Source organism: Zea mays, chromosome 4 (assembly GCF_902167145.1).
Source record: "Zea mays cultivar B73 chromosome 4, Zm-B73-REFERENCE-NAM-5.0, whole genome shotgun sequence".
Taxonomy (NCBI): Eukaryota; Viridiplantae; Streptophyta; class Magnoliopsida; order Poales; family Poaceae; genus Zea; species Zea mays.
Genome location: NC_050099.1, coordinates 151,234,487 through 151,306,034, shown reverse-complemented (window position 1 = coordinate 151,306,034; position 71,548 = coordinate 151,234,487). Strand labels below are relative to the sequence as shown.

General features: G+C 45.3%; 2 protein-coding genes and 1 pseudogene across 4 annotated transcripts; 1 reads left to right on the top strand and 2 right to left on the bottom strand.

Annotated features, from left to right (window-relative positions):
• Positions 1–33,547: 33,547 nt before the first annotated feature.
• Positions 33,548–44,597, bottom strand: LOC118477077 (uncharacterized; annotated as a pseudogene).
• Positions 44,598–45,531: 934 nt separating this feature from the next.
• LOC100276558 (uncharacterized) lies at positions 45,532–48,917 on the top strand. Of its 2 annotated transcripts, NM_001150318.2 has the most exons (6): positions 45,532–45,708; positions 45,835–45,994; positions 46,808–46,827; positions 46,969–47,312; positions 47,430–47,578; positions 48,365–48,917. In NM_001150318.2, the coding sequence occupies exons 1-6, from the start codon at positions 45,663–45,665 to the stop codon at positions 48,462–48,464; spliced, it is 819 nt and encodes a 272-aa protein (NP_001143790.2). In that variant the 5' UTR covers positions 45,532–45,662; the 3' UTR covers positions 48,465–48,917. The 2 variants fall into 2 exon arrangements, with proteins under 2 accessions (NP_001143790.2, NP_001307184.1); NM_001320255.1 differs by having other exon boundaries at positions 45,537–45,708; positions 46,808–47,312; positions 48,365–48,891.
• Positions 48,918–49,706: 789 nt separating this feature from the next.
• Positions 49,707–52,320, bottom strand: LOC100276825 (uncharacterized). 2 transcript variants are annotated; one of them, NM_001150534.3, is made up of 6 exons: positions 52,071–52,237; positions 51,902–51,972; positions 50,935–51,020; positions 50,758–50,864; positions 50,486–50,565; positions 49,707–50,366 (listed from the first exon to the last, which is right to left on the bottom strand). In NM_001150534.3, exons 3-6 carry the CDS (start codon positions 50,981–50,983, stop codon positions 50,093–50,095), a joined length of 510 nt encoding a protein of 169 aa, NP_001144006.2. In that variant the 5' UTR covers positions 50,984–51,020; positions 51,902–51,972; positions 52,071–52,237; the 3' UTR covers positions 49,707–50,092. The 2 variants fall into 2 exon arrangements, with proteins under 2 accessions (NP_001144006.2, XP_035822723.1); XM_035966830.1 differs by having other exon boundaries at positions 49,750–50,366; positions 50,935–50,983; positions 52,071–52,320.
• Positions 52,321–71,548: the final 19,228 nt, after the last annotated feature.

Below are 71,548 nucleotides of genomic sequence, written 5' to 3'. Positions count from 1 at the left end.
TGCAGGTGGCAATGAGATTGATGGTTCTTGGTTTTGACTCTGGTAATGGTAAGTGGTACTCTTTCTGTTTGGAAAGGAGTACGTTTGGGTTAATAACGTGGGTTAATTCTAAAACTTGGCTTTCTCTACTAGTAATAATAATCTGACCAACTAAAAGCAACTGCTTGACTTACCCCCACATAAAGCTAGTCCACTACAGCCAGACAGGATACTTGTTGAGTATGTTGATGTGTACTCACCCTTGCTCTACACACCAAACCCCCCATCCCCAGGTTGTCAGCATTGCAACCACTGCTCAGGAGAAGATGAAGTCGTGGAAGGAGACTTCCAGGAGTTCCAAGACTACGATGAGTTCTAGGTGTGGGTTAGCAGCAACCCCCAGTCGGCTGCCTGTGAAGGTCGTGTTTATCTACGTTTCTTTTCCGCACTTTGATTATTGTAAAGACTATGTGGATGTCTCAGACATATGATCAAGGGGCTTCGGCCCGGACCTACAACTCAATATTTTGTCAGGAAGCCTCCACAAACTCTGGAGAAGCTTCTTCAGAAGATGGATGAGTACATCCGGGCTGACAATGATTTTCGCCAGAGAAGGGAGGAGGCCTACAGGTTTTCTGAGATGACTAGGGGCTTCGGAGGAAGACTTCACCTCAGGCATGTCCGATCAATCCACAACTCCAATATCAATGATGATAGGGCCAGCAATGCTCAACATAGCCATCATAGTTCTTAGACTTCGAGCATGCAACAGACTTCTTTTAGATCGCCAGCTCCGAGAGGTAGAGGATGAAGAAGTTTTAGTGGTGGAAGGTTTGGCAATCAACCTTGAAAGTTGTACTGTCTTTTTGTGGTGAGGACAAGGGCCACACAACAAGGACATGCCATGTTACCATTCAGAAGCAGAAGGAAATTGCTGAAGCTGAAGCGCGGCAGAGTCAGCCGAAGCAAGTCCTCCACACTGCTTCATGCTATTCTCCTTACGTCCCGGAGTATGTAGGTGTGAATCATCTAGGCCCCTTAGTGATGTTTTGGTAATTAATGACAACTGTTTGTGGACTAACGGTTCTTGGAGAAATAAGATTGCAGGGTTGGACCACATAGAACAGAAAATCTTGGAGACTTATAAGCATTGGTTGTGGATCAAGTGAAGGCAAAGGTATAACATGGGTTTTGTTTTTGCCGGTCTCCAGGAGTTTAGAGAAGATACTTGACAGGATTAGTAGGCTAGATAGTGTACTATTAAGAGGGGTCAATGACTTTGATCTGTGTAAAACTTAGTGCCTGATAGAGCATCTAGTGGCTGTATTTGCATGAGGACTAACAACGCTTCCAATTTCATGAGTTAAAAATCTTTTCAAAAGCATGTTTGAAAATTGCCAAGTCTTGGGATGCGCGGACCGTCCGCGACCCTCCAGTGGGGTTCGCAGTATGTCTACTTCGGACTGGTCCTGTTCATTTGTACTACGAACCGTCCGGGCCTTGGGTCCGGACCGTCCGCAGTCCTGACCAGAGAAGGCTGCTCTCGGCACAGTCCCTGAATTATTGTGTGGACCGTCTGGCCTTATAGGGCGGACTGTCCGCAGGTGCCAAACTAGTTTGGGCAGGGACTGTGTGGTTTTTGGGATTTGTACTACAGACTGTCCAGAGGATAAGCCCGAATAGTACTGACTCCCAGGTCGCGGACCGTCCAGCCTTGTAGGGTGGACCGTCCGTGTGTGCTAACTCCTCTTGGTCAGAGCTCTGGTGCTCCAAGTTGCCAGGTCATGGACGATCCGACCAAGGTTGGCAGACTGTCCAGACCTCACTTTTCTGACAGCTCTGACAGATTTCAAATGGGAAAAATAGCCGTTATGTGTACGGCGGACCGTCCAGCCCTAGGGCGAGGATCGTCCGCGTGTGCGCAGGAAATGTGCAAATTGCACATAACGGTTGGATTTGAGTTGTGTGCTATAAATAGAAGGGGAGCTCGTGTGTGATGGCTCCCTTGGCCATTCCTTGCACACATTGAGCTCATTTGTGATCCTCTAACCCATTCTCTCACACTCCTTGCTTGAGATTGCATTCTAGTGAGAGATTGAGTGTTCCTAGTGCATTTGCATCCATTGGTGATTCTTGAGGCACTAGGTGGTACACCGAGCAAGCGTCATCAACTTGTTACTCTTGGAGGTTGCCGCCTTCTAGATGGCTCGGGTGTTGTCTCCGTCGAGCTCTCCAAGAATATTGTGGAGGAGTCGCGGTGTTAATTGTGAGGGGTTCGCGCCTACCTCGCTGGAGCGACAAAGGTGACATTAGTGGAATCGAGGTATTGAGTGATTTCTTGTCCACTTGGCTCAAAGATCAAGCCGTGTCTTGATAGAGGAGCAAGTGAGAGCTTGAAGTCCACCTCAACGTGGATTAGGGGTGATCGGCAAATCACCGATACCACGGGATAAAATCCGGTGTCTTTATTTTCTTGCATTACTTATTGTCGTGCAAGTGATTAGTATTTTGCATATTGTTCATCAAGTATTCAATCACCTTAGTTGATTCTCATAGATTGTTTACTTGTTATCACTAGAGAATTTATACCTCTTGTTATATTGATTAAATTTCCCTAGTGTTTTTTATTTTAGTCAAAATCGTCTATTCACCCCCCTCTAGCCGGTGTCCTAGATCCTACAAGTGGTATCTGAGAGCACCTAGAGGGGGGGGGGTGAATAGGTGATCCTGTAAAAACTTGAAACTTAATCCTCAAAACTTGATTAGGAGTTAGCACGAATAAGCCAAGTGGCTAGAGAGGAGAACTTGCACAACACGATAACCACAAAGAGATCAACACAGAGATGACACAGTGGTTTATCCCGTGGTTCGGCCAAGTCCAACACTTGCCTACTCCACGTTGTGGCGTCCCAACGGACGAGGGTTGCAATCAACCCCTTTCAATCGGTCCAAAGACCCACTTGAATACCATGGTGTTTTGCTTTCACTTTACTATATCCCGCTTGCGAGGAATCTCCACACTTTGGAGCCTCTCGCCCTTACACTTTGAAGTTCACAAAGAAGCACGGAGTAAGGGAGGGATGAGCAACGCACACAAGACACGAAATCAAAGTATCAACATGCACACAAGTCACAACAAGAGCTCACAACACAACCCGACGAGTTCACAACTCAAATGGAGCTCTAGTTGCTATCACAAAGAATCAAATGCGCGGAATCGAAGTCTTGGTGCTTAGGAATGCTTAGAGAATGCTTGGTGTGCTCCTCCATGCGCCTAGGGGTCCCTTTTATAGCCCCAAGGCAGCTAGGAGCCGTTGAGAGCATTTCATGAAGGCAATTCTTGCCTTCTGTCGCCTGGCGCACCGGACAGTCCGGTGCACCACCGGACACTGTCCGGTGCGGATCTCTTTCCTTATTTGGTGAAGCCGACCGTTGTAGTCTTGGAGCCGTTGGCGCACCGGACACTGTCCGGTGCACATCGGACAGTCCGGTGCCCCATCTGACTGTTGGCACTTGCCACGCGTCGCGCGCGGATTCTGCGGCCGACCGTTGGCCCGGCCGACTGTTGACTCACTGGACAGACCGGTGCAACACCGGACAGTCCGGTGAATTTTAGCCGTACGCCGCCGATGAAGTCCCGAGAGCAGCTAGTTGACGGATGCCAGCCTGGCGCACCGGACACTGTCCGGTGCACCCAGACTGAGCAGACTCTTGGCTGCTTCGAGCCACTCTTTTTCAATTGCATTTTCTCTGATTCTAACACTTAGACAAACATGTTAGTACACAAAAACCAATGTACTAAGTCTAGAATCATACCTTTGTATTGATTTGCACCTTATCCATCATTTGACATAGTTTATCACTTAAGCACTTGTGTTGGACACTAAATCACCAAAATACTTAGAAATGGCCCAAGGGCACATTTCCATTTCAATCTCCCCCTTTTTGGTGATTTATGCCAACACAACACAAAGCAAGTAGAACAAGTGCAAAATCAATTCAAATAAGAACTCCAGATTGTTTTGATTCAAATTTGGCATATATGGATCATTCTTTGCCACCACTTGGTTTGTTTTTGCAAATCAACCTCAATTTCCTATCTCTAAATCAAACACACTTGTTTAGACATAAGAGAGTTGTTCCAATAGAAATTGATCAAAGATTCAAAAACTCCCCCTTTTTCCCATAATCAAGCCTTCTCCCCTCAAGAGACCAATTTTTGACAAAAAGATCCAATAAGAGTATTTTGACAAAACAAAAAACTCTATTCTACTATTTTCAAAATTCTGAAGTGGTAGCTAATCCATTTATTGCTTTGGCCTTATTTTCTCCCCCTTTGGCATCAAGCACCAAAACAGGATCAATCTTGGCCCTTTAACCCCATTGCCTCACCAAAATTTTCAACTAAGAGTAAAAAGGCAACAAGAGTACAAAGATGAACTTGGAATTAGTTACTCTTTCATCGGAGTGCAGTGGAAGTCTTGCATGGTCCAAGTCCACCTTTTCCCTTTCAAACCTCCTTTGAGACTAAATTAAGCAAACTCAAGCACACAGTTAGTCTCAAAGGGTCAAGTTGTAGCACATCTCCCCCTAAATTTGTGCATCACTTGCAAATGGACTTGTAAGGTCCGGGGAGTGCCTGTACAACTTGAGCACCATAAATAAACAACAAAATGCATTAAAGAACATGATCAAAGCATAAAACATATGTATGCTATAAATCAATCTAGGTTCCGCGAATCTAAGACATTTAGTTCACTACGCAGCCTGCAAAAGGTCTTCTCATCTAGAGGCTTGGTAAAGATATCGGCTAGCTGGTTCTCGGTGCTAACATGAAACACTTCGATATCCCCCTTTTGCTGGTGGTCTCTCAAAAAGTGATGCCGGATGTCTATGTGCTTTGTGCGGCTGTGTTCAACAGGATTATCCGCTATGCGGATAGCACTCTCATTATCACATAGGAGTGGGACTTTGCTCAGATTGTAGCCAAAGTTCCTGAGGGTTTGCCTCATCCAAAGTAGTTGCGCGCAACACTGTCCTGCGACAACATACTCGGCCTCAGCGGTGGATAGGGCAACAGAGGTTTGTTTCTTAGAACTCCACGACACCAGGGACCTTCCTAAGAATTGGCACGTCCCCGATGTACTCTTCCTATCGACCTTACATCCAGCATAGTCGGAGTATGAATATCCAATTAAGTCAAAGGTAGACCCATTTGGATACCAGATCCCGAAGCAAGGCGTAGCGACTAAATATCGAAGAATTCGCTTCACTGCCACTAAGTGACATTCCCTTGGATCGGATTGAAATCTAGCACACATGCATACACTAAGCATAATATCCGGTCTACTAGCACATAAATAAAGTAAAGACCCTATCATAGACCGGTATGCCTTTTGATCAACGGACTTACCTCCTTTGTTGAGGTCGGTGTGTCCGTCGGTTCCTATTGGAGTCTTTGCGGGCTTGGCATCCTTCATCCCAAACCGCTTGATCAAGTCTTGCGTGTACTTTGTTTGGGAGATGAAGGTCCCATCCTTGAGTTGCTTCACTTGGAACCAAAGGAAATAGCTTAACTCGCCCATCATCGACATCTCAAACTTTTGAGTCATCACCCTGCTAAACTCTTCACAAGACTTTTGGTTAGTAGAACCAAATATTATGTCATCGACATAAATTTGGCACACAAAAAGATCACCATCACATGTCTTAGTAAAAAGAGTTGGATCGGCTTTCCCAACCTTGAAAGCATTAGCAATTAAAAAGTCTCTAAGGCATTCATACCATGCTCTTGGGGCTTGCTTAAGTCCATAGAGCGCCTTAGAGAGCTTACACACGTGGTCGGGGTACCGTTCATCCTCGAAGCCAGGCGGTTGCTCCACGTACACCTCCTCCTTGATTGGCCCATTGAGGAAAGCGCTCTTCACATCCATTTGGAACAACCTGAAAGAATGGTGAGTAGCATATGCTAACAATATGTGAATTGACTCTAGCCTAGCCATAGGAGCAAAAGTCTCCTCAAAGTCCAAACCTGCGACTTGGGCATAACCTTTTGCCACAAGTCGTGCCTTGTTCCTTGTCACCACCCCGTGCTCGTCTTGTTTATTGCGGAACACCCACTTGGTTCCCACAACATTTTGCTTGGGATGAGGCACCAGTGTCCAAACTTCATTTCTCTTGAAGTTGTTGAGCTCCTCCTGCATGGCCAATACCCAGTCCGGATCTAGCAAGGCCTCTTCTACCCTAAAAGGCTCAATAGAAGAGACAAAGAAGTAATGCTCACAAAAATTAACTAATCGAGACCGAGTAGTTACTCCCTTGCTAATGTCACCCAAAATCTGGTCGACGGGATGATCCCTTTGAATCATCGCTCGGACTTGAGTTGGAGGTGCCGGTTGTGCTTCTTCCTTTATCACATGAACATCTTGTGCTCCCCCTTGATCACACGCCTCTTCTTGATGAACCTGTTCATCGTCTTGAGTTGGAGGATGCACCATTGTTGAGGAAGAAGGTTGATCTTGCTCATTTTGTTCCTGTGGCCGCACATCTCCAATCGCCATGGTGTGTATTGCGGCCGTTGGAACGTCTTCTTCATCTACATCATCAAGATCAACAACTTGCTCTCTTGGAGAGCCATTAGTCTCATCAAATACAACGTCGCTAGAGACTTCAACCAAACCCGATGATTTGTTGAAGACCCTATACGCCTTTGTATTTGAGTCATAACCTAACAAAAACCCTTCTACGGCTTTGGGAGCAAATTTGGAATTCCTACCCTTCTTCACTAGAATGTAGCATTTACTCCCAAAAACACGGAAACACGAAACATTGGGTTTGTTACAGGTTAGTAGCTCATATGAAGTCTTCTTGAGAAGGCGATGAAGGTAGACCCGGTTGATGGCGTGGCAAGCCGTGTTCACGGCTTCCGACCAAAAGCGCTCGGGGGTCTTGAACTCTCCAAGCATCGTCCTCGCCATGTCTATAAGCGTCCTGTTCTTCCTCTCTACCACACCATTTTGCTGTGGTGTGTAGGGAGCGGAGAACTCGTGCTTGATTCCTTCCTCCTCAAGATACTCCTCCACTTGAAGGTTCTTGAATTCGGACCCATTGTCGCTCCTTATCTTCTTCACCTTGAGCTCAAACTCGTTTTGAGCTCTCCTTAGGAAGCGCTTGAGGGTCCCTTGGGTTTCAGATTTATCCTGCAAAAAGAATACCCAAGTGAAGCGGGAAAAATCATCAACTATAACAAGACCATACTTACTTCCTCCTATGCTCAGATAGGCGACGGGTCCGAAGAGGTCCATATGAAGTAACTCCAGGGGTCTTGATGTTGTCATCACATTTTTGGCATGATGAGAGCTTCGCACCTGTTTCCCTGCTTGACAAGCTGCACAAGGTCTATCTTTTTCGAAAGTAATATTAGTTAGACCTATCACGTGTTCTCCCTTTAGAAGCTTGTGAAAGTTCTTCATCCCCACATGTGCTAAGCGGCGATGCCACAGCCAGCCCATGCTAGTCTTAGCAATTAAGCATGCATCTAGACCGGCCTCCTCTTTTGCAAAATCAACTAAATAGTGTTTGTCGTCTAATACACCCTTAAAAGCTAATGAACCATCACTTCTTCTAAAGACAGACGCATCTACATTTGTGAATAGACAATTATAATTTATATCCCATATTACATAATTGACTTACGGATAACAAATTATATCCAAGCGACTCTACTAAGAATACATTGGAAATAGAATGCTCATTTGAGATTGCAATCTTGCCTAAGCCTTTAACCTTGCCTTGATTCCCATCACCGAATATGATTGAATCTTGGGAATCTTTATTCTTGACGTATGAGGTGAACATCTTCTTCTCCCCTGTCATGTGGTTTGTGCATCCGCTGTCGATAATCCAGCTTGATCCCCCGGATGCATAAACCTGCAAGGTAAATTTAGGCTTGGGTCTTAGGTACCCAACTCTTGTTGGGTCCTACAAGGTTAGTGACAATATCCTTAGGGACCCAAATGCATGTTTTATCTCCCTTGCATTTTGCCCCTAGTTTCCTAGCAATCACTTTCCTATCCTTTCTACAAATCGCAAATGAAGCATTGCAAGCATGATAAATTGTAGAAGGTTCATTTATTATTTTCCTAGAAACATGAACAACATTTCTTCTAGGCATGTGATTAATAACATTTCTCCTAGCTAAATTTCTATCATGCATAATAGAAGAACTAGAAGCAACCATGGCATGAGAATCAAAAGCATCATAACTTATATGAACATTTCTAGAATGTCTCCTATCATGATACATGAAGGCATGGTTCTGTTGAGCACTACTAGCCATAGGGGCCTTCCCTTTCCCCTTGGCGGAGATGGAAGCCTTATGGCTTGTCAAGTTCTTGACTTCCCTCTTGAAGCCAAGACCATCCTTAATTGAGGGGTGTCTACCAATCGTGTAGGCATCCCTTGCAATTTTTAGCTTGTCAAATTCACTCTTGCTAGTCTTAAGTTGGGCATTAAGACTAGCCACTTCATCATTAAATTTAGAAATGCAAACTAGGTGTTCACTACAAGCGTCAACATTAAAATCTTTGCACCTATTGCAAATCATAACATGTTCTACACAAGAGTTAGATTTATTTGCTACTTCTAGGTTAGCATTTAAATCATCATTAACACCTTTTAAAGTAGAAATGGTTTCATGACAAGTAGATAGTTCAAAAGAAAGCATTTCATTCCTTTTAACTTCTAGAGCAAGAGAATTTTGTGCACTAACAAATTTATCATGCTCTTCATATAAAAGGTCCTCTTGTTTTTCTAGTAATCTATTCTTATCATTCAAAGCATCAATCAATTCATTAATCTTATCAATCTTAGTTCTATCTAAGCCCTTGAATAAGCATGAATAGTCTATTTCATCATCATCACTAGACTCATCCTCGCTTGAAGAAGCATAAGTGGTATTGTTTCGAGTACATACCTTCTTCTCCTTTGCCATGAGGCATGTGTGATGCTCATTGGGGAAGAGGGATGACTTGTTGAAGGCGGTGGCGGCGAGTCCTTCGTTGTCGGAGTCGGACGAGGAGCAATCCGAATCCCACTCCTTTCCAAGATGTGCCTCGCCCTTCGCCTTCTTGTAGTTCTTCTTCTTTTCCCACTTTCCACTCTTCTTTTCCTGGTCACTATCATTATCGGGACAATTAGCGATAAAATGACCAATCTTACCGCATTTGAAGCAGGAGTGCTTCCCCTTCGTCTTGTTCTTGTTGGGGTGCTCCTTGCGACCCTTTAGTGTCGTCTTGAACCGCTTGATGATAAGGGCCATTTCTTCATCATTAAGCCCGACTGCCTCAACTTGCGCCACCTTGCTAGGTAGTGCCTCCTTGCTCCTTGTCGCTTTGAGAGCAACGGTTTGAGGCTCGTGGATTGGGCCATTCAATGCATCATCCACGTATCTCGCCTCCTTGATCATCATCCACCCGCTTACAAATTTCCCAAGAATTTCTTCGGGTGACATCTTGGTGTACCTAGGATTTTCACGAATATTGTTTACCAGATGTGGATCAAGTACAGTAAAGGACCTTAGCATTAGGCAGACGACGTCGTGGTCCGTCCATCGCGTGCTTCCATAGCTCCTTATCTTGTTGACGAGGGTCTTGAGCCTGTTGTACGTCTGGGTTGGCTCCTCCCCTCTTATCATTGCGAATCTCCCGAGTTTGCCTTCCACTAACTTCATCTTGGTGAGCATGGTGACGTCGTTCCCCTCATGTGAGATCTTGAGGGTGTCCCAGATCTGCTTAGCATTGTCCAAGCCGCTCACCTTATGGTACTCGTCCCTGTACAATGAGGCTAACAACACAGTAGTAGCTTGTGCATTTTTATGAATCTGTTCATTGATAAACAAAGGACTATCCGAGCTATCAAATTTCATTCCACTCTCTACTATCTCCCATATACTAGGATGGAGAGAGAACAAGTGACTACGCATTTTGTGACTCCAAAATCCGTAGTCCTCTCCATCAAAATGAGGAGGTTTACCAAGTGGAATGGATAGTAAATGAGCATTGGTACTTTGAGGAATACGAGAATAATCAAAAGAGAAGTTTGAATTAACCGTCTTCTTTTTCTCATAGTCGTTGTCGTCGTCCTTTTGGGAAGAAGAGGATTCGTCACTGTCGTAGTAGACTATCTCTTTGATGCGCCTTGTTTTCTTCTTCCTCCCATCTTTTCTTTTGTGGCTCGAGCCCGAGTCAGTATGCTTGTCCTCATTTGGATCATTGACGAAGGACTCCTTCTCCTTATCATTGACCACCATCCCCTTGCCCTTAGGATCCATCTCTTCGGGCGATTAGTCCCTTCCTTGAAGAGAACGACTCTGATACCAATTGAGAGCACCTAGAGGGGGGGTGAATAGGTGATCCTGTAAAAACTTGAAACTTAATCCGCAAAACTTGATTAGGAGTTAGCACGAGTAAGCCAAGTGGCTAGAGAGGAGAACTTGCACAACACGATAACCACAAAGAGATCAACACAGAGATGGCACAGTGGTTTATCTCGTGGTTCGACCAAGTCCAACACTTGCCTACTCCATGTTGTGGCGTCCCAACGAACGAGGGTTGCAATCAACCCCTTTCAAGCGGTCCAAAGACCCACTTGAATACCACGGTGTTTTGCTTTCACTTTACTATATCCCGCTTGCGAGGAATCTCCACACTTTGGAGCCTCTCGCCCTTACACTTTGAAGTTCACAAAGAAGCACAGAGTAAGGGAGGGATGAGAAACTCACACAAGACACGAAATCAAAGTGTCAACACGCACACAAGTCACAACAAGAGCTCACAACACAACCCGGCGAGTTCACAACTCAAATGGAGTTCTAGTTGCTATCACAAAGAATCAAATGCGCGGAATCGAAGTCTTGGTGCTTAGGAATGCTTAGAGAATGCTTGGTGTGCTCCTCCATGCGCCTAGGGGTCCCTTTTATAGCCCCAAAGCAGCTAGGAGTCGTTGAGAGCATTTCAAGAAGGCAATTCTTGCCTTTTGTCGCCTGGCGCACCGGACAGTCCGGTGCTCCACCGGACACTGTCCGGTGCGGATCTCTTTCCTTATTTAGCGAAGCCGACCGTTGTAGTCTTGGTGCCGTTGGCGCACCGGACACTGTCCGGTGCACACCGGACAGTCCGGTGCCCCATCCGACCGTTGGCACTTGCCACGCGTCGCGCGCGGATTCCGCGGCCGACCGTTGGCCCGGCCGACTGTTGACTCACCGGACAGTCCGGTGAATTTTAGTCGTACGCCACCGACGAAGTCCCGAGAGCAGCTAGTTGACGGATGCCAGCCTGGCGCACCGGACACTGTCCGGTGCACCACCGGACAGTCCGGTGCACCCAGACTGAGCAGACTCTTGGCTGCTTCGAGCCACTCTTTTTCAATTGCATTTTCTCTGATTCTAACACTTAGACAAACATGTTAGTACACAAAAAACAATGTACTAAGTCTAGAATCATACCTTTGTATTGATTTGCACCTTATCCATCATTTGACATAGTTTATCACTTAAGCACTTGTGTTGGACACTAAATCACCAAAATACTTAGAAATGGCCCAAGGGCACATTTCCCTTTCAGTATCAGAGCCGAGGACTCCATTGTTTGTGGATCTAATCATCCCGGAGTGGGACAAAATGGCTAGTAACAACAATGTGCACATTGGGAAGCCACCACATTTTAATGGGAATAACTACGATTATTGGAAAATAAGAATGTCAATGCATCTTAGAGCAATGGGTGGAAAAATTTGGCCAATTGTCAAGGATGGATTTGTTGTGTTGAAAGAAGATGAACCATCCGTTAGTGACAATGAAAACATTCTTACAAATGATCAAGCCATGAATGTATTTTATGATGCTCTTGATATAAATGAGTTCAACCATATCAAGAATCTCACAACTGCTCATGAGATTTGGATTAAGCTAATGGAAATTTATGAAGGAACTACAATTGTGAAGAGTGCCAAGCTATATGTGTGCAAAGGAAAGTTTGAGCAATTCATTATGAAAGAAGATGTGAGTGTATCCGATATGTTCAACCGGTTAAATGAGATAGTGAATGAACTCAAGGGACTTGGTTTTAATGTACCGGATGTGGATTTCACTCATAAGTTCCTTAGATCACTTTCAGAGAAATATGAGACCATTGTGACAATGTTAGTAAGAAGTGATCTATCTACAACTTCTCCAACCGAAGTATTGGGGGAAATTCTTACTCAAGATATATTCAAGAAATCTCAAGCCGATGCTTTAAGTTTGGCAAAGAAAGTGAAGAATGAATCAATTGCCCTCAAAGCTAAAGCTTCTAAGGCAATTGAAAAAGAAGATAGTGATGATGAAGAAAATGAAAGTGAGAGTGATGGAGATATGGCTCTATTTGTAAAGAAATTCAACAAATTCATGAAGATGAAGAGAGGTCAACCTAGAAGAGGCCAAACATCAAGAAGAAATGCTTTCAACGATAGAAAATGTTTTGAGTGTGGGGAACCCTGTCACATTGCCATGAATTGCCCTAACAAGAAGAAGTGAAAAGATGGAGATGATAAGAAGAAGAAGAAATTCTACAACAAGAAGAAGGATGGCAAAGCCTACCTAGTTGAATGGGATTCAGATGATAGCTTGGATGATGATGATGATGACGACACCTCATCCAAGCTTAATGCCGGAATTGCCATCAAGGAAGCTCCTTCACTTTTCTCATCCCCTCATTGTCTCATGGCAAAGGGAGATGCTAAGGTAAAAATCATCACCCATTTAAATGATATAAATGATGATGATGATGCTGTTGATGATGATGGCTATTCATATGATGATCTTGTTAGAATGTTAGGTGAGGCCGATGACTACATGCACAAAGAAAAAGAAAAATTTAAGACCTTGAAGGAATTGAATAAAAACCTCCAAGTGTCTTTTTAGGAGCTCAAGACCTCTTACAACGATCTAAAAGAGAATTGTGAGAAGCTTGCGGAAGCTCAAAAGTCATCTATTGTGCATGAAGTTGTGGTGGTCACCGAGGATGTTGGAGTCACTTGTGACTTACTTAATAGTCCTACAAGTGCACCACTACCTACTAACTCTATTTGTGATAAATGCAAAATTTCTCTTATGAATGATAATATTGCTCTTGATGAATCACAAATCATTGTTGAGAATGAAGTGTTAGTAGATAGAGTAAATGCTCTAACTCATGATCTAGAGAAGGCATATGGTGGAAAGGCTAAATTGGATTTCATATTGGGAAGTCAACGATGACCGTGAGGGCCTTGGATATGTTCCCAAGAAAGGAAAGAATGCTTTTATAAAGCAAAAGACATTGTTTGTGAAAGAATGTGACAAAGTGTGTCACAAGTGTCACAAGAAGGGACATATTAAGAAAAATTGTCCTAAGATCAAGAATGTATCCTCCACTTGTTTTGAGCATTGTTATGTTCTTTCTCATAATGCAAAAGGTGTTCATGCTAAATTTGTTGGTACTTCAATTGTTGGCAACAAGAAGAAAGCTATTTGGGTGCCAAAGACCTTGGTCACTAACATCCAAGGACCCAAGCAAGTTTGGATACCTAAAAGAGATTGATTTCCTTTTGTAGGTGAACTACAAGGCGGGAGGGAATCATTGGGTGTTGGATAGTGGATGTACTCAACACATGACCGGAGATATGAAAATGTTCACCCAAATGAGTGAGGAAGATTGCTCAAATTATGATAGTATCACATTTGGAGATAATCGCAAAGGAAAGGTTAAAGGCTTGGGTAAAATTGCTATTTCAAATGATCATTCCATATCAAATGTGCTTTTAGTTGAGTCTTTGAATTTTAATTTACTATCTGTAGCTCAATTATGTGATTTAGGATTTAGTTGCAATTTCACCGTTGATGATGTTATTATCTCTAGTGTTGATGGTAGCAATCTTAAGTTTAAAGGTTTTAGATATGAAAATCTTTACCTTGTTGACTTCTCATCTAGTGAGGCAAAGCTCACAACTTGCTTATTCTCAAAGGCTTCACTAGGTTGGTTATGGCATAGAAGACTTGGTCATGTTGGAATGAAGCAACTCAATCGGTTAACCAAACATGACTTAGTCCGTGGTTTGAAAGATGTGAAATTTGAGAAGAATAAATTGTGTAGCTCATGTCAAGCCGGGAAGCAAGTGGCAAATACTCATCCAAATAAAAGTCAAATGTCTACTCATCGACCTTTGGAATTACTTCACATGGATTTATTTAGGCCAACATCGTTTGTGAGTATTGGTGGTAATTCCTATTGTCTTGTGATTGTGGATGATTATTCTAGATTCACTTGGGTTTACTTTCTTCGGGATAAATCTAATGTGTTTGAAACATTCAAGTCATTTGCTATATTGGCTCAAAACCAATTTGATTTTGATATCAAGAAAGTTAGAAGTGATAATGGGTCGGAATTTAAAAATGCAAGAATTGATTAATATTGTGATGACAAAGGTATTAAACATGAATTCTCTTCCAAATATACTCCGGAACAAAATGGTATTGTTGAAAGAAAGAATAGGACTCTCATTGATATGGCTAGGTCTATGTTAGCGGAATATAATGTGTCGGATTCTTATTGGGCCGAAGCAATAAACATCGCATGTCACTCATTAAATAGGCTATATTGTCACAAGCTTTTGAAGAAAACTCCCTATGAATTGCTCATTGGTAGAAAGCCAAATATCTCATATTTTAGGGTGTTCTGTTGCAAATGCTATATTTTGAGAAAGGGAAATAGACTCTCTAAATTTGAGAAGAAATGTGATGAGGGTTTTCTACTTGGATATTCATCAAATAGTAAGGCTTATAGAGTTTTCAACAAAACTCATGGTATTATTGAAGAAGCATATGATGTTGAGTTTTGTGAAACTAATGGGTCTCAAGATGAAAGTGATAATCTTGATGATGCTGGTGGAACTCAATTGAAAAATGCTATGAAAACAATGGCCATTGGTGAAATAAAGCCAAAGGAAGAAGATGATGAAAATAGTGTTGTTGTCATTCCTTCCTCTTCAACCCTAAATGAAGAAGATCACCAAAGCCAACAAAATGATGAAATTATGGATACTCATGATCAAGATACTTCAAGTTATTCGGTTCCTCCTCATGCTTCAACTAGCAATTATCAAACGGTATCAAGAATTCATCATTCTATTGTGAAGGATCACCCGGTTGATCAAATTGTGGGTGACATTAGTAAGGGTGTTCAAACTCGCTCTCGTATAGCTTCATTTTGTGAACATTTCTCTTTTGTATCTTGTATGGAACCTAACCGTGTAGATGAAGCTCTACTTGATGTTGATTGGTTGAATGCAATGCATGAAGAATTAAATAACTTCACTCGAAATGAAGTTTGGGAGCTTGTTGAGAGACCAAAGAACCACAATGTTATTGGTACAAAATGGGTGTTTCGCAACAAGAACAATGAAGATGGGGTAGTAGTAAGAAACAAGGCAAGATTAGTTGCACAAGGATATACTCAAATAGAGGGATTGTATTTTGGCGAGACATTTGCTCCCGTGGCAAGATTGGTAGCAATCCGGATTCTTCTTGCTTATGCTTGTGCTCATAATATCAAGCTCTACCAAATGGATGTAAAGAGTGCCTTTCTAAATGGTAAGATTAGTGAACTAGTGTATGTTGAACAACCTCCCGTTTTGAGGACCCCAAAAGACCTAACCACGTGTTCAAGCTTTCTAAAGCTCTCTATGGGCTTAAGCAAGCTCCACGCATTTGGTATGAAAGGCTTAGGGATTTCTTGCTTTCCAAAGACTTTAAAATTGGGAAGGTTGACACTACCCTATTCACTAAAAGAATTGGCAAAGATTTATTTGTTTGTCAAATTTATGTTGATGATATTATTTTTGGATCCACTAATGAATTGTTTTGTGAGGAATTTGGAAAAATGATGTCAAAAGAATTTGAAATGTCTATGATAGGAGAATTGAGCTTCTTCCTTGGTCTTCAAATCAAACAATTGAAAGATGGAATCTTTATAAGTCAATCAAAATATTTGACGGACATGCTCAAGAAGTTTGGCTTAGAGAATGCAAAGCCTATCAAGACTCCTATGGCAACAAATGGTCATCTAGACTTAGATGAGGGAGGTACTATGGTTGATCAAAAACTTTATCGCTCAATAATTGGTAGTTTACTTTATATTACCGCATCTAGGCCCGATGTTATGTTTAGCGTTTGCATGTGTGCTCGATTTCAAGCTTCACCTAGAGAGATTCACTTGAAGGTCGCAAAAAGAATTCTAAGATATTTGAAGTATACCCCCAATATTGGTCTATGGTATCCCAAAGGTGCTCAATTTGAATTAATTGGATATTCGGATTCAGATTACGTGGGTTGTAAAGTTGATAGGAAGAGCACCTCCGGTTGTTGTCAATTTATTGGAGGATCTCTTGTTTCTCTACCGTCGAGGCGGAATATATATCGGCCGGTAATTGTTGTGCTCAATTATTATGGATGAAACAAACTCTATTGGATTATGGAATCATTTTTTAAGAATGTGCCACTCATGTGTGATAATTAGAGTGCAGTAAAATTGGCTACAAATCCGGTCCAACACTCAAGAACTAAGCATATTGATATACGACATCACTTCTTGAGGGATCATGTTGGAAAGGGAGACATCTCTATATATTCAATTGGCACGGATGATCAATTGGCCGATATTTTTACAAAGCCATTGGATGAAACTAGATTTTGCTCATTGAGAAGTGAAATGAATGTGATTGATCTCTCAAATGTGGCTTGAGGTTGAACACACATGTGTAGTATTGCATTTCGCTTCTAAATATGCTCTCTAGGCTATTTATTGGGTATTTTTGATGAATTTTTCATTCTAGTTTGATCTAAGTAGTTTGATATGAAAAAGTGCATTTCTCAAATACATAATGTGTATGTGCATGCATACTAACCCTTGGATTGGTCGAACTATCCATATATGTGCATCAAATCAGATTTGAAATTCAAAATCAGAAAGTGGACAGAGTTTGAAGAATTGAGTATCAGGCCGCGGACCGTCCGCCTATGGACCGCGGACCGTCCGCAGTATCAGGATCTGGACAGTCCGAGTCAGTAGAACAGACAATTTGAATTATAAGGGCGCGGACCGTCCGCCGTCCCTGTGCGGACCGTCCGCGACATGCAGTTAAGTTGGGACATAGGCAGTCAACTTGTCACTTTCATCCGTTGCCTTCTCCTCTCACACTCTCCACACGTCTAAAGGAGACTCTCGTCGCTTGTGAGCGGATCGTGAAGGGAACTTGTGCACGGACTGTCCGGAAGCTTGTGGGACGTCAACAATCATGTCTTCATCACGGTATTCATAATCTCATGGATTTCATCAAATTTCTTCAAATTTGGGGAGTCTTCAGATTTTCTCTCTGATCTAGAATTAAGAAATGGATTCACAAATCTAATTGGTGGAATTGTTAGTGCTACTCATTGTGAATGTTGTGCAAAAATTTGAACAAGTTTGGATGGTTATTTTCTGTTGAATCGTTGATTGAATGATCTGGCGGCTAGAGTTCTAGAGAATTGCCCCTGGACGGTCGCGGACCGTCCGCCTGGTGGGCGTGGATATTACGGACCCTTGGCGCGGACAGTCCGGCCCCCCTAGCATGGACGGTCCGGCCCCTGACAGAGAGTTACACTTCCTTTCTCTATGATTTTGGCGTTATCAACTATTCACCTATGGTTATTTCTCACATACGTTGCAATGGTCTGGGTGGTCTTCGGAAGAAGCTTGTCGGTCGTTTCAAATCAAAGCGCCCTCGTGCAGGCGATGCAGATTACAATCCAACCACAGACTCAGAGGCCCAATCTTCAGCTAGGGGCAGTGTCTCTATGGACACAGAAGATGTTCCACATACTCATCCTGACTATCCGATTGACATCACAGGATGGACTTATCCAAAGAGGAGGTTCTCTATGGCAGAATACTGCTCCAGGAGGACTGTCAATCAATATGCTCTGCCATCAGACACCAATGTTCAATTCTTTCACACTCAGCTCCAATTTGATGTCTTTTGGGGCACACTAATGGATACCAACTTTCACAAGCATCAAGTGATAGATTGGACTTTTATGCTAGGACAATCAATTATGGAGGACCTGATTCCAAAATTTGAGGCATGTGGTCTCTATCACTTTATGGGTCAGAGGACTGATTTCAGTGAGATGGCAGTAAAGCAATATCTGGCCACTGCTGAGATTGATATAGATGAGGAATCCATCACATGGATGACTGGTTTCAAGAGATATTCTGCAACATTTGCTGAATTTGCAGCTGCAAACAGTCTGGATTATGGTACCATTTCAGCAGGGATTGATTTATACACTGAAGATAACTTTGAAGAATTTGTGCAATTCTATGAGCCAGCAAGGCTGGGAATACCTAGGAGGTTTGGAGAGACAGCAGGACTCAGGCATCATCCTGCTGTGATTAACAAAATTGCTAGAGTCACAATTCTTCCCAAGAGTGGAGACAAGAGCAAAATTAGAGACAAGTTCTAGAACATTATCCACCATGTCATGAATGGTGAGGTAATGAATGTTGTGCTCTTCATGATGAGACAATTAAATGACCTCAAAAATGGACAAAAACCAGACCATAGCCTATGCTCCATACATTATGGCTCTCATTAAAGCCAAGACCAGATTTGAGGGGCACTATGAAATAGTTCACACACCTTTTAGGCTCTTCAAGAATGAGATTGGGTTCCTCACCAGGCCTCTCACTCCGTTCCCAGATGATGAGGAAGAAGTTGGTTATGATGCAGGAGATGCTCCTGAAGCTGATGTAGAGCAGATGCCTCCTCCTCCACCTCCTCCTCAGCCTCAGCAGTACTGGCAGCCTGGTCCAGGCTACTTTGACCCATACTTTCAGAACATGCAGCAAGGGCTTCAGACCCACATGGATGGCCGCTTCCAGGGAATGATGACCCATATGGACCAGCGCATGGATGCCATGCACTCTCGCCTTGATGATCACTTGGATGCGATAAACTGTGAGCTTTCTGAATTTCGTAGTCACATCCAAGACCATGTCACTGATCACATCATGACCAGACTAAACAACATGCAGCAGAGTTTTCAGGACAACATGGGGGCTCTGTCTAGTCAGTTTGATAATCTCTCCACTAATGACAGTATGCAAGAAATAAGTCAGAGGCAGCAACAGCTCCAGCAGGACTTTGGGCAGTTCTCCTCTCTCTTTGACACCTTCAGCACTCACTATTATAGCATGTATCCTCCACCTGGTGGTCAGTGAGGCCCCTCCTTTGTGGAAATTGATGCCAAAGGGGGAGAGAAGAGAAGAGAATATATCATATTCATTCACGGGGAGCTCGCTTATGTGGACATTAAGACTATGCATGTGCATGTTTACCATTTTATGTCTTATGCACTTGGTATTGGTTACTATTTGAACTCTGTGTCTTATGCAATTTGGTGAACTATGTCTTATGCCTATGGACAACTATTTGTAATATTCTGTGGGTTGAACTATGTGTGTTGAATCTTATATTTAATTTAGTTCAAATTGTTCTGTGAATGGTTGATCGAGGAGTGATTAAAATTTGTTGCGCTTACTTTACATATTACTTCTTGTATGCCTCGATAACCATGACTGTAGGAAGATCTCCATCAAAACTGTGTTGTATCTTCAACTAGAAATATCATGCACACACATAGGGGGGCTATTCCTACATTCTGAGTTTTATTGGGATTTATATATCTCTCGGACGGTACTTCAAATCAAGATAAGTCTTATGAAACTCATCTCAAATCCTACTTATACCTAAGGTATGAGGGAGATTTGAAAAACAAAATTTCTCTTGAATATATTGTGTAGTGTTGTCATCAATTACCAAAAAGGGGGAGATTGTGAATCATCTAGGCCCCTTAGTGATGTTTTGGTAATTAATGACAACTGTTTGTGGACTAACGGTTCTTGGAGAAATAAGAATGCAGGGTTAGACCACATAGAACAGAAAATCTTGGAGACTTATAAGCATTGGTTGTGGATCAAGTGAAGGCAAAGGTATAACATAGGTTTTGTTTTTGCCGGTCTCCAGGAGTTTAGAGAAGATACTTGACCGGATTAGTAGGCTAGATAGCCGTACTATTAAGAGGGGTCAATGACTTTGATCTGTGTAAAACTTAGGGCCTCATAGAGCATCTAGTGGTTGCATTTGCATGAGGACTAACAGCACTTCCAATTTAATGAGTTAAAATCTTTTCAAAAGCATGTTTGAAAATTGCCAAGTCTTGGGATGCGCGGACCGTCCGGGCCTTGCGGGCGGACCGTCCATGACCCTCCAGTGGGGTCCGAAGTATGTCTACTTCGGACTGGTCCTATTCATTTGTACTGCGGACCGTTCGAGCCTTAGGGCCGGACCGTCTGCAGTCCTGACCAGAGAAGGCTGCTCTTAGCGGAGTCCCTGAATTATTGTGCGGATCGTCCGGCCTTGTAGGGTGGACTGTCCGCAGGTGCCAAACTGGTTTGGGCAGGGACTGTGTGGTTTTTGGGATTTGTACTACGGACTGTCCGGAGGATAAGCCCGGACAGTACTGACTCCCAGGTCACGGACCGTTCGACCTTGTAGGGCGGACCGTCCGCGTGTGCTAACTCCTCTTGGTCAGAGCTCTCGTGCTCCAAGTTGCCAGGTCGCGGACAGTTCGGCCAAGGTTGGCGGACTGTCCGGACCTCACTTTTCTGACAGCTCTTACAGATTTCTAACGGGAAAAGTAGTCGTTATGTGTACGGCGGACCGTCCGGCCCTAGGGCGCGGACCGTCCGCGTGTGCGCAAGAAATGTGCAAATTGCACATAACGGTTGGATTTGAGTTGTGTGTTATAAATAGAAGGGGAGCTCGTGTGTGAGGGCTCCCTTGGCCATTCCTTGCACACATTGAGCTAATTTGTGATCCTCCAACTCATTCTCTCACACTCCTTGCTTGAGATTGCATTCTAGTGAGAGATTGAGTGTTCCTAGTGCATTTGCATCCATCGGTGATTCTTGAGGCACTAGGTGGTACACCGAGCAAGCGTCATCGGCTTGTTACTCTTGGAGGTTGCCGCCTTCTAGACGGCTCAGGTGTTGTCTCCGTCGAGCTCTCCAAGAAGATTGTGGAGGAGCCGCGGTGTTGATTGTGAGGGGTTCGCGCCTACCTCACTGGAGCGGCAAAGGTGACATTAGTGGAATCGAGGTATTGAGTGATTTCTTGTCCACTTGGCTCAAAGATCAAGTCGTGTCTTGATAGAGGAGCAAGTGAGAGCTTGAAGTCCACCTCAACGTGGATTAGGGGTGATCGGCAAATCACCGATACCACGGGATAAAATCCGGTGTCTTTATTTTCTTGCATTACTTATTGTCGTGCAAGTGATTAGTATTTTGCATATTGTTCATCAAGTATTCAATCACCTTAGTTGATTCTCATAGATTATTTACTTGTTATCACTAGAGAATTTATACCTCTTGTTATATTGATTAAATTTCCCTAGTGTTTTTTATTTTAGTCAAAACCGTCTATTCACCCCCCCTCTAGTCGGTGTCCTAGATCCTATAGTAGGCAACCAACAGCATATGGCCTCTGTTGCTTTGGCAAGCCATTCTCAAGCTTCCTAGGCCCAGTTGCCACCACCACCACCGCTAGCACCTTTGGGTCACAGTCAGCAGCCAGAAGGGCAATGCCACGCTCAGCAACAACGCGACCTTTGGGAGGAGTCTGAAGCTCGCACAGTCAATAGCACTGTGCCTGAATCAAAGCACATTTACTAGAGGCTACAATTGTGCGGCCAAACTATATCCTGATCTGATGTATCTTAAATTTTTCTGCCTTTATATTTTCTTGCAAGAAAGACAATTTAGGAAGAATTAATATCCTATTTGATATAATAATAATACTTTGGTTACATCATCGATTATGGTTGTCATTCCTAAGGGAGCACAGAGTAAGTTCCGAAGCTACAAAGTCGTTCCTAAGGGAGCGCAGAGTAAGTTTCGAAGCTCCAAAGTAATTACTAAGGGAATGCAGAGCTAAGATACCACCTAAATAAAAGATGAAGAAGCTCCAAAGTCGTTCCTAAAGGGATGCAGAGCTAAAATACCACCTAAATCAGAGGTGAAGAAGCTCCAAAGTCATTCCTACGGGGATGCAGAGCTTAGCTCCAAAGTCGTTCCTAAGGGAATGCAGAGCTGAAATACCACCTAAGTAAAGGGTGAAGAGACTCCAAAGTCATTCCTAAGGGAATGCATAGTTTGGGTGTGTTCTTGAGTGGGTGTGCTATTAGCATAAACATCATGTTGCATCATACCATAACATCATTTTGCATAGCATCACATCATACATCATATTGCATCATCAAGAAAAGTTGTGGAAAGGGAAAATGATCCTACGAAGACATGTGGATTATGAAACAATGTGTTGAAGCACGAAGTATACCTTCAGCAGACATAAATTTACACAACAGTTACACACCAAGGAAATCTTCGGCAACATCGATATTGAACAACAGTTGTGGCATAGAAGAAGTTTTAATTCTTTGCGAAGCATGAAAATAAGGGAAGGCGTTTTTTCGCCGAAGGCTCAAAAGTGGTATGCACACAAATTTCATACATCGCAAAGAAAATACATTCATATATGTACAAATGTCTGATGTTTGATCCATACATTAATATTACATTTCCTAGTTAACAAGAATATAGTCTTCTTTGAGTATTCTCTCGGCATCTTCATTCAGTAGCTTGTCAACAACTTCGTCTACGATTGTATTGGCGACCTTCATCACATCCAAAGCCTCTTTTATGACGGGGTCAACCTCAGGATTGAATGGCTCTAGAGGTGGCGAAAGGCCGGCTGTAGCTATGATAATTAGGGTTCAAAGCCACAAACGAATAATAAAGCAGAAGGGCATTAAATGGAAGTACCTATAATTAATGCACGTTCGGCAGCTTCTTCAGCTTCCTTTGCTTCTACTCGGGCATCATGGGATTCTTTTTCATTTTTCTTTACTGCTTCGTCAGCTATCTCGCGGCCGCCCTTCATCCAAACATCGGAATAAAATTTCTCACCCATCAGAGTAGCTTCGGCTGAAGGTTCCTTTGTATCGTCTATGGTGATAACTTCTGCCTAGGCTGCAGCTTTAACATGTTCACATCTAGTTCTCTCCAAAACTGCTGCAACCCCTCGGGCATCGGCAAAGGCACAAAAATCCCCACGGTCGCTAAGTATTTCTTCAAAAGCTTCAGCTTCTTCGCTGATCCATTGAATGACCCCTTCGGGATCGCCTAGAATAAATTTTTGCTCCGATGAGTATGCACCCACCTTTGCAAAACTGTCTTTCAGTTTCTTGGTGCAATCCAAGGATTTTTCATAACATCTCTCCTTGGATTCATGAAGCTCATCCACATTCTTTTGCAATCTTGAACTTGTCCATTCACTTATTTCTTGCTTTGCTTTAGCAACTTCAAAATCTTCATTCATTTCGGCAAGCTTTTTCTTTAGGCTTTCAACTTTGGCTTTATGAGCTTCGGATTGTGCATTAAGTTTTTCTTCGCTGCTCTTCAACCTATCCACTAAGGAAAGCAGTATTTTATCTTTCTCAAGGGCTTCATTCCTTAGCGTAATAACTTTTGATCGAAGGTTTCCAAGGGCTATTTGGCAGCTTTCATCTTTTGCGTTTTTTGTGCCCTTAAAGCCTTGATTAGGATTAAGCCCGATAAAAAATATAATAATAATAAAAAGGGTCAACAAACAATAATAAGAGAAGATACAAAAAATAATCCGTTTATAAACTAAACACCCGCACCTACAGACTGTTATAAGCAAGGCTGTCTGCAAGTTGATCCTTCGACATTACAGACATGCCAAGCTCAAGCTTCGGATATCCTATGTTACCTGCCATCTCCCGGCAGACAAATATCTCCTTATCGTCCGGAAGGCAATACAAAAATTTGTCTTCGTCAGTACCGTTGTATATCAAGGATCTCTCTGGGTACTTTAGACACTACAGGAAAACACTTAATTCCCGTCGGCCAGAAACCGACGGGAATAAGCCTTAAACCAACGAGAATTAGTAATTGACTAATTCTCGTCGGTTTAGGGCTTATTCCCGTCGGTTGTAAGCCGACACGCGTCAGATGTCAGGGATAAGATTATTCCCATCGGCCGCTGACGGGAATAATTAATCCCCGTCGGCCACTTACAAGCCGACGACAATTAACACTAATTCCTTTCGGCTACCGTGGCCCACGGGGATTAACAATTAATGCTCGTCGGCCCTCCTAGCCGACGGGAGTTACTGGGCCGACGGGGATAAATTGTTAATCCCCATCGGTTTGACCATAGTCGACGGGAGTTGCTGGGCCGACGGGAATTAACATATACTGCTGCAAAACCAACACTAAATTAGGTCACTATTTCTCCACAATTGCACACATAACATATATATCATCACACAGAACAGACACATTACAAACACATGAATTGAGTTTACACACATAACATATATATCAATTCACACTTAACAAACTTAACATCACCAACATAGTTTACACAAACATTTCAAATAGGGACAACAAGATAAGTTCAAGTGTTTAGTTCGCGAAAAACATAGCGTCCACGAGTTAAGAAACATAACGTGCACGAGTTCAATTGTTTAGAGATAACCACCACTTGGGTGGTTAGAGCTTTGACCGCTGCCACCACCAGGAGGAGGGAACGCGAAGAGGGAGTCAACAAATCCAGTCCCTGCTGTGGGATCAGACCCACTACCACCCGCTTCGGGCGTAACCTATACAAGTTAGCAAATATCAACACGTTAAATGAAAATATCAAAAAGTATACAAGTGTATAAATTCATCGAGAGTTATCAAATGTACCCTATCTCCAGGTGCAGGTATATGTGTCGGAGGGGTGTTGAACTGTGGTGGCGGAGCTGGTGTGGATGCAAACTGGCTCCATTGTGGTGACGGTGGAATATTTGGTGTCATGCCCTGTTGCTGCATTAACTGTTAAACATATGTGTTACTATTGAAGATGTTGTATTGTAATGTAATAATTTAGAGTTCGGATTATGTGTACTCACTTGATACATCGCTTGGTTATATGCATTGCAAGCCTCCGTAAATTCTCGTTGTTGTCTCATCTCCTCACGCATCCTCATAATCTCCAACTCCTACTCGTTCGGTCGATGAGAGCACGAGCTATGGGAAGACGAACTCGTCCTCTGAGATCTCACCGACGACGAGTCAATGAATCCGTTGAAGAGTGTGTATCTATAAGTGATTCAAAAATAGTGAGTACTGCATAATCAATTTAGTGTCAACCATGTAATTTCATAAGTTAGAGCTTATCGTCCATGCGCTTTTCCACCACCACTTGTGTACACCACCGAGGGATCCACCGGTTCATGTCGTCAGTCGAAGTCAGGGCCATGGCGAAGAACCATCTCCTCCCAATATGTCGCCTATACAACATTCACAACCTTACAAATGCAGAAATTTCTATACTTTGAACGTTTGTACTTTTGGGCCAAAACTCACCAGCCAATCCATGGCTGCCTAGCTGCAGAGCTAGTCAGGGTTGGTAGGGTCTGGTCCTTTATGGCCCTCCTGGTAGACCTCAATGTCACTATGCTTTTGGCCACTTGTAGCTTCCTGTATAAACAAAAAACATCCATAAGCAATCATACTATTTGCTGATCGACATAGCTATATCAAACTTACCATTCTTTTAGCTTTTCGGAGCATGTCGTCACCGCCAAACTTGTGGTTAGGATTGGTTCCTCGACATTGCCTGTGATGCGCTGACACTTTCTGGAAGCCTTCAGAAGCCCAATATCGACACCAAGCATAGTACGCATCAGGCACGGGCGCCATCCATGGAACCATCACCTGCACACACAATGTTACATATTATATCAATCACAACAATCAATAAAAAGGGTAAAACAAATTGAACACTAACCTCACAATATTGATCCTCAGTCAAATATATCTTTGAGGACCCTTCCTTTTTATTCAAGGGGCCTGCTTCTTCCGGATGATTTTGAAAATACAGGTTTGTAGCCTGAATTCTCGCATAGTATATGGCATCCTTCACTAGCTTCTTTGCATTGTTTTGGAACACACGTTCAGTGTGCCCCATGTAATCCTCTCCGTTAGACAACCGATATCGAAGCTAGTACATAAAGAATACAAATACAATGGTATAAGTCATAGAATTACAATATTAAGAAACAGAACAAAAACAATAAAAAATTCATACCCAAAAGTCATTACGCACAAGTCCCTGTCTATCGGTGTGGTTTCGTTCCTTTTTTAACTTGTACTCGTCCCAGGTACTGACGAGCACCTCATCGACGCTATCTCCGTCTAACACCTTCACTATACCAGGGTAGTGAAGGCGGCAAAGAGAACCCAACGTAAGGTTAACCTGAGTGTGGTGTCCCTTGCCGTCAAAGGACAGGTCCTCCCAATTCCTGCATTACACAAAAACATTAACAATACACATAATAGTTATATGAGATAAGTTAATATATTACACTCACCGATCTCCATGTGGCATGATTAAGATCCTATCAGCCTCTCGCTCTATCGTGTGACGAGGCTTTACTGAGTGGCTTTTTCTTGAGCGACGTGTGCGTGTCACTGAAGAGCCTCCTGAGCCATCATCCATCGGGTTGTCAGCCGGTTCGGCCTGTTGGCCCCACTGGTCCCACGCTTGTTGCTGCTTTCTCTGGTGGTCCCACTGGTCCCATGGCTGGTGATGCTGCGCAGCCTGGTCCCATGTCGCGTGCTCCACCTCCTCATTGTGCTCTACCTCCTCATTGTGCTGCTCAGCCTCATTGTGCTGCCCCTCCTCATTGTGCTACTCCTCAGTGTGCTGCTCATCCTGGTACATATAACTCAAGATTTATTTGTAAACATGTAAACAAATTTATTTGTACAATATATCTTAGGTGTCTCTTACATACAGGTAAATATGTAAACAAATTTATTTGTACAAGATATGTTACCTCATCTCCATGTACAACGCTCAATAGCTCTCGACGTCTGCTGCTGCTCGAAGAACTGCCCTGAAAAAGGCCCAGGCCCTTGAACAGCCCCTTCACTGACTTCTTTGACTTTGGCGACATCCTGCATCAAAAATAATAAATTATTCATTAGTGCATCAAAATGCCATAATCCTTAAAAATAGAAACAAATGAAATAACAAACCAACTTTACTTGTTAAATATCATCAAAATCAGGATCTATTTGTTCTCTTCTATGCAGAGGTCGCCATGTAACTTTTCTCCTAACAGGTTGTCTTCTCCGTCTCTTGGGAATTATCTTCTCCGTACAATCTTTATGCCACCTCATGTGCATAGCGGTCTTCCTCGAGAGAAATAAATGTTTCACTCTAGGAGTGAGAGGCATGTACCGAAGCTGTTTATGTGCAACCTTTGTCACCACATTCTCCCCTTCTTCATTTACATGTTTCACATACCTCGACTTCCCACATTTTAAGCATTTATGCTCTCTGCCATGTTCTTTCCAAAAAAAAGCATGCAGTTGTCTTGGCAAACATCAATCTTCTCATACTCCATACCAAGACCTTCAAGCAATTTCTTGGACTGGTACATGTCTTTAGGCATCTTGTGACCAGTAGGAAGAACCTCGCTAATCAAATCCACGAGCTCTTTGTAACAATTAATAGAGAATGCAAACTTGGACTTGATTGACATTAGTCGTGTCACGAATTCGAGAACGGTCACATCGATGTGCCCATGAAGAGGCTCTTCTGACGCTTTGAGGAGGTCAAAGAACTTCTGAACCTCCGGTGTTGGTGAATCATGATGATCTGGGGCCAATTCAGGCTGCAAACCCTCAAGCATATGGTCCATCCTATCCACATCTTCACCATCATCAACTTCTACTTCTGCTACTCGTTCAAGGTGTGACCATGCGAGCACAGGTGTAGTGTGACCTGCCTCTTGGTGTGGCTCGTCATATTTCTACATTTATTGCATGGACACCTAATATTATCTAATTGTGACAAAGCAGTTGCATGGTCCAGAAACATCTGCGTCTTGGCAAACCATTCACTTGTGTGACATCCACCCTTCTTGAAACCTTCATACATCCAATCACGTCTATCACCCATTATTGTGGTTGTGTGTACGAGTAAGGAGTGCGTGTGAGACATTCATATTTCTACACGTCACACATATCTATAGGTAAGTAGTAAAACTATATATATACATAACATCACCTTCATCACATTAACATGATATTTAGCAATAAACAATATTTGCAACATCCAATCCATCAAATTAAATTATAATCGCAGAACATCAAATTCATTACCTATAACATCAAATCTATCAAATTGATTAATACTTGCATAACATCATATCATATTTACAAAATCAAGTTAGAAATAACAAATACCATACATCAAATCATATTAGGTCAAATCATACTAACAAATAACAATATTAAATAAATTGTAATCGCATTACAGTTAACTCCCGTCGGCCATAAAAACCGACGAAAATAAAACGCCTAAATATATTTATTTAACATCTCTAATTGATCACATTCATTAACTTATACCTTGATGATTCGAATGCGGACTGGACGACGAGCTCCTCGGTGGCGTTGGTTGACCAATGCGTCGGGACACCGGCGGACGGCAGAGTGATGGGGACGACGGCCTGGCTAGGACGGCCGCGAGCTCGGGACGGCGGCACGACGTTTGTGGGCGGTGCCGCGACGGGTGTGGGCTGTGGGCTGGTGCCGGCGGCTGGGTGTGGGCGACGGCTGTGGGCGGCCGGCGGCGCGTCGGGCGGGATGGGGGCGGCGGTCTCGGGGCGGCGCGGCGTGCGGCCTGGGGCGGGCGGCTGGGGCCGGCAGCTAGGGGCAAGCGGCCTGGGGCCAATGGTTGGGGGCGGCTCGGGGCTGCGGGCGGCGACGACAGGCGGCGTTGGCGAGCAGCGGCGGTTGGCGGGGGCACTAGAGAAAAATGAGACCGCGCGTGCGGGGGCTCGGCCATATAACGGTAATCCCCGTTGGCCTGCTTAAACGGCTGACGGGGATAACATAACTCCCGTCGGCTTGGTCTTGGTGCCGACGGGGATTAAGAATTTGAACGGGGGCGTGTCCCAACCCTAAGGACTCCCATCGTCTTGGTCTTGGTGCCAACGAGGATTACTTAATTCCGGCCTGGTCACACAAATCTATAGCTAAGTAGTAAAACTATATATATACATAACATCACCTTCATCACATTAACATGATATTTAGCAATTAACAATATTTGTAACATCCAATCCATCAAATTAGATTACAATTGCAGAACATCAAATTCATTACCTATAACATCAAATCTATCAAATTGATTAATACTTGCATAACATCATATCATATTTACAAAATCAAGTTAGAAATAACAAATACCATACATCAAATCATATTAGGTCAAATCATACTAACAAATAACAATATTAAATAAATTGTAATCGCATTACAGTTAACTCCCGTCGGCCACAAAAACCGACAAAAATAAAACGCATAAATATATTTATTTAATATCTCTAATTGATCACATTCATTAACTTATACCTTAATGATTCGAATGCGGACCGGACGACGAGCTCCTCGGTGGCGTTGGTTGACCAATGCGTCGGGACACCGGCGGACGGCGGAGTGATGGGGACGACGATCTGGCTGGGGACGGCCGCGAGCTCGGGACAGCGACACGACGTTTGTGGGCGGCGGCGCGGCGGGTGCGGGCTGTGGGCTGGTGTCGATGGCTGGGGGCGGCGCTGGCGGGTGTGGGCGGCGGGTGGGGGGGCCGGCAGCGCGTCGGGCGGGCTGGGGGCGGCGGTCTCGGGGCGGCAACCTCGAACGGCGCGGCGGTGCGGCGTGCGGCCTAGGGCCGGCGACTGGGGGCGGCCCCGGGGCTGGGGGCGGGCGGCCTAGGGCCGACGGTTGGGGGCGGCTCGGGGCTGCGGGCGGCGACGGCAGACGGTGTCGGCGAGCAGCGACGGTTGGCGGTGGCACTAGAGGAAAATGAGACCGCGCGTGCGGGGGCTCGACCATATAACGGTAATCTCCGTCAGCCTGCTTAAACGACCGACGGGGATAACATAACTCTCGTAGGCTTGGTCTTGGTGCCGACGGGGATAAGGAATTTGAACGGGGGCGCGTCCCAACCCTAAGGACTCCCGTCGGCTTGGTCTTGGTGCCCACGAGGATTACTTAATTCCCGTCGGCCTGGTCAACTGGCCGACGTGGATTATTTAATTCTCGTCGGCCATCCCATAGCCAACGGGGATTATTTTATTGTCGCTGGCTTTAGGTAAAACTGACGGAGATTAATTTAGCCGACGTGGATTGTTAATATTTCTGTAGTGAGATCCCTAGTGTATTGTTTAGCTTCGGCTATCTGCTCTTTCGACAGCTGCTTCCCCGAAGCATGTTGCACGATAAAGTCTAGCTCTTCAGCAAGCACTTCGAGAGCAGGAGACTTAACTTTCTTGGGCGCATTTTCTTCTTCCAAGGTCAAAGGAATTGCTTCCGAAGCATATGCCTTGATGGGAGCTGATGGCCCAGCTTCGGCAGTATCTAGTTTTATACCAGCTTCGCTAGATTTCTTTGGGATTTCACCCTTTCTATCAGGCACTGAAGCAGAGGTTTATACTTTTAAAGATTCCATAACAGCGTCTAGTACGCTGGCCATTCTCCTCCTCTTTGGAGTTATTGCAGGAATTTTGGACACCTTCGGCAGCTCTGGCTCTTGTGGCTGGCTCAGGGTTTTTGGTTGCCCTATCGACTTCTTTAATTCTGGTTCTTTGACCATTTTTTCCTTAGCTTCGGTAGGATGCTTCGACACTTCGGCCGTCTCGGTTTTCTCCTGTTCCGCTGTTACCATTGCTTTCGGCACTTCAGCCGATTCTCCCTTGGCTTCAGCAAGAGCGGGTAGTTTGGCTCAACAACAGAAGAAGGCCCTTGAGTAAGCTTCAGCACTTTGGCCATTTCAATATACCTGGGTCGGTGCGTCAAAACTTTAACCTTTTTCCCTTCAATGTGGTAGAGATAGCCGAAGCAGCAGCCTTTCTTTTCTTTCCCTGCTTTCGTGATGGATAACAATAGTCTGGGTATACAAAACCAATGACATCAAAGACCCTATCCAATCTCTTCTTGCCTTGCCCTCCGAAGGCCACTGTCAGGGCATCATCCTCGACCCTTGTGTAGGCACCAAGCAACTCATCGCTAGTTACCTCAATGCAATCTAGCCAGTCATCATTTGGCTCATCGAATTGATTTCGGTACCTGAAGGTGTACTTCAGGTAAACTAAACCATCCTGGCTGGACCCAGAAGCGGCTTCGTTCGGCATCTCCTAGCCGCTTGAGAGAGGCCACACTCTGTACGCAATGTGCTCCTGGACTAAGTCCCTGGTGCCAATGTATGTGCAAACTGTGTTATACGCAGCTTGGCATGCCTGTACGTCATTCCCAAGGGCAAGAGAAGGCCTCCTGATGACGAAGCGAGACCAGATAGGGCATTGAATGATACCCTTAATATCTTCTCTTTCGACCAGGTCATTTTTCACATAAAACCACTCTTGCATCCAGGCCCCAGGCCACCTCTTCCGAAACGTTGGAACTGGATAGCTCATACCAGAGCGAGGCACGGAGCCGTAGCATCCAAAATCATTGTGATATTGTTCTTTGCCAGTGGCCTTCGTCTCGTACGACAATTCGTGAATATTGCAAAAACATCTTGCATTCGGTTCTAACCCCTGGCTCCTCATGGCCCAAATAAAAATCCCCATTCTGATGATGGCCTTAGGGGTGAGTTGATGAAGGAATATTTCAAAAGTCTTCAAAACTTCAACTAACAATTTATCTAAAGGGAACCGAAGTCCCGCTTTCATGAAGCTTCTGTAAACGACTACTTCGTCAGCTTCGGGCAAAGGGACACTGCTATCTCCTCTAGCCCTCACAATAGAAATATCACGGAAGTACCTTCCCTTCATTGCATAAATTTGACTTTGTTTGATGGTTGATTTCCCGAAGATAGTATGACTGGGTCGCCAGGGCCGATCTTCGGCACCTTCGTTCCCACTCTCTACATCAAAATCTTCATTGTCACTGGAACTTTCAGATATTCCAGCGTCTCACGAGCAATCTTTTATGCGTTGGTCTCTTCCATAGCTTTGTAAAACCCGGAAAGAGTTGGGTCGTCAGTCTTCTTCTCGCCAGCCATAAAGTCTTGTTGGAATGCCGAAGCTCACAATTCAATCAAAACTCAGAAGAGCAAGAAAATTTAGAACGATGAGCACAGTGTACGCGGCTAAAAAAATGCAGCAAATGCTATCAATGCGAGTCCCTATTTATATGCCTAGTGCCTCACAAATTGGTGGGTCCTACATGTCGGTGTCTTTCGCTATTCTAGCGAAGGGAAGGCGATTTTTTAGACCTTCGGCTAAAGGCCTTCGTTCACGTCGTAGTCTAAATTTGTTACAAAGAAAACAAATTAATACTGCAAGGGGCTACTGTTGGGGGCCTTCCTCTTCTGAAGGTCCTCAAAAACGTGACTAACCATATGTTTTCAGTATGATATAGACTATTACAGGAAGCTTTGGCTTTAGGGATGAAAGTTCTCTCATGATAAAGGCATGTGTGATATGAAGATACAACCCGAAGGTGACAAGGATGGACGCCGAAGCTGTGGCTAAAGGAGCTTCAGGTTGGATGAAAGACAAAACCGACCTAAGGCGGAAAAGACTACTTAGTCCTTGATAATTTGTAATATAAATAAGAGTAAATGTCAGGGGTATGAATGTAATCTTATCCGGGTTGCATCCCGTGCTTATAAATAGATGAACAGTAACACCGTACTGCTCAGGCTGGATTGTAATCTCTCTCTCCGCGCCATCTTTGCATCCCCACCTTCTGACGAACCCAATGTACCATTGTATTATAAATATCATTAAATGTTGATTTTGATATGTGGATATAAATATAAATAAATTGTGAGGATTTGATCATTATCTTCTATTTCTCAATGTTCTTTCGCATTCTTATTTATGTGTATATTTATATTTCATATTTATATACTGAAATGATGAAGGTATGTCCTTCATGACCTTCGTCTGAAGATCATTATATCCGAAAGGAAATAATGCCTCGAAGGACGAAGGTCTTTAATCATTAACAATTGTGTTGCCTTGTTCTTGATCTATAGCATTTGAGAACAAGTGGTCAACAACATCCATGCTATAGAGTTGTACTAAAGCACTATGGGTCTGTGATGTCTGCACACCGAAAAGTTTTTTAGAATTGCCATTTGTTGACATGGATAGCCACTTATCTGCCCAATGCACTACCATAGGACTATGAGTGGAAAGCCAATCCATCCCCACAATCATATCATAAGTTGGAATATCCAATATCTTGAGGTTAGAGGTGAAATGGTAACCCTAGATAGACCAATCAGCTGCAAGCACTTATGAAACGCATGCCACCTGAGTACCATTTGCTACTTGGACCCATAAAGGAGTTGATAGGGGAACAATACGTGGACAGTGCTTGGCTATGGTGGAACTGACAAATGAAACTGAATTGCCTGAATCCAATAAAATGAGCTCTGAAAATCCCGCCAGCTCACCGACAATCTGCATGGTCTTCAGATGTGCTCCAGTAGCCTCGGCCGACTGACAAAGATGAAGTACACTGAGCTCGGCCTCGACTTCCGATAGTGAATGAGTATCTTCAAACGGAGGTTGAAACTGATTCCAAAGTTCTTCTACCAAGTGAAGCTGAATTGTATCCGGACATTGATGACCCCTGAAATAGGAGAGTCCACATTTGTAGCAGAGGCCCTGAGCTTTTCGAAATGCATAAACGGATGAGAGGCGGTCTGTTAGATGTTCTGTTGCTTTTGAGTCCACTGGCTTGTTAGGAACATTCTTGGGCGGTGGAGGCAGTGGAAAAGGGCCGCGAGATGGAGTCTTGTTGGATGTACTTGAATCATATTTTTGTACTCCCAAGTTCTTGAAGCCTCCACAATCTCCTCCTGCATTTGAGCAAGAACAAACGCAGCATCCAAATCTTTTGGGTGTTGAATCATAACCATAGATTTGACATCATGACGAAGACCATCTAGGAATCGCATGGTATAGTAAAGAGGATCTGACATGGGTTGGTAGCTATTCAATTGGTCAACTAATTGAGCAAAATGGTCAACGTATTCAACTACAGACCCTTTTTGTCTAATATGAAACAGTTGACGCACAAGTTGGGCATGTTGGTCCTTGCCGAAACGCTCACATGGGAGGTGACAAAACTCATACCATGTCATGTGGTCTAACTTGTGCTCAACAGACTGCAACCAACGACCAGCTGCCCCTGAAAAACTCATTGTAACAACTTTGATCCACACCCTATGACTCACCCCATACATGGCAAAATAATCTTCACAACGTTTCTGCCAAAGTTTTGGGTTCTCGCCATCGAAACTAGGAAAGTTAAGACGTGGTAATTTTCCTAACTCCGATTCTAACCCAACATCTGGTGGTCGAGGACCATTATACTGATTCATAGGATCTCTAAGAGGAGGTGGAGGATGGAACATGAAGTTGGGCATACCATTGGTCGGGAGATGGTGTTGGGTATGTGGATGCCCAAAACCATGCCCCCGGTGACTGTTATTGAAGCAGTGCCCATGTGGGTCGTCGTTATTGTAGGCGGCCATAGGCGATTGCTCTGAACCCGGCTGATACGGGTCGAGAATCCCAGCAGCGGAATCGTACTACAGCGGCGGCGCCTGGCTAGCCGGAGCAACCCACTTGGAGACCTCATGATAGTCGCCTAGAGGGGGGGGGGTGAATAGGGTGAAACTGAAATTTACAAATATAAACACAACTACAAGCCGGGTTAGCGTTAGAAATATAAACGAGTCCGCAAGAGAGGGTGCAAAACAAATTTCAAGCAAACGAAGAGTGTGACACGCGGATTTGTTTTACCGAGGTTCGGTTCTCGCAAACCTACTCCCCGTTGAGGAGGCCACAAAGGCCGGGTCTCTTTCAACCCTTCCCTCTCTCAAACGGTCCCTCGGACCGAGTGAGCTTTCTCTTCTCAATCACTTGGAACACAAAGTTCCTACAAGGATCACCACAAGATTGGTGTCTCTTGCCTCAATTACAAGTAAGTTTGATCGCAATGAAAGAATCAAGAAAGCACGATTGAAAAGGCCAAGCGACAAGAGCGACAAATAACACACGGATCACTTTCTCTCCCAAGTCGCTAATCACTAATGATCTCTTTTCTCAATGGTGAAACTTGGAGAGATGGAGGCTTTGAATGTGTCTTGGAATGGATTGCTAGCTCTTGTATTGAATGTTGAAGGTTGGAATGCTTGGTTGTGTGAATGGAGGTGGTTGGGGTTGTATTTATAGCCACCAACCACTTCCTAGCCGTTACTCCATTCTGCTGAGCGCGGACGGTCCGCCCGCCAGGTCCGGACGGTCCGCCCCTGTAGATCAACGGCTGAAAAATGCAACGGTCAGCAGTAACGGCTATATCAACGGCTATATTGCATTTAATGCGTCGTCAGATGTCAGACAGACCCAGTCGCGGACGGTCTGGTCGTGCACCCCGGACGGTCCGCGAGGCCGCTATAATTCATTCTTCCGAACCCGTCACCTTCGGGTTTTTCGGATCCTTGCCTACCGGACGGTCCGCGCCTGAGGCCGGACGGTCCGCGCCTGAGGCCGGACGGTCCGAGCGAGGTCTCAGACGGTCCACGCTTATCCTCCGGACGGTCCATAGTGCAGACTCGGATTTTTGCATTGGTTCTGTCCGAAGATTATCCTGGTGTCGCGGACGGTCCACCGCAAGGGCCCGGACGGTCCGCGCTTGGCCTGTTTTTCCAAAAAGCTTCTCCTGTCCGGAATAATCTACGGTATTCCGGACAGTCGATTTAGTATAGTTGTAGATGAACCTTTGGCACCTGTAGAACATATAATCTAGAGCAAACTAGTCAGTCCAATAATTTGTGTTGGGCAATTCAACCACCAAAATCAATTAGGAAATAGGTGTACGCCTAATTCCCTTTCAATCTCCCCCTTTTTGGTGATTGATGCCAACACAAACCAAAGCAAGTATAGAAGTGCATAATTGAACTAGTTTGCCTAATTGTAAGTGCAAAGGTTGCTTGGAAAAGAGCCAATGTAAATACTTACTAGATATGCATGGTTCGTTTCTTTGTTTTTAACATTTTGGACCACGCTTGCACCACATGTTTTGATTTTGCAAATTGTTTTGTAAATTCTTTTCAAAGTTCTTTTGCAAATAGTCAAAGGTAAATGAGTAATAATTTGTAAAGCATTTTCAAGATTTGAAATTTTCTCCCCCTGTTTCAAATGCTTTTCTTTTGACTTAAATAAAACTCCCCCTAAGTGAGATCCTCCTCTTAGTGTTCAAGAGGGTTTTGATATATCATTTTTGAAAGACTACTTACTCCCTTTTTTGAACACAATAAGATACCAATTTGAAATTTACCAATTGAAAATCTCCAATTTTAAAATTAGTGGTGGTGCGGTCCTTTTGCTTTGGGCTCATACTCTCTCCCCCTTTGGCATGAATCGCCAAAAACGGAATCATTAGAGCCCTCAAATTACTCTCTCTCCCTTTGGTCATAAGTAAATGAGTGAAGATTATACCAAAGATGGAGTCCTTTTGCTTGGTGCTCATGCTTTCTCTCCCCAAAAATGGAGAGTTGCTTGGAGTGACAGCGAAGGATGAGTTGCGGAGTGGAAGCCTTTGTCTTCGCCGAAGACTCCAATTCCCTTTTAATACACCTATGACTTGGTTTGAAATAGACTTGAAAACACATTAGTCATAGCATATGAAAGAGATATGATCAAAGGTATACAAATGAGCTATGTGTGCAAATTAACAAAAGAAGTTCCTAGAATCAAGAATATTCAGCTCATGCCTAAGTTTGTTAAAAGTTTGTTCATCAAGAGGCTTGGTAAAGATATCGGCTAATTGATCTTTAGTGTTAATATATGAAATCTCGGTATCTCCCTTTTGTTGGTGATCCCTAAGAAAATGATACCGAATGGCTATGTGTTTAGTGCGGCTATGCTCGACGGGATTATCCGCCATCTTGATTGCACTCTCATTATCACAAAGCAAAGGGACTTTGGTTAATTTGTAACCGTAGTCCCGCAGGGTTTGCCTCATCCAAAGTAATTGTGCGCAACAATGGCCTGCGGCAATATACTCGGCTTCGGCGGTGGAAAGAGCGACCGAATTTTGCTTCTTTGAAGCCCAAGACACCAAGGATCTTCCCAAGAACTGGCAAGTCCCCGATGTGCTCTTCCTATTGATTTTGCACCCCGCCCAATCGGCATCCGAATAACCAATCAAATCAAATGTGGATCCCCTAGGATACCAAAGCCCAAACTTAGGAGTATAAGCCAAATATCTCAAGATTCGTTTTACGGCCGTAAGGTGAGCTTCCTTAGGGTCGGCTTGGAATCTTGCACACATGCATACGGAAAGCATAATATCCGGTCGAGATGCACATAAATAGAGTAAAGAACCTATCATCGACCGGTATACCTTTTGATCCACGGACTTACCTCCCGTGTCGAGGTCGAGATGCCCATTAGTTCCCATGGGTGTCTTGATGGGTTTGGCGTCCTTCATCCCAAACTTGTTTAGAATGTCTTGAGTGTACTTCATTTGGCTAATGAAGGTGCCTTCTTGGAGTTGTTTCACTTGGAATCCTAAGAAATACTTCAACTCCCCCATCATAGACATCTCGAACTTTTGTGTCATGATCCTACTAAACTCTTCACATGTAGACTCGTTAGTAGACCCAAATATAATATCATCAACATAAATTTGGCATACAAACAAGTCATTTTGAAGAGTTTTAGTAAAGAGTGTAGGATCGGCCTTTCCGACTTTGAATCCATTAGTGATAAGAAAATCCCTAAGGCATTCATACCATGCTCTTGGGGCTTGCTTGAGCCCATAAAGCGCCTTAGAGAGTTTATAAACATGGTTAGGGTACTTACTATCTTCAAAGCCGGGAGGTTGCTCAACATAGACCTCTTCCTTGATGGGTCCATTGAGGAAGACACTTTTCACGTCCATTTGATAAAGCTTAAAGCCATGGTAAGTAGCATAGGCCAATAATATACGAATTGACTCAAGCCTAGCTACGGGTGCATAGGTTTCACCGAAATCCAAACCTTCGACTTGGGAGTATCCCTTGGCCACAAGTCGAGCTTTGTTCCTTGTCACCACGCCATGCTCATCTTGCTTGTTGCGGAAGACCCATTTGGTTCCTACAACATTTTGATTAGGACGTGGAACTAAATGCCATACCTCATTCCTAGTGAAGTTGTTGAGCTCCTCTTGCATTGCCACCACCCAATCCGAATCTTGGAGTGCTTCCTCTACCCTGTGTGGCTCAGTAGAGGAAACAAAAGAGTAATGCTCACAAAAATGTGCAACACGAGATCTAGTAGTTACCCCCTTATGAATGTCGCCGAGGATGGTGTCGACGGGGTGATCTCGTTGAATTGCTTGGTGGACTCTTGGGTGTGGCGGCCTTTGTTCCTCATTCTCCTTGTCTTCCTCATTTGCATATCCCCCTTGATCATTGCCATCATCTTGAGGTGGCTCATTTGCTTGATCTTCTACTTCATCAACTTGAGCCTCATCCTCATTTTGAGTTGGTGGAGATGCTTGCGTGGAGGAAGATGGTTGATCTTGTGCATTTGGAGGCTCTTCGGATTCCTTAGGACACACTTCCCCAATAGACATGTTCCTTAGCGCGATGCATGGAGCCTCTTCTTCACCTATCTCATCAAGATCAACTTGCTCTACTTGAGAGCCGTTAGTCTCATCAAACACAACGTCACAAGAAACTTCAACTTGTCCAGTGGACTTGTTAAAGACTCTATATGCCCTTGTGTTTGAATCATATCCTAGTAAAAAGCCTTCTACAGTCTTAGGAGCAAATTTAGATTTTCTACCTCTCTTAACAAGAATAAAACATTTGCTACCAAAGACTCTAAAATATGAAATATTGGGCTTTTTACCGGTAAGGAGTTCGTATGATGTCTTCTTGAGGATTCGGTGTAGATACAACCGGTTGATGGCGTAGCAGGCGGTGTTGACCGCCTCGGCCCAAAACCGATCCGAAGTCTTGTACTCATCAAGCATGGTTCTTGCCATGTCTAATAGAGTTCGATTCTTCCTCTCCACTACACCATTTTGTTGTGGCGTGTAGGGAGAAGAGAACTCATGCTTGATGCCCTCCTCCTCAAGGAAGCCTTCGATTTGCGAGTTCTTGAACTTCGTCCCGTTGTCGCTTCTAATTTTCTTGATCCTTAAGCCGAACTCGTTTTGAGCCCGTCTCAAGAATCCCTTTAAGGTCTCTTGGGTTTGAGATTTTTCCTGCAAAAAGAATACCCAAGTGAAGCGAGAATAATCATCCACTATTACAAGACAATACTTACTCCCGCCGATGCTTATGTAAGCAATCGGGCCGAATAGATCCATGTGGAGTAGCTCAAGCGGCCTGTCGGTCGTCATAATGTTCTTGTGTGGATGATGGGCACCAACTTGCTTTCCTGCTTGGCATGCGCTACAAACCCTGTCTTTCTCAAAATGAACATTGGTTAGTCCTAAAATGTGCTCTCCCTTTAGAAGCTTATGAAGATTCTTCATCCCAACATGGGCTAGTCGGCGGTGCCAGAGCCAACCCATGTTAGTCTTAGCAATTAAGCATGTGTCGAGTTCAGTTCTATCAAAATCTACTAAGTATAGCTGACCCTCTAACACACCCTTAAATGCTATTGAATCATCACTTCTTCTAAAGACAATGACACCTACATCAGTAAAGAGACAGTTGTAGCCCATTTTGCATAATTGAGATACAGAAAGCAAATTGTAGTCTAATGAATCTACAAGAAAAACATTGGAAATAGAATGGTCAGGAGATATAGCAATTTTACCAAGACCTTTGACCAAACCTTGATTTCCATCCCCGAATGTAATAGCTCGTTGGGGATCTTGGTTTTTCTCATAGGAGGAGAACATCTTCTTCTCCCCTGTCATGTGGTTTGTGCACCCGCTGTCGATAATCCAACTTGAGCCCCCGGATGCATAAACCTACAAAACAAGTTTAGTTCTTGACTTTAGGTACCCAAATGGTTTTGGGTCCTTTGGCATTAGACACAAGAACTTTGGGTACCCAAACACAAGTCTTTGACCCCTTGTGCTTGCCCCCAACATATTTGGCAACTACTTTGCCGGATTTGTTTGTTAAAACATATGATGCATCAAAAGTTTTGAATGAAATGTCATGATCATTTGATGCATTAGGAATTCTCTTCTTAGGCAACTTAGCACGGGTTGGTTGCCTAGAACTAGATGTCTCACCCTTATACATAAAAGCATGGTTAGGGCCAGAGTGAGACTTCCTAGAATGAATTCTCCTAATTTTGTCCTCGGGATAACCGGCAGGGTATAAAATGTAACCCTCGTTATCCTGAGGCATGGGAGCCTTGCCTTTAACAAAGTTGGACAGTTTCTTAGCAGGGGCATTAAGTTTGACATTGTCTCCCCTTTGGAAGCCAATGCCATCCTTGATGCCAGGGCGTCTCCCATTATAAAGCATGCTACGAGCAAATTTAAATTTTTCATTCTCTAAGTTATGCTCGGCAATTTTAGCATCTAATTTTGCTATGTGATCATTTTGTTGTTTAATTAAAGACATGTGATCATGAATAGCATTAATATCAACATCTCTACATCTAGTACAAATAGAAGTGTGCTCAATAGTAGATGTAGAGGGTTTGCAAGATTTTAATTCTACAACCTTAGCATGTAGCATATCATTCTTAGTTCTAAGGTCGGAAATAGTAGCATTGCAAACATCAAAATCTTTAGCCTTAGCAAGCAATTTTGCATTTTCATTTCTAAGGCTAGCAAGAGAAATGTTCAATTCATCAATCCTAGCAAGTAAATCATCATTATTATTTCTAGAATTGGTAATTGAAACATTACAAACATGAGAATCAACCTTAGCTAATAAATTAGCATTTTCATTTCTAAGGTTGTCTATTGTCTCATGGCAAGTGCTTAGCTCACTAGATAATTTTTCACATTTCTCAATTTCTAGAGCATAAGCATTTTTAACCTTAACATGCTTCTTATTTTCTTTAATAAGGAAGTCCTCTTGGGTGTCCAAGAGTTCATCCTTTTCATGAATGGCACTAATCAATTCATTGAGTTTCTCTTTTTGTTGCATGTTGAGGTTTGCAAAAAGGGTACGCAAATTATCTTCCTCATCACTACCATTATCATCACTAGAGGATTCATATCTAGTGGAGGATTTAGATTTAACCTTCTTTTTGCCGTCCTTTGCCATGAGGCACTTGTGGCCGATGTTGGGGAAGAGGAGTCCCTTGGTGACGGCGATGTTGGCGGCGTCCTCGTCGTCGGAGGAGTCGCTTGAGCTTTCGTCGGAGTCCCACTCCCGACAAACATGGGCATCGCCGCCCTTCTTCTTGTAGTACCTCTTCTTCTCCTTTCTTCTCCCCTTCTTGTCGTCGCCCCTGTCACTATCACTTGATAATGGACATTTAGCTATAAAGTGACCGGGCTTACCACACTTGTAGCAAACCTTCTTAGAGCGGGACTTGTAGTCTTTCCCTCTCCTTTGTTTGAGGATTTGGCGGAAGCTCTTGATGACGAGCGCCATTTCCTCATTGTCGAGCTTGGAGGCGTCGATTGGTTGTCTACTTGGTGTAGACTCCTTCTTTTCCTCCGTCGCCTTGAATGCGACGGGTTGAGCTTCGGATGTGGAGGGATCATCAAGCTCGTTGATCTTCCTCGAGCCTTCGATCATGCACTCAAAACTTACAAAATTCCCGATTACTTCCTCGGGGGTCATTAGTGTATACCTTGGGTTGCCACGGATTAATTGAACTTGAGTAGGGTTAAGGAAAATAAGAGATCTTAGAATAACCTTAACCACCTCGTGGTCATCCCACTTTTTGCTCCCGAGGTTGCGCACTTGATTCACCAAGGTCTTGAGCCGGTTGTACATGTTTTGTGGCTCCTCCCCTTTGCGAAGCCGGAACCGACCGAGCTCCCCCTCGATCGTTTCCCGCTTGGTGATCTTTGTGAGCTCATCTCCTTCGTGAGCGGTTTTGAGCACATCCCAAACCTCCTTGGCGCTCTTCAACCCTTGCACTTTGTTATACTCCTCTCTACTTAGAGAGGCGAGGAGTATTGTTGTCGCTTGAGAGTTGAAGTGCTCGATTTGGGCCACCTCATCCTCATCATAGTCTACATCCCCTACGGATGGTACCTGTGCACCAAACTCAACAACATCCCATATACTTTTGTGGAGTGAGGTTAGATGAAATCGCATTAAATCACTCCACCTAGCATAATCTTCACCATCAAAAGTTGGTGGTTTGCCTAATGGGACGAAAAGCAAAGGTGTATGTTTAGAAATGCGAGGGTAGCGTAGGGGGATCTTACTATACTTCTTGCGCTCTTGGCGCTTAGAAGTGACGGATGCCGCGTCGGAGCCGGAGGTGGATGGCGATGAAGAATCGGTCTCGTAGTAGACCACTTTCCTCATCCTCTTTTTCTTGTCCCCACTCCGACGCGTCTTGTGAGAAGAGGATTTCTCCTTCTTCTCCTTGTGGTGTGAAGAAGACTTCTTCTCCTTCCCTTTGGAGGAGTTCTTCTTCTCCTTTCTCTTGGTGCGGGACTCTTCCGATGAAGTGCTCCCGTGGCTTGTAGTGGGCTTTTCGCCGGTCTCCATCTCCTTCTTGGCGTGATCTCCCGACATCACTTCGAGCGGTTAGGCTCTAATGAAGCACCGGGCTCTGATACCAATTGATAGTCGCCTAGAGGGGGGGTGCATAGGGTGAAACTGAAATTTACAAATATAAACACAACTACAAGCCGGGTTAGCGTTAGAAATATAAACGAGTCCGCGAGAGAGGGTGCAAAACAAATTTCAAGCAAACGAAGAGTGTGACACGCGGATTTGTTTTACCGAGGTTCGGTTCTCGCAAACCTACTCCCCGTTGAGGAGGCCACAAAGGCCGGGTCTCTTTCAACCCTTCCCTCTCTCAAACGGTCCCTCGGACCGAGTGAGCTTTCTCTTCTCAATCACTTGGAACACAAAGTTCCTACAAGGATCACCACAAGATTGGTGTCTCTTGCCTCAATTACAAGTAAGTTTGATCGCAATGAAAGAATCAAGAAAGCACGATTGAAAAGGCCAAGCGACAAGAGCGACAAATAACACACAGATCACTTTCTCTCCCAAGTCACTAATCACTAATGATCTCTTTTCTCAATGGTGAAACTTGGAGAGATGGAGGCTTTGAATGTGTCTTGGAATGGATTGCTAGCTCTTGTATTGAATGTTGAAGGTTGGAATGCTTGGTTGTGTGAATGGAGGTGGTTGGGGTTGTATTTATAGCCACCAACCACTTCCTAGCCGTTACTCCATTCTGCTGAGCGCGGACGGTCCGCCCGCCAGGTCCGGACGGTCCGCCCCTGTAGATCAACGGCTGAAAAATGCAACAGTCAGCAGTAACGGCTATATCAACGGCTATATTGCATTTAATGCATCGTCAGATGTCAGACAGACCCAGTCGCGGACGGTCCGGTCGTGCACCCCGGACGGTCCGCGAGGCCGCTATAATTCATTCTTCCGAACCCGTCACCTTCGGGTTTTTCGGATCCTTGCCTACCGGACGGTCCGCGCCTAAGGCCGGACGGTCCGCGCCTGAGGCCGGACGGTCCGAGCGAGGTCTCAGACGGTCCGCGCTTATCCTCCGGACGGTCCATAGTGCAGACTCGGATTTTTGCATTGGTTCTGTCCGAAGATTATCCTGGTGTCGCGGACGGTCCGCCGCAAGGGCCCGGACGGTCCGCGCTTGGCCTGTTTTTCCAAAAAGCTTCTCCTGTCCAGAATAATCTACGGTATTCCGGACAGTCGATTTAGTATAGTTGTAGATGAACCTTTGGCACCTGTAGAACATATAATCTAGAGCAAACTAGTCAGTCCAATAATTTGTGTTGGGCAATTCAACCACCAAAATCAATTAGGAAATAGGTGTACGCCTAATTCCCTTTCACCTCATCGCGGAGTAGATCGACATAGTTGTGGATCTCATCGACCGAAGCCTCGACGAAGGGCCGCCATGACTCGAAGGTTGCAGAAACCGATGCTAGGGCCCCGAGTCGCGTTGGAGGCACCACCTCGATGTCATCTATGCGCTCGGTCGTCGCGGCGACTTGGGCGTCGAGATCCGCGCGGATCGACGCTGGGCTCGTGACGGCGAGACTGGCCTCCAGATGTTGTAGGGACGTGGAGTTCCGAGCGACGGTGGACTCGAGTGTGGACTAGCGTGCGTCCTACGCAGATAGGCGGTCACAGATGTCTCGGAGAAGCTTGGACTATTCCTGGATCGCCATCTTCAGGTTGAGCTCCATGGATCCGGAGTCCTTCGCGCGGCGCGTGTAGTAGGCGTGCGCCAGCCCTAGATCGGTGTCTCCGATACCAATTGTTAGGCTCCCACAAGCACCGGATCTGGATAATGAGGGAAATCAGCAGAAGAATGGTTTTGGAGAAAGAAGGGGATGGAATACGGGGAGAAGATAGTTGTCGATATATTTCTCAGCATAATTCTCACCGTTCACTGTTCACAACGTTTAAGTATCAGCTATTACAAAGCCCACGACCCATTATGCCACCTAATCTTCTCCTAGGAATATAGCATTGGGCTTTTGTTGCAGCGATCTAGCACTAGATCAGTAGCATCTGCCGTTGGCTTCTGCTTCTCAGACGCACGACTTCTTTGGGATGCTGACACGACGTGTCGCCCCGCCTGTGGTGGTGACGCGGGAGAGCCCAAACGGGATGCGCCTATGAGCGGGCGGCGCTCAGGTCGCCGGCCAGGGAGGGAGCTGGTGAGGTGCTCCGTGTGGCCGAGCGGGCGACGGATTGGGAGAAGAAACGTTGGCAAATTTTCGCACTAGAGCACAAATTTTTGGCTTGCGGGAAAATCGGGGAGACATTGGCAATTTTGCTACTATGATTTACGGTATTCGCCAGTATGTCATCGGACCTATAAATTATAGACATAGATGGTCCTACCAGTTATAGACACGAGATAGCATAATAACAGACAACCAAAATTGAGAGTGGCAAAATCACAAATTTCTCAAAATCGGGTGAGTTGATAGGGCTCGGTTGGACGGTTGTTTTTCAATTAGAGATGCTCTAGTATGAAAAGGACTACCTCTGGCCCGGGCGAAGTCGACTGCTTAACTCAATGGGCCGTGCATCTTCGGTAATCTTTGTTTTTGGGGGGAATGCAGAGCCCTTATTCTTGGTTGGGCCACGGCCTCAACACCCAGCCGCCGCCGCCCGGCAGTTCCGTCTCCCTTCTTCGCCTTCTCAGTCAAGCTAAAACCTCGCTCGCCTCGTCCAGTCAGACATGGCATGAAACCCTAGGGCGCCCGCCTCCCCTCCGCAATTTGCCATTGCGCTCCGCGATGCAGGCATCCGCGCGCCTCTCCTACTCCGTGGCCTCCAGGAAAGGTGAGTAAAGCTAGTAATCAAGCCTATTTCGCCCCGCGCCTCCCGTGTTCGATCCAAGCTCTGGGTTTTGGCCGCGGTGCAGACATTGATGTGATATTATTTGCCTAATATGTTCCCTCTTTCCAGTGATCGCGGGTGTCTCTATCGCGCCCCCACGGTCGTGCTATCGGACCTCCCGAGGGAAGGCGCATGCGGCGCCGCTGCCTGCGCAGGAGCCGCCACCGAAGGGGCTGAAGAGGATTACAAAGCAGGAGCGGAGGGTTCGAATAGTGGAATTTGTTGAGAAGTAGGTTACTTTTTTTTCACTGTATTTTCTGGTTGTAGAGTTTATCTTTTTGGGTCATAGGTAGCAATTGTGTAGCTTTCGGCTTATTAGCACTTCTGTTTGGCTCTCGAGCTTAGTAATAGACACTTAGTGTGCGTTTGGTTGGGCTGTGAACTATGAAAACATAGCTGTGAGTTGTCTGCTGTGAAAAAACTGTTGTGAGCAAATAAAGCTGAAACTCGTTTGGTTCAAACTGTTGTTAGTTCTCCACTGTAAACAAAATGTATATTGTTTATATGCAATTTGTTTAACTATATTTCTTAATCAATATATTTAATTAAAACCTATTTCACATTTGTGTTCATGATTGTTTTACAAATAAATCAATTTTACAATTCCATTTTTCATCTTTTTATTAAAAATATTTTTTATCTTATTTATTATAACTTAATTGTTTTTAATCATATTTTAGTTTCTATTTGCTACATCTGCTCTGCTTATTAATATAGCGAACTTGGATAAGCAGTAAAAGCAGAGTCCAAGCGACTTTCAAATGTGTACTACAGAAAAGTTGTCTTTTCAAAGTAGCTGCAGAAAAGCTGAACCCTTTTGGTTCGGTTTCTGCTTTTTTTAAGCAGAAGCAGCATTAAGGTTGACATTTGAGATTTAGAAATTAGAAATGTGGCAGAACTCATTCACATCTGTAGGTTTCTGATAAAGATTGGTAACTATGTCTAGGAGTTATAAAAACGTTTTTTTTTCCTGGTTAGCGTTTTTTCCTGGTTAGTTAGTTATTCGTGTGACTCTTAAACCTTGTGTTTCTATTTAGTGCAGTTATAGGGCTTCAAACGAAGGCAAGTTTCCTACTGTAAAAAATATCTGTCAGCAAATTGGAGGTGGTTACTATGCAGTGCGTGAGTTACTTCAAGAAATGAAATATAATCATGCAAAATTACCACTGGGTAATGCTAAGGCAGCTCCACTTCAAACAACAGTTGAAGTCACTGAACACCCCATGCCTAAGGATGAAGCTAGAGTGGTTGAAAGTCAAGGAATACTAGAAGTTTCTGAGCACTCCATGGCCAAGGATGATGCTGAAGTGGCTCAACCTCAAGGAACAGCTGAAGTTTTTGAGCACTTCTTATCTAAAGATGAAGGTAAGGTGGCTCAGTGTCAAGGAACGTTTCACTTTCCTGAGCACTCAAGACCTAAGGATGACAGTGGAAAGACTGCTCGACATGATATGGACACTTCAGAAACCTGTAAGACTGCAGATGCCCCAGCTTTATCTGATCTAACAGAGAATGAGGGAATTTTATCTGACCAAACAGAGAGTGAGGTAATGAAGGACCTAACTGTATGAAGCCAAAATATTCTCTTGAGATGGTTATTTTTGTGCTTAGCAAAAATAAAAATAAAAATGGACATATGTCTTAAGATCATCGTGCATGTGCAGGACAAACCAGATCCTGGAAATCAGCAAAGAGAAATAGAAGCTAACAAATTTGATTTGAAGAATTTCGAAAAAAATCTGAATGCAAATGATTCAAACGCATCAGATCAAAGTGGAAGTGATACGGTGAATGAGGCAAAGACACATGCCAGGTATTGCCCTATTGGGCTTTTACGTGCAAAATGCTTTTGTTTCAGTGTCATTAGAACCATCATGTTGAAATTAATTGATAAGATTTATAGTATGCTAAAAGTTGTTATGCCCTGTATGGTTTAGTTCTTTTGTTATGATCAACTACTTGGACTTGGCAAGAGGACTGCTTCTGCCACTTAGTGTGTACAATTGGTTAATTCAGGCTGTGGAAGATGAATTTTCCCTTAGACTTAGGTAGAGAATTGCTATTAACTAACTGGTCAACTGACACGTAGTTCCTGGATTCCCTGGAAATATAGCTTTGCCAAACAGAACTTAAATTCCATCAATTTGTGCCAATGACTGGTTCAACCAATTTATTCCTAGTCATTGTGGAGTCACTTCAATTCTGATATTTGAGAGGACAGTTCTATGCAACATAGTGAACCTTGTGACTTGGTAGATTTTACAAGAAAGACTGAACCGGTTAGTTTCTGGCTGGCTTTACTCAGAATTCAGGTGGTGACCAGGAACTAGGAAAGCCTTGTATTAGAATGCACAGCCAATATTGTTTTGTCGAGCTGCTCTATTCTCTAAGATAACTAACACTTAACACATCCTGCCCAGTTCATCATAGTTCATAAAGGACATATTTCGTTCCCTGTATGCAGTGTCATAGATATTATATGGAACCTAAGCTGTTTTCTTTTGTTCCATGTGATGCATAGCTGGAAAAAGTGCAAACGTGTTGCTTTTAAAGTGTCATTTTTGGACTTCATGGTAATCTTGTATGTCGTGTTATGCAGGGGAGACAACCCAAAGCTTGAGGAATCCGCGAACACGGGTCTTTTGGGCAGCCTGAGATCTTTTGCTTATGGCATCAGAAACTTCTGGAAAAATATGTAAATCTGTTGTTTTTTTGCCGTGAGTCACCTAAAATTGAAAAGGCTACAGAATCGAGAACTTGCCTCTTTGTCACGGGCTTTTGGTTGCATAGGATCGGAGAGGAGAGGGCTTTTGGTTGGAGAGGATTGATGGTTTGTTTGGGAGCAAGGGGAGAGCCTCTCCAATTCACTTGCTCCCAAACAAAACAAGCCATGAGACAATCCCTTGCTATTACTAGTAAGAGATTATGTCTCTAAATTCCCTTCAATCCTTATGCAATAAAAGCCCCAAGCGTTTGTGATACTGGATCAATTTGTAAAGTTCTTTTTGTGTCACACCAAATGGTCATGTTCCGCTATGACGTTTCGATAAAGCTAGATAGGAGTATTATTAGTACTGCCCCTGTTGTGGCCCAAGTTCACATGGTATTTAAGTGTTGGTGGTATCTAACTGTGTTTGTCAATTGTTGTGCACACATTGAAGGCCCTATTTAGAAGTAAAATATTTTTTATAGTTTTTAGGAAATATTACAGTTTATTATAGAAATACAAGAGTATTTTATATTATAAGGTGTTTGGTTGTATTTGTAAAAAACTATTTTTTAAATCATAGTATTCTAGATATTTTTGTAGTACTGAAACCTCTACTGCAACTCAGTTTTTATGGCATGGTTAGCTTGTCTAAATATCGTAATTTACAATGTTGCATTCAGTAAATGTTTTTTTAAAACATGGTATTCTTGAGTTGGTCAAAACTATAATATTGTCATTGACAATTGCAAAGTACAGTATTTAAAATCATGATTTTGAAAAAAACATTGTTGCCCAACAGACCTGACGTATTGAACGCTGCGCGCAAATTTTATGCCTAAGCTGACTTCAACCCCCTATTTCGTTGTGCTATTTAACTTAACATTTAGGACTGCTTTCCAAATAAAAATGACATGGGAGTTGAGGAACTTCCCGTTAAAACAAAACACAGTTGTATTGCAGCGAATTTATTTTTCTTGGCGTTGACCTTATGTGGAAACGGCATGTAAAAACGTGTAACTGATAGGGAGTAACAAATACCAACATTAAAGCAGTTTTTTTTATTAAATCCTAGTGCAAAACAACCTGATAATAGGGCAGACTTAAGTAAAGTGGCTACCACGAGTCTAAACCGAATCTTTTTCCCACGAATGCAGAGAGATTTCTTCAACCCCGCAAACTGATGTACTGTAATTTAGGGGGTGTTTGGTTCCAGCACTAAAATTTAGAGAGATTTCTTCAAACCCTCAAACTGATGTACTGTAATATAGGGGATGTTTGGTTCCAGCACTAAAATTTAGTCTATATATATCGGATGTTTGAATGTTTATTATGAATATTAAATATAATCTAATTATAAAACCAATTACACAGCTAAATACTAAAGAGGATAAAATGAGGCAGCCTTCCTCTGCAAATATGAAGGAAGGCCGTTTTAAACCCACAATGTTTCAAACTCCTGGCATGACCTGGTGACTGACTGTTCCAAACCCACGCTGTTTCAAACCCGTAACCTGAGGATGACTCAGTGAGAGCTCTCATCAATACACCAGGCCTGTCGTTTGGAATGCAGACATCTGACAAGAAATAGTCCAGTTCCCATTGGAATCGCATGATCAACTATTCTTCATCCGAACTCTCATAAGCTAAACCAAGCAAACTTCCAGCTCTGTTCTGTTGCTTCACCTCTGTTGGTTCATCTAACCTTGGCGCTGTGTGGTCAGGATTCACAGTCCCATGAGATGGTCCCAACGGATTCCGTGATGGCGACAACTCGCCGACAGGGTCTTCTTCCGTATGTTTAGGCTTATTGCTATCTGGTGGCTGTGAAGGGCTGCTAACTTTTGGTCGCTTTGGTTTGATCCCAACAATGTTCTTCAAAAGATCTTGTTGCCTGTCCATAACGCAAGCACCCAAATCATAAGAACGAAAAGATATAGCTCATTTTGGGATATATATATAAAAGGAAAAGGTACTGTTAAAAGATGGAGGGCTGTCTTGAAGGCAGCTTACCTTATATCACTTTTAGGTTTAGGTTCAACACGAAGAGCCACAGGGACAGCAGGTGTAGAATCAGCTAAAATTGCTGCTTTGTAATGTCAGAGTTAAAGATAGCAAAGAGATAGCTTAGACCACATGTTTCTATTGCACTATTTGAACGGAAGGAAACTGAATTGTAAAGGTGCGAAAAGTTTCCAGAAAAGCTAACTGAACCATATTAATCAGACCGTATCATTAACTGTATAACAGGAAAAGCAAAGTTGTTGATGATTAATAAAGGATATCTTAAAAGCAGCAAATGCCCGCTTCTCAGTATGACGAAGAAGGCGCTCTGCATCTTCTTCAGCTTCCATTTGCTCTTTCAGGTAAAGCAAATCATCGCTGTCCAATGCTGAAGAACAAGGTTAACAAGGGAGCTACAAACTTTACAGGGGTCTTCCTATAAAAGAAGCATGAAATACCTCCTCGTCCGTGAAGGTAGCCTCCCCTATCACCAGCAACCTCTTGCATCTGTTGGTATCAACCACCGAGTAGAGAACCAAAATCCCTGTCAGGGCATGTTATAAGAACATTGTACACTGATACCTATTGGAAATGCTTAGTCATTTGATCAAGCATTTAAGTAAAAGCAAGGCATCCTCGTGTGACTAAAACCAACGAAAAATGTTATTTTACCAACAAAATAGCATTGTTCTGAAGAATGCTGCAGGACTGCAGCCTAAATCTTTTCACCACAAAGTCAACCGAAATGTATTTCTAGGATGCATGTCTAAAACAGAAACATCTACGAAGCATTTAGAAATCACAAATTGCTCAAATGCATGGATGGTTCGCTGAGACACAACATTGTCTCTTAGATCCAAAAGGTCTAGGCCTATTCTCACTGCATAAAGCCAACAAACTAACTACAGTTGCAAGCTGCATTTTTTGTCACAATTCAAATTGGTTCTTAACAGCCTCGTTAACATTCTGAAAGTTGGGCTCAGTAAAAACAACTCGAATCTACTGCCACCGTGCCCCTGCCTTATCTAACTTCTCCACTAGTCCTTGTAAAAATGAAAATAAAATAAACAGTACATGAAATCAGGTTCAACCTAGCATGTAGATCCATTCAACAATCCAAATTATTCACTGTGAGACTTGCACATAACTTAGTTATCAGCAGACAACAACACTAAATAGTAATTACCTCCTAATGCATAGATAACTTGTTGATAGTACCATTGCCATCCCCCACCCCCAAGGAAGAAACACCAGCGCAACATTTTTGACAGAAGTAGGTAGCTGGATGGCTAATTAAAATTTCGAAATGACTATATTGCTTAACACCTACATTTAATCCAGAAAAAATCCTAAAACGAGCATACATGTATGCAGTACAACAAAACAGTAAGCCGGAACAGACGTTGCATGACGATTCGGTCTAACCTTTGCAACCATGCGCTGGAAGGTGATGTCCTCATCGTCGATCTTATCCTTCCCTTTACCAAACTTCCTGTCTGCACATGCACGGAGCCAAACTCGGGAATTCGATGAGAACGCCCAACGGGGAAAACAGGGTAGGCAAATCGATAAATCAGTGGAAGGAGGCGCACACCTTTGGGGTCGCTGAGATTGGTGTACTCGCGGACCTCGCGCCCGGACATGGCTGAGGATGACGACGGGAGGACGCGAAACCCTAACCCTGGTTCCGAACGGAAGCTTCGAGACTAACCGCGGGGGTGCCTCCTGAGGCTGTTCTGTCGCTTGGGAGGCTGTTCTATCTGAGGATGGAGATTGTCAGATTGGACGATTGGAGAAGCGGAATCTCAATTCGCGTCGATCTGCTCTGGGCCTCGCGGAGCGGCAAGACTCTTGAGGGCTGGGCCCTGGGACCGAGGCCCAACTTGAATAGGTGAAACGCTAAAAATAAAATTTGCGATACTGTTATGAAATCACGATAGCTACAATACGAAACATGAACCAAAAGCAGGCTAAGAGCAAATCCAAAAGTCATTTTATATTATTTTAATTTATATAAATAAAGTTTTTTAAAAGAAATACATTAATAATTTATCTAAATGGTTGTATTTGTCAAATATAGTTATCTTTTATTCCGGATTTCTGTTAGATAAATGTAGAAAACATAAATAACTCTCTAAAGTGCAAACAAGATATAGAAAGATTATTAGAGATTAAAAAGTTATAAAAATAATTTTTATGTAAATCACTCTCTAAATAATAATTTAGAGTGAAATCTAAAAAAAACTTTTGAAGATGCTCATGTCACCTGTTAACTCGCCGTTGGATTAAGCGATCAAAAGATCTGATCCGTCCGATACGGGTTGGTTCAGGTCTCACCCGATTAAAGCATCCTGTTTGGACCCGTTTTTCTTTTTAAAAAGTTAAAATAATGTACAAGAGTTGAATAATGGTTGTTGGATCTAAACCCACGTTTATATCTATCTAGCCAACAAAACATATACCATATGTTTGGTTGGTTTAGAAGTCGAGCCAGGTCGGTATGAGTTTAGCCAGTTGAAAGAGAAATGTGCCGTTGGGTCATTTCTATAAGTATTTTGGTGATTAGATGTCCAACACATATTAATTAAGTTCTTATATGCTAAATTAGTGAGAAGTGCAAATCAAAGAACAAGGTATTCCCCTTAACCCCCTCCAATCCTCCCGAGATCCCCTTGTGACCAAATCAACCCTTAGTGAATTGTTTTTGAATACTAACATGTTTATCTAAGTGCTAGAAATAGTGCCAAGAAAAGAAGAAAGACGTTGGAAAAGAGTTGGCTATGTACAGTCAAAACCAGCTCGGGCCAGGCACACCGGACTGTCCGGTGCCCCAGGCTGGTCAACGGTGAACTGGCTGCTCTCGGGAAATGGCGAAGCGACGCGACTATAAATCACCGGACTGTCCGGTGCTGCACCGGACTGTCCGGTGAGTCATCTGCGCACGCGTCCAAGTCATCGGCGATGAACTCGTCGCTCTCGAGAAAAGAAAAAGGCGACGTGGCTATAATTCACCAGACTGTCCGGTGGTGCACCGGACTATCCGGTGAGTCAACGGCGCCAGCGGCCAACGGTCGTCCGCGCGATCAACGCGCGACACGTGGTCCGCGCCAACGGTCGGTTGGGCACACCGGACTGTCCGGTGTGCCAACGAGCCCGGAGGGCCAACGGTCGGTTGTGCCCTGTATGGAAGGAAATCGATCACCGGACTGCTACAGTGGTTGTCCGGTGATGCACCGGACTGTCCGATGCACCACTCGACAGAAGGTAAGAATTGTCTACCAAATTGATCTCCAACGGCTCCTAGCTGCCTTGGGGCTATAAAAGGGACCCCTTGGCGCATGTAGCAGAACACCAAGCATTCTCTAAGCATTCTAAGATTCCCAGACTCCGCCTCCACACATTTGATCGATTGTGTTAGTGATTTGAGCTCCGTTTGAGCTGTGAACTCACTGTGCTATGTTTCGAGCTTAAGTCTTGGCCTATGTGCGTGTGTGTGATGCAGATTTGGGTCTTGCGTGTGTTGCTCTCCCATCCTTACTCTTGTATCTTCTTTGTGATCTATATTGTAAGGGCGAGAGGCTCCAACTTGTGGAGATTCCTCACAAACGGGAAGAATTGGATATAGCTTGGTGTCTCATACTGTATAATCAAGCATAAACGACCACCTTGCTAGTCCTGATTTAAAGAGAAACATCTGTCTATAGACTCTAGTGTCTAAAGAAAGATAATGTTTAGCAATCCTAATCGTTTTAAGATGGTGTTTGGTTTCCAAGAAATAATTTTTAGTCTCTCCATTTTATTCTATTTTTGTCCCTAAATTGACAGATACATAAACTAAAATTTTATTTTAGTTATGTATTTGGCTATTTAAGGACTAAAATACAATAATTTGTCAAATATATAAACTAAAACTTTATTTTAGTTCCGTATTTGGCAATTTAAGGACTAAAATACAATAAAATTGAGGGACTAAAAATTCGTCTCTAGAAACTAAACACTCACTAAATGTATTCTATGTACTATCATGCATGGATGGAGGCAGCGGTGGGGCGGGCGGGGCTCGAGCCCCTCCTACCGCTGCCGAGTCCATAGAGCCCCACTAAAGCCTCTCCTAAGATTTTTAGTGTACATATACAATGTAGAAGGGGCTTCTATACTATAGTGGTTTAGTTCAGCCCCTTCTAAATTTTTCTGCCTTCTTTGTGATCTATATTATAAGGGCGAGAGGCTCCAACTTGTGGAGATTCCTCGCAAACGGGAAGAATACTCAAAAGAGAAAAGATCATGGTATTCAAGTTGATCATTGGATCACTTGAAAGGGGTTGAGTGCAACCCTTGTCCAATTGGGACGCCACAACGTGGAAGTAGACAAGTGTTACTTGGCCGAACCACGGGATAAAAATCATGTGTCTCTTGTGTTGCTCTTCTGTGATTGTTTTGTTCGCAAGAGATCGCTTCATAGCAACTTGATTAACTCGCACTAACTTTTATATAATCAAGTTTGTGGCTATTTAGTGTTTGATTTTACAGGATCACCTATTCACCCCCCTCTAGGTGCTCTCAATTAGTATCAGAGTTGTACTCTTCATTTAAGGGACTAACCGCCCGAAGAGATGGATCCTAAGGGTAAGAGGATGGTGGTCAACGACAAGGAGAAGGAATCCCTCTTCAACGAGCCAAGAGACGACAAGCCCACTGACTCAGGCTCGAGTCACAAGAAGAGGCACAGGAAGAAGAAGAGACGCATCAAGAAGATCATCTACTACGACAACGATGTCTCATCTTCTTCACCAAGGGATGACGACGATGACCCCTCGTCCAAGAAAAAGACGGTTAATCAAAACTATTCCTTTGATTATTCCTGTATTCCGTATAACTCAAATGCCCATTTACTTTCTATTCCTCTTGGAAAACCTCCACACTTTGATGGAGAGGATTACTCATTTTGTAGCCATAAAATACGTAGTCATTTATTTTCTCTCCATCCTAGCATTTGGGAAATTGTGGAAAATGGAATGCATTTTGATAGTACAAATAATCCTATTGTTATAAATGAACAAATTCATAAAAATGCCCAAGCTACTACTGTCTTGCTAGCGTCACTTTGCAGGGATGAGTACAATAAAGTGAGTGGCTTGGACAATGCTAAGCAAATCTGGGATACCCTCAAGATATCACATGAGGGTAACGACACCACTATGATCACCAAGATGGAACTGGTGGAAGGCGAGCTGGGGAGGTTCGCGATGATCAGGGGAGAGGAGCCAACACAGACCTACAACGGTGTTGGAACTTGCTTTACCGGGCAAGTAGATCCAACAGGAAAGCGGAAAGAGTATTTGCAAAGTTTGTTGTGGGATGGCAAGAGCTTTGTTAATCTACCCCTGTGAGGGCACTGTACGGGGGTATTTTTAGGCACTCGAGTTGCCACTTGTCCCTTGTCAAAGATGTTTATGTCCTCGAGTACCCGATTTATCCCCAGAATATTCCCACGAGGGGAGGTTACAGACAGTCATTACAGTAAAGGCTATTACAAACACGGACCGTAATACGCTTATCCTCGCGGGGCCGTTACCGTGGGCCGAATCCTGCATGGGCCTCCTGGGGCGGTGACGACGTGAGACTCGTAGACGTCGACAGAGCCTTCATCATGCAACATAGAGGACAAAGGGGACCACGCCGGTCTTCATCCAATCGACGCCTTCGGCTTGTCCGGGCGTGTTCTGTGGATGTAGTCTTCGTCGGAGTGAGGAGGTGACGAAGTCAGCGAGCGAAGGGTAGCGTGTTCGCCTTCGCCCCAACATTTGCCCTTCGAGGGACCAGTTCGACTAAGTCATCTGGTGCCGAAGACGCCGCTAGATGGGGGAGACGCTGCCCTCGCTCGAAGTGGTCCCGAGGGGGGTTTTGAAATGTGACCGTTGATGGACATGTTACTGTTGGACTGCGTGTTTCCCGAAGCGCCGCGTCCTGTCTATAAAAAGGCAGCCGCGGCCAGGACTGTTTCTTACCCTTGCGTGCACCGTAGAAACCCTAACTTTTGCAAACCGCTCGCCTGCCCTCCTGCTCTCCCGCTTCGGAAATCTGGCCCGCGTCAAGCAGACCGCACGCCGCCGTCGATGGTACATAGCCATGTCTTCTTCCTCATCTGCTGCGAGTGTGTCATCGACCGATCCATCGTCCGAGGATACCTTGAGTGATTTGGTGGCAACAGAGTTACAACCGGGCCACACCGTGGAGTTCGACACTTCAAGGATTTCCTCGGTTCGCGTGTAGGAGATGCAACAGCTTGGATACTTTGGTGATGGTGTCGAGCGGGTTCCGAGCGCTGAGGAGATCCCAGAGCCTGAGGGCGAATTGGTTGTGTTTGAGGCATTTTTCATTGCCGGCCTTCGTCTCCCGGTGCATCGTTTCGTGGCGGAGGTTTTGTGAATGTTTGAAGTGCAGGTTCACCAGTTGATGCCTAACGCCGTGGTTGCGCTGGCGAAGTATGTTTGGGCGGTTGCTTCTTACGGCGGGGCAGCCGTCTGTGGAGGTCTTTGCCAAGAACTATTGCCTGCACTGGCAAAAAAGGAAAATAGGAGATAAGATTGCACAATTTGGATCGTGCACCTTTACGCCGATGACTGGAAAGACTTCGGCGGAAGTCGTGGAGATAGTCCCTTGTGCCAGGAACAAGTGGGGCAACTGGTGGGACTTTTGGTTTTATGTTTTTTGTGGGGAAGTCGAAGATCTGCCTAGGCTCCCTCCGACCATTATGTGCTCTCACTGCTATGTGGCGTTCCCACGATTTGAGGTGGCGAAGGATGATGAGGATGAAGGGGCCCTTCGGTATGCTGCCCGCATGAGTAGCGGACGCGATTTGGTTGAGGAATTTATTGGCTATGGAGTGTGGCCCTTGGCACACGACTGGGTACTTGGCGAAGTGTGCCCCCACTGGATGGCGACCTTGGGCGATCAGTTGGTGCGAAGTCCATCCTTCGCTGTGGATTTGCGGGCCGGAACCCGGCTGCGTTTGTGCGCGAAGTGGAGGCCAAGGCCGCAAGGATTGTAGGGCAATATGTGCCGAAGACCGAGGCCTTGCGGAGTTGGGATATCCATGGTTCGAATGTTCAGCGATTGAATCGTGTGTTTGAGTTGAACCGTCTGCCATATGGCGGCTACCCGGGAGACGACGATGTCGTTGTTGGCGACCGCCGAGGAAAGAGGGTGGTGGCAGCGGTCGACGAAGGCCCTTCGCGGGGAGCAGTGCCGGCTGTGGCCACTAAGAAGAGGAAAGTAGGTACAACAACTGAGGGGTTGGGGGCTTTCGATCATTTTGATGTGGATTTATTGGGAACTTGCGCGGCTCCCAGGGATAGGATGTCTTCGCCCGAGCTCCGGGAACCTTCCGCGTGAATGCTGAAGGTTACCGCGGGTCGCTGGCCTAGGAATGTTCCGATCCCCCGGGCGGCCGGCGAGGACATTCGTACGTCTCGATTAGCTCGTGAGATGAAGATTTTTCCTTACGGGCGGAATGTTGTTGCTGTTGTATCGGCAGTGATGGAAAAGGATCACCAAGACGCGTCGCGGAAACGTCGAGCGTTCGTGAGGGTCAGGGACCCACGCTGCGAGGTCAAGATGGCGCGGGGGATCGCGAAGTCTGCTGCCCCCGGCACCAGCAAGCCTCCGCCAGATGCGAAGTCCACCGCCCCCGGCCCCAGCAAAGCCGCTCCCTGTCGTGCCCCCATAGGAGCGAAGGCCTCCATCCCCGCCTCGTGCTGCTGAGACAGAGGTGGGCGGGGCCGAGGTCTCCATGGATATTTCCGTGGATGACTATCTTGTGGGCGGCGTCACGATATTCGACGCCCATATAGGGTAGGGACCTGTTGGTGGTTTTTTTGAGATCTGGGTGTTTGACGAGACTATGGTGCAGGATCGGAGGCTGGGCAATTGGCTGTTGTCCCAACTCCGGTGGCTACTAGGGCGAAGGGGTCTTCGCAGGACCCATGGTCCAAGTTTTGCGCCAGCGGTGAGATCGCTTCGGCCGCCGCCGCTAAGGACATGGCAGGCTTAGTTGTGCAGCAGCTGAAGCATGTAAGTAGTCTTCGACAGTGTTTTCTGCTTATATGACTTCGAATTTGACGGTGTTTGAGGCCAGGTGGTCGCCTTCGCCGAATGGATTGCGTCGGGGGCCTTGACCTCGGAGTTCGCTGCAGAAAGGCGACGACTCAAGGGGAGGGTTGAGCGCCTCCGGACAAAGCTCACTGAGGCTGTGTGGGACAAGTTGGCCGCGGAGAACAAGAGCCGCAACCTGATGGATAAGTTGTCGGCTGCGGAGGCCGAAAAAGAGGAACTCGGCCACCGGCTAGCAGCGGAAAAGGAGGATGCTGACAAGGCCTGCGTGGAGGCCCAGGCTGCACGCGCCGATGCCAAGCTTGCACGCGCCGAGGCTAGCCTCTTTCTCCAACGTGCTGCGGAGGCGGAGGCGAACCACAGGAGCCTACGCAGCTATCCGGACAAGGCGGAGGCCTCTACCCGCACAGGGGTCGGCCGAGCGCGTGCGTTGCTCGTGGACGCGTACCGGCAACTTGGTGCGCGTACGACCTCCTTTGATGCGTCCGGTAAGGAGGTGGGCCTCCGCTTTCTCGGATGGTTGCAGGAGGAACTGGAGGTCCTTCCGTCGATTGTGACGGGTCTCATGTCCTTTGCTTCGCTCATCACCTGTGAGGGAGCCGCGAATGCCTTGTCCCGTGAGGGATGTAGGCACTTCGAAGTCTTTGACCAGTTCGACGAAGACTTCGACCACGAAGTCTTCCAGGTTGAAGACGCGGTGCTAAAGCGGTCCGCTGGGGCGCTTTATGATAGGATGTGGGGCCCTCATGGCCGTGATACTGTCCGGGAAAGGTCTGATCGGGCGATGGAGCAGGTACGGATTGTTATTATTTTTCTTTAGTTTATTTGTTTTAAAGAATATGTGCTTATGTTTGGTGTTGTTTTGTAGATGGCGAATGATGAGAAGGTTGAAGACTTGGGAGGTCTGGAGAGCACGATGCCTCTGGTGGAGGGTGCGAGGGCGGGGACTAAGGAGTAGCCGACGCCGCCAACTGGTGCTAGCGAAGATGACCCTGTGGCCGCCGCCATGTTGCCTGAAGACACTTCGGTGGCGGCAGCGCCAGCTGCCGAAGACCCTGCAACGTCAGTCGGCCCTTCGCAGGTGGCGAGATAGAGTTAGGGGCGTTGGATGTAGGGTTTTATTTTTGTGATACTGAAATTGGTTGCTGCGCAGGTTCCGACGTCTGGGCCTACACAAGCAACCCCTACCGATGGTACTAATTTTGTGGTGGCCGCGAACGTAGTGCCTGCTAATGATAGTTTGTCTGGTTCTGAATTTGGGTCTTTTTCATCTAATGGTGAGTTCGAGAGCCCGTTTTCCTGGACTGAAGAGTCTTCAGATGAAGATTTGGATTATTTTGCCGCGTTAGATGTGACCGCAGCGGAGTCTTCGCCGCGGCTGGAGGTGGGAGAAGCGTCTGATCCCCCGGCTGGCGTGAGGTCCGAACGCCGACGACGAAAAGTGGTGGTGAAGCATAGCGTTGGCGAAATGTCGTGAAGTGGTAGGCGCCGTCGGATGGGGCTGGAGCGAACCCGTCTTCGGGTAGATCGAGGTGGCCAGCGCGATTTGCTGTCCTCGTCGTTTGGGACGAGTATTGGTGAGGGGGATCTGCGGAATCTGTTTGAGGGTGAGGAATTGAGAATGATGTTGTTTAATTATCGGGAGGCGGGCATTATCCCGAAGGCTGAGCCGATGTAGTGTGTGACGCCCTCACTAGTAAGTGAAAACGCTACCCTCCCCCGGCTCGTAATAAAGAGGGAGGGGAGAGCGCGATTGTACTTATTTGTGCGGTGGGGCTCATGGCCCTTCGCTGTGTATATGTAATTTGTGACGTATTGTATTGTGGCCTGTTACCCTTCGCTTACCGGTGCAGTGTATTTATTTGTGCGGTGGGGCTGGTGGCCCTTTGCTGTAATTTGTGATTGTCCGGCTGCACCCTTAGGCGACTTTTTGCATGGAGTTATCTTTTAGTAAAGACTTCGTATCGCGCACTTGTTGTGCTTGTACGGCTGCACCCTTAGGCGACTTTTGCATGGATTTGTCTTTTAGTAAAGACTTCGTTTTGCGCACTTGTTGTGCTTGTCCGACTGCACCCTTAGGCGACTTTTGCATGGATTTGTCCTTTAGTAAAGACATTGTATTGCGCACTTGTTGTGCTTGTCCGGCTGCACCCTTAGGCGACTTTTGCACGGATTTTATCGCACGCGAGGGTAGTCTATGCTACCTGTCGCGGTGATTTTGAATCGGTCGAATGCCGAAGGCCGTCGAAGCGGTCTTTTTCGACATGGTGATACTTGAATATTTTTGCGGGGGCTTTTCACTGGTATATTACATGGCTCCGCCTCGTTAAAAACCTCACCCCCCGGGAGGAAAAGAGTGCGGGCCAGAACAACATTGTTTGCAGAATTACAAAGGCGTGTAGGCCCTGAGACTTAAACGAAAAATTTCCTGAGATTATCGATGTTCCAGGAATGTTCTAAGTCTTCGCCGGATGATGTTGCCAACCTGTAAGCACTGGGGGATGCCTTTGACTTGACTATGAATGGACCTTCCCATTTTGGCTCTAGCTTGCCCCGTGATTCTGTCTGGGTGGTCCAGACGAGTACGAGGTCCCCTTCATTGAATTCTCTTGGGACGACTGCGTTATCGCGCTAGTCCTTGGTTTGAACCTGATATTTGTCGAGGGCCTGCAGGGCGAGGACATGGTCTCCGTCGATGAGATCTTTGGAAGTTGGTTCGTCGACGTTGGGGACTGCTAATTTGTTTGTTCGGGGGGGGGGGGACCCGTGATTTAACTCTTGCGGTGTCATGGCTTCAGATCCATACAGTAGGCAGAAAGGTGTGACCGGTTGCCCGGCACTCTGTCGTGTTCAGGGCCCATACCACTTCATGTAATTGGTCGGCCCATTTGCCCTTTTGTCGTCAAGAAGCCTTTTCTTGATGGCACTAAAATCTTGCCATTGGCGCGCTCAACAACACCGTTGGATTGTGGGTGGTACACCGAGGCGAAGACAGGCTTGATGCCGATGGAAAAGCAGAAATCCCTGAAGTCTTGGCTGTCGAACTGTTTGCCGTTGTCGACTGTGAGTTCGGACGGGACTCCGAAGCGGCAGACAATGTTTTGCCAGAAGAATTTTTGGGTGGTCTTCGATGTTATTGTGGGTACTGCCCTGACCTCAATCTACTTTGTGAAATATTCGACGGTGATGAAGGTGAACTTGAGGTTCCCTTGAGCTGTAGGCAGTGGTCCAACAATGTCCAGCCCCCAGCGTTGTAGTGACCATGAATGGGCGATGAGTTTGGTGAATTGTGAGGGGCTGCCTGAGCGAGGGGAGAACTTTTGGCATGCTTCGCATGACCTTGTGACTCGATTGGCGGTGCAGATTATTGCGGGCCAATAAAATCCCTGATGAATCACTTTGGCAACGAGGGCCCTAGGTCCTGAGTGGGAGCCGCAGGTTCCGCTGTGGACTTCGCGGAGGATTGTCATGCCTTCGGTTTCAGTTATGCACTTCAGCATGGGTTGGCTGATCCCCTTTTTGTACAGCTGGCCCTCGACTAAAGCGAAGTCCCTGCTCCTGTGCTTTAGTCGTTTGGCCTCATTGCGATCGCTTGGATGGTAGTGGCCTTGCAGGTATAGTGTTATTGGTGCCCGCCAGTCTTCGGCCATGATGAGGTTGACGGTGTGGTGGCCTTTGGTGTCCTGAGTTATTTGCAGGCCTTCGAGGTTGCGGACAGCTGGTGTGCCAATGATGTGGTAGAACACATCAGAGGGCAAGGCCTCGCCCTTGGCCGCTGCCTTGGCCAACGCGTCGGCCTCTTTGTTCTTGGCGCGATCGACATGCTGCAGGGTGAAACCCTTGAATTGTCTCTCGAGGCACGGACAGCTGTGAGATACTGCATGAGCGCAGGATCCTTTGCAGAGTACTCCTTCTCAACTTGGTCGACGACTACTTTGGAGTCTGTCCTGATTATGCATGTGGTGACACCGAGTGCTCGTAATTTGCAAAGTCCCAGGATGACAGCTTCATACTCTGCTATATTGTTGGTGCATCTGTCGGACTCCAAGGCAAGGCTGAGGCATGCTACGTACCTGACTTGATGCCTGTGGGTGATGTTATGATCGCTGCGACGCCTGCCCCCGCATGGCACCACGCGTCGTCGCAGTGGATGATCCTAACTTTCTCTGGGGACTCTTCTTGTTGCCATGTTGGTCCTGTCCAGTCAACGATGAAGTCTACCAGGACCTGCGATTTAATTGATGTTCGAGGTTCGAAGGTGATGTGGTACCCGAAGGGTTCGGCTGCCCATTTGGTGATTCAGACGGATGCCTATGGGTTCCTAAACAATTCTCCCAGACCCCTGTCCAAAGTGACCCGTACTTTGAATGCCTCGAAGTAATGGCGCAGCTTGCGCGATGCCATGACGACTGCGTATGAAATTTTTTCTAGCTCAGTCATGTTGCACTTAGAAGCCATGAAGACTTCGGAGACATAGTACACTGGGCACTGCCGAGTCGTGCCCTCTCTGTCCTGCTCTTGGATTAACGTTGCGCTGACTGCACATGGTGAGGCCGCAATGTAAAGAAGAAGAGGCATCGAAGGGTCGGGGCTAGCAAGAGTTGCTAAGTCGGACAGGTGTTGCTTGAGCGACTCGAAGGCCGCCGCCTGCTCTGGTCCCCAAGCGAAGTCTTTTGCACCACGCAATGTCTTGAGGAAGGGTAGACTGCGCTCTGCGGATTTGGAGATGAATATGTTCAAGGCGGCCAATCTGCCTGTCAGTCGTTGGACATCCCTGGTTGACTGCGGGGGTGTCATGTTGATGATCGCTTGGATCTTGGTCGGGTTGGCCTCGATCCCTCGGTGCGACACTAGGTAACCAAGTATCTTCCCCTGGCGAACTCCAAAGACACACTTCTCGGGGTTGAGCCGAAGTCGTGCATCGTGCATATTAGCGAATGTTTCTGCGAGGTCGGCCAGGTGATCCTCTTTGTTTTTGCTCGCGACGACGATGTCGTCTACGTAGGTGAAAATGTTGCGGCTGACTTGACCTTCGAGGACCCTCTTGGTGAGGCGAGAAAAGGTTGACCCAGCATTTTTGAGGCCTTCTGGCATCCTAATAAAGCAGTACGTGCCGAAGGGTGTGATAAAGCTTGTCCTGGCCTTGTCTTCCTCTTTCATGTAGATCTGGTGGTAACCGGAGAAGCAATCGAGGAGGGACATGACTTCACATCCTCCTGCGCTATCAACTGTTTTGTCAATCCGTGGTAGGGGGAAGTTGTCCTTGGGACAAGCCTTATTGAGGCTGGTGAAGTCTATGCACATGCGCCACTTGCCACTTTTCTTTTGCACCATGACCACGTTGACGAGCCATGTAGGATAAGCAATTGGCTCGATGAAGTTGGCTTCCAACAGGCGGTGCACCTCGGCCTTGGCGGCTTCAGTCTTCTCATCGGACATTTTGCGCAGTCGTTGCTTTTTCGGGCGCACCGAAGGGTCAATGCCCAGGCTGTGCTCTATGATGGTGTGGGTGACCCCAACCAGATCGAGGGCGGACCAAGCGAAGATGTCCTTGTTTCAGGAGAGGCAAGAGATGAGTTTTTCCTCGTCTCGCGAGGTCAGGTCTTCACTTATTATGACCATTTGCTTAGGCGTAGCTGGGTCGAGGGGTACCGCCTTCGTTTCGTCGTTGTTTTGTAGCTGTGCCTTTACTTTTTCGTCAGCGACTAGGCGGATCCCTTCAAAACCTTCGCGCTGTGTCGTGAGGCAGTGTACATTGTGTTGCCCTGGGACGAAGTCCCTTTCAATATTGCGCACAGTCTGCTGGTTGCCATAAACTGTGATCACGCCTTGCGGACCTGGGATTTTCATGCAGAGGTAGAGTCCGTGAATGGCCGCCTCAAACTTGTTGATGGAGCCCCGACCCATTATGGCGTTGTATGGGTATACCATGTCGACGATGTCGAAAGTGCCCTGCTCACTTCGTGCATTGGGTGCTACACCAAATGATAGGGGTAGCTCTATCTTGCCGACGGGGAAGGTGCCCTTCCGCCAAAGCCATATAGGGGGTTGTCCGAAGGTTTGAGTAAGCTGTGGCTTATGCCCATGCGTTCAAAGACATGCAGGAAGATGATGTCAGCTTGACTACCGTTGCCGACTAGGACTTTATGTAGGTCCCAGCCTGTTACACTGCAGTTGATCACCATGGCGTCGACGTGAGGGGCGTTGCGTAGATCAACATCTCTGGCGTCGAAGGTGAGTGGTACATGAGACCACCTTGTTTGTACCACTGGGCCGGTGAGGGCGACGTGTTTCACACTTCGGTAGTGGTCCCTTTTCTACCGCTTCGTTTCGAAGTCCACGCTGGACCCTTCGGTGATCATGTGGATGACTCCGCGATATGGTTGTTCGGCGAAGTCTTCCTGCTTGGGTGCTTGGGGGTGGTTATGGTGTTGTGGATTTGGGTGATGCGGAGGCGGTGGTGGCAGAACCTACACTTCTTGATGGTGCTGGTATTCAAGTTGATCATTGGATCACTTGAAAGGGGTTTAGTGCAACCCTCGTCCAATTGGGACGCCACAATGTGGAAGTAGGCAAGTGTTACTTGGCCGAACCACGGGATAAAAATCACGTGTCTCTTGTGTTGCTCTTCTGTGATTGTTTTGTTCGCAAGAGATCGCTTCATAGCAACTTGATTAACTCGCACTAACTTTTATATAATCAAGTTTGTGGCTATTTAGTGTTTGATTTTACAGGATCACCTATTCACCCCCTCTAGGTGCTCTCACCAGTACTGATAGAACCAAGATGAATTCATACAAGTGCCTTTGTTTGGTTGTTTATATAGACTTGTGTAGACTAGAGACAGACTTTGTTTGGTTGCCTGCATGGAAAGAAGGATGTATAAATAAATTTTCAAATACGATATATTATTAGTGGTCTAGTTTTGTTCACAAAAAATTTACAAATACAAATATGAAATCGATGATTAAATATTTTAATTAAAAAATATAATAAAAACAAACTAAAAGGCATTCTCGATATGTGTGCCCATACATAAGCACAGCCTGCATGAAGGTTGCATGCCCGCATACGCAGCCATCAGGCATCTCCATGGAGCCTGACTCACCCGCCTTTTTTCATGCAGCGCGCCTGTATCCACTCATCCCACTACCAAACAAATTGTGCTTTAAAACTCTGCGCATGCAGCTGCATGCTGGCACCAGTGATCCAATATCGTGGATATAGCTTGGTGTCTCATACTGTATAATCAAGCATAAACGACCACCTTGCTAGTCCTGATTTAAAGAGAAACATCTGTCTATAGACTCTAGTGTCTAAAGAAAGATAATGTTTAGCAATCCTAATTGTTTTAAGATGGTGTTTGGTTTCCAGGAAATAATTTTTAGTTATGTATTTGGCTATTTAAGGACTAAAATACAATAATTTGTCAAATATATAAACTAAAACTTTATTTTAGTTCCGTATTTGGCAATTTAAGGACTAAAATACAATAAAACTGAGGGACTAAAAATTCGTCTCTGGAAACTAAACACTCACTAAATGTATTCTATGTACTAACATGCAGGGACGGAGGCAGCGGTGAGGCAGGCAGGGCTCGAGCCCCTCCTACCGCTGCCGAGTCCATGGAGCCCCACTAAATCCTCTCCTAAGATTTTTAGTGTACATATACAATGTAGAAGGGGCTTCTATACTATAGTGGTTTAGTTCAGCCCCTTCTAAATTTTTTCTGCCTTCTTTGTGATCTATATTGTAAGGGCGAGAGGCTCCAACTTGTGGAGATTCCTCTCAAACGGGAAGAATACTCAAAAGAGAAAAGATCGTAGTATTCAAGTTGATCATTGGATCACTTTAAAGCGGTTGAGTGCAACCCTCGTCCAATTGAGATGCCACAACGTGGAAGTAGGCAAGTGTTACTTGGCCGAACCACGGGATAAAAATCGCGTGTCTCTTGTGTTGCTCTTCTGTGATTGTTTTGTTCGCAAGAGATCGCTTCATAGCAACTTGATTAACTCGCACTAACTTTTATATAATCAAGTTTGTGGCTATTTAGTGTTTGATTTTACAGGATCACCTATTCACCCCCCTCTAGGTGCTCTCAATTGGTATCAGAGTCGTACTCTTTATTTAAGGGACTAACCGCCTGAAGAGATGGATCCTAAGGGGAAGGGGATGGTGGTCAACGACAAGGAGAAGGAATCCCTCTTCAAGGAGCCAAGAGACGACAATCCCACTGACTCAGGCTCGAGTCACAAGAAGAGGGACGGGAAGAAGAAGAGACGCATCAAGAAGATCATCTACTACAACAGCGATGCCTCATCTTCTTCACCAAGGGACGACGACGATGACCCCTCGTCCAAGAAAAAGACGGTTAATCAAAACTACTCCTTTGATTATTCCCGTATTCCGTATAACTCAAATGCCCATTTACTTTCTATTCCTCTTGGAAAACCTCCACACTTTGATGGAGAGGATTACTCATTTTGTAGCCATAAAATGCGTAGTCATTTATTTTCTCTCCATCCTAGCATTTGGGAAATTGTGGAAAATGGAATGCATTTTGATAGTATGGATAATCCTGTTGTTATAAATGAACAAATTCATAAAAATTCACAAGCTACTACTGTCTTGCTAGCGTCACTTTGCAAGGATGAGTACAATAAAGTGAGTGGCTTGGACAATGCTAAGCAAATCTGGGATACCCTCAAGATATCACATGAGGGTAACGACACCACCATGATCACCAAGATGGAACTGGTGGAAGGCGAGCTGGGGAGGTTCACGATGATCAAGGGACAGGAGCCAACACAGACCTACAACAGTGTTGGAACTTGCTTTACCGGGCAAGTAGATCCAACGGGAAAAGCGGAAAGAGTATTTGCAAAGTTTGTTGTGGGATGGCAAGAGCTTTGTTAATCTACCCCTGTGAGGGCACTGTACGAGGGTATTTATAGGCACTCGAGTGGCCACCCATCCCTTGTCAAAGATGTTTATGCCCTCAAGTACCCAGTTTATCCCCAGAATATTCCCACGAGGTGAGGTTACAGACAGTCATTACAGTAAAGGCTATTACAAACATGGACCATAATACGCTTATCCTCGTGGGGCCCGTTACCGTGGGCTGAATCCTGCATGGACCTCCTAGGGCGGTGACGACGTGAGACTCGTAGATGTCGACAAAGCCTTCGTCTTGCAACAGAGAGGACAAAGGGGGGCCGTGCCGGTCTTCATCCAATCGACGCCTTCGGCTTGTCCGGGTGTGTTCTGTGGATGTAGTCTTCGTCGGAGTGAGGAGGTGACGAAGTCAGCGAGCGAAGGGTAGTGTGTTCACCTTCGCCCCAACATTTTCCCTCCGAGGGACCAGTTCGACTAAGTCATCTGGTGCCGAAGACGCCGCTAGATGGGGGAGACGATGCCCTCGCTCGAAGTGGTCCCGCGGGGTTTTTTGAAATGTGACCGTTGATGGACGTGTTACTGTTGGACTGCGTGTTTCCTGAAGCGCCGTGTCCTGTCTATAAAAAGGCAGTCACGGCCGAGACTATTTCTTACCCTTGCGTGCGCCGTAGAAACCCTAACTTTTGCAAACCGCTCGCCTGCCCTCCTTGCTCTCCCACTTCGGAAATCTGGCCCGCGTCAAGCAGACCACACGTCGTCGCCGATGGTATGTAGCCATGTCTTCTTCCTCATCTGCTGCGAGTGTGTCGTCGGCCGATCCGTCGTCCGAGGATACCTTGAGTGATTTGGTGGCGATGGAGTTACAACCGGGCCACACCGTGGAGTTCGACACTTCGAGGATTTCCTCGGTTCGCGTGCAGGAGATGCATCAGCTTGGATACTTTGGTGATGGTGTCGAGCAGGTTCCAGGCGCTGAGGAGATCCCTGAGCCTGAGGGTGAATTGGTTGTGTTTGAGGCATTTTTCATTGCCGGCCTTCGTCTCCCGGCGCATCGTTTCATGGTGGAGGTTTTGCGAAGGTTTGAAGTGCAGGTCCACTAGTTGACGCCTAACGTCGTGGTTGCGCTAGCGAAGTATGTTTGAGCGGTTGCTTCTTACGACGGGCAACCGTCTGTGGAGGTCTTCGCCAAGAACTATTGCCTGCACTGGCAAAAAAGGAAAATAGGAGATAAGATTGCACAATTTGGATCATGCACCTTTACGTCGAGGACTGGAAAGACTTCGGCAGAAGTCGTGGAGATAGTCCCTTGTGCCAGGAACAAGTGGGGCAACTCGTGGGACTTTTGGTTTTATGTTTCTTGTGGGGAAATCGAAGATCTGCCTGGGCTCCCTCCGGCCATTTTGTGCTCTCACTGCTATGTGGCGTTCCCATGATTGTGTGCCCATACATAAGCACAGCCTGCATGAAGGTTGCATGCCCGCATACGCAGCCATCAGGCATCTCCGTGGAGCCTGGCTCACCCGCCTTTTTTCATGCAGCGCGCTTGTATCCACTCATCCCACTACCAAACAAATTGTGCTTTAAAACTCTGGGCATGCAGCTGCATGTTGGCACCAGTGATCCAATATCGTGGATATAGCTTGGTGTCTCATACTGTATAATCAAGCATAAACGACCACCTTGCTAGTCCTGATTTAAAGAGAAACATCTGTCTACAGACTCTAGTGTCTAAAGAAAGATAATGTTTAGCAATCCTAATCGTTTTAAGATAGTGTTTGGTTTCCAGGAAATAATTTTTAGTCTCTCCATTTTATTCTATTTTGTCCCTAAATTGACAAATACATAAACAAAATTTTATTTTAGTTATGTATTTGGCTATTTAAGGACTAAAATACAATAATTTGTTAAATATATAAACTAAAACTTTATTTTAGTTCCGTATTTTTAAGGACTAAAATACAATAAAATCGAGGGACTAAAAATTCGTCTTTGGAAACTAAACACTCACTAAATGTATTCTATGTGCTAACATGCAGGGACGGAGGCACTGGTGGGGCGGGCGGGGCTCGAGCCCCTCCTACCGCTGCCGAGTCCATGGAGCCCCACTAAAGCCTCTCCTAAAACTTTTAGTGTACATATACAATGTAGAAGGGCTTCTATACTATAGTGGTTTAGTTCAGCCCCCTTCTAAATTTTTTTTCTGGCTCCGTCCCTGCTAACATGTAAGATAACATATATGATTATTTCTTACTAGAGAGCTGAATGCAAGCACAATATTTTTCTGCAATTCTTGCTATAAGTTACGCACAAGGAAAACAATATCATAACCGAGTCCAACAGAATTATATTAAAGACAATTCCTATATAATGCAATCCTCTGGCATGTTATTGTAAGTGTGGAAAAACCACAATAGGAGGAATATGCCTGTCCAATCGATTATCAAGGAGGAATATGTTTTTGTGGTATTCATAGTTCAAAATGGTACAATCTTATTGCTTCCGCGCCGACAAGGGTGAGTGGCCTGGCGCGTGGCTGCGATGGCGGTGGCGCACCTGGTCCGCAGCGTGCTCGCGACGCGGTGGCATTGGCGGGGCGGCGAGGGCCATGAGGGCCATGGCCGTCGACGGCTCTACTGTTGCCTGCGGTGGTTTAGGGGAGGCGGGGCTAGAGATGGAGGGGGCTGAGACAGTGGCGTAGTCTTCATGGGGTGGCGGCCTCGATAACTCTCGACGTTGTGACATCAGTCGATGCTCTTCAATTGGCTGGAGGCTAGATCTTAAGCATCCTCGATCAGATCCATCTTTTCACCTCCCGTCGGTTGGTGGTTGACTTGTTCCTAGCGATGGGATGTATGGTGGTGGGTTCTTTGACAAAAGTCATGTCCGCTTGTGGGCAGACGACAGTAATGCCTGCGGGCGTCACTCTTACCCTATTGAGGGTGTTGTCCTGGATCTCCCCCACCCTCAGTGTGGGATTCCTCACCTCGGCCATCTTGGGGTTTGACAACGCCACACCTCTAGTGGTTGGTACCTCATGGGTTGGTGTGTCCGTGGATGGCAGAAGATGGCAACGCGTGGGGTTTTGGTTGGCATTGACGGTGGTTGTCCCTGTAGCCCTCTCCACGGTGCTGGAGATCACCAAGGTTTAAAATAGCAGGTTACCAGGTTATTTTTTAGGCTACATGGTTATGCAAAAACAGAGGGCGCGCCAAAAATCAAAACGAGAGTTCTTACGTCATTGCTTTCTTTGTCAAAATCCTAAGCCTTTTGTGCACTTAAAATATGAAGTGTAACGCATGCCATGGCTACAAAGTACAAACCAAGTCAGATATTATATCCACATGACTACATCCATAGCTGTTGGACATCCATACTTGGGTTATGTTCACGAGCCTTAAACTCAAAGTAACTAACACTGACGGTTCTTGGGGTAATCTATCTTCTAGCAAGAAAATACCAGGGATGTTGATAGGATTTCTATTCCTACCAGGGATCTCCCTCAGGCTATACCGGTGTACTGCTGGTGGTTGGCGAGGGACTGGGCGAGAGGGACGACGGGACGTCGTGTTCACGGCGTGGGGAAACAGACCAACTCAGGTTCCAGCTTCCCACAGGGAAGACGGCTAGGTAATTCTTTGATGATCCTTCCTCCTGTCTTACATCTCCTATTTATGCTAGCCTCTCTCTCAATAGAAGGCAACTTATGTCTTCATAAAAGGAAACTAATCTCTCCGAATAAAAGGAAGTTTATCTCTAAATAAAAGGAAATTTTCAAAAGGAGATAGATCCTAGAATTACTGAATTACTACTGGCTGTCCCAGCCTTGATCTCTTTCTCCTTCTGCATGCCCTCTAGCCCTTTGCTTCCTTTTGTACTGCATGTCAGTCATAACATCTCTCCCTGCCTGCGAAAACAGCTCGTCCTCGAGCTGGAATTTAGGGTAGAGGTCTTTGAAGTCAGCCAATATCTCCCATGTTGCTTCCTCGCGCGTCATCCCTTGCCACTGAATAAGAATATACCAGACGTCACGGCGTAGCTGTGCTTTGAGGGCCGTCACTGGTACTG

What these genes read in the sequence shown, in the direction of transcription:
- LOC100276558 (NM_001320255.1), top strand. Translation starts at nt 45,663, where the DNA reads ATGCAGGCATCCGCGCGCCTCTCCTACTCCGTGGCCTCCAGGAAAG. An exon ending in CTCCGTGGCCTCCAGGAAAG is followed by an intron (nt 45,709 to 45,834) that starts GTGAGTAAAGCT and finishes CCCTCTTTCCAG; the next exon opens with TGATCGCGGGTGTCTCTATC. An exon ending in ATAGTGGAATTTGTTGAGAA is followed by an intron (nt 45,995 to 46,807) that starts GTAGGTTACTTT and finishes TATTTAGTGCAG; the next exon opens with TTATAGGGCTTCAAACGAAG.
- LOC100276825 (XM_035966830.1), bottom strand. Translation starts at nt 52,119, where the DNA reads ATGTCCGGGCGCGAGGTCCGCGAGTACACCAATCTCAGCGACCCCAAA. An exon ending in CTACCTTCACGGACGAGGAG is followed by an intron (nt 50,865 to 50,934) that starts GTATTTCATGCT and finishes CTTGTTCTTCAG; the next exon opens with CATTGGACAGCGATGATTTG. An exon ending in GGGCATTTGCTGCTTTTAAG is followed by an intron (nt 50,566 to 50,757) that starts ATATCCTTTATT and finishes CTCTGACATTAC; the next exon opens with AAAGCAGCAATTTTAGCTGA.